At 44.0% G+C, this 72,089-nt stretch overlaps 1 protein-coding gene across 1 annotated transcript; it reads left to right on the forward strand.

Moving 5' to 3' along the window:
• Positions 1 to 4,886: 4,886 nt before the first annotated feature.
• Positions 4,887 to 33,511, forward strand: LOC121555246 (NLR family CARD domain-containing protein 3-like). Its single transcript, XM_045216784.1, has 4 exons — positions 4,887 to 4,953; positions 19,936 to 21,736; positions 22,070 to 22,102; positions 33,508 to 33,511. Exons 1-4 carry the CDS (start codon positions 4,887 to 4,889, stop codon positions 33,509 to 33,511), a joined length of 1,905 nt encoding a protein of 634 aa, XP_045072719.1.
• The last annotated feature ends 38,578 nt before the right edge of the window (positions 33,512 to 72,089 follow it).

A 72,089-nucleotide genomic window follows, 5' to 3' on the forward strand; every position in this document is an offset into this window, starting at 1 on the left:
TATATATATATATATATATATATATATATGTATATTTATATATATAATAATAATAATAATAATTAATTATACACATTACATTTTGGATAGATAGTACTCAGACATCTATAGTGTTTACAGTAATGACTATTACCGATCATGATCTTTTTTAATCCCACCCCTCTGCTACTCTCAGCCCCGCCCACCTATCTCCGTAGAACATCCTCTTTTGATTTCCACCTGCCATATTTTTTTCAACTGTGCTGTGATGTCATACATGCATGTTTAACCTTTCTAGTCGCATAGTATCCACAGACTAAATTAAAGATCAATATTTTTCATAAGAGTAGTATTCTATTTTTGATTCACTGACTATGGCTTTCCAAATCCCCAGCACTGCTATTTCTAAGGATCATTGTAAATGAATATTGGGATTATTCAACCATTCCTATTGTCCTATAAATTATATTCTTAGCTAAAAAATATTCCTATTTAATAGTAGTAGCCATAATTCATAAATGGCACCATGCAGGGTTCTATATGGAACCATTTTGGTTCAGTGAAGAATAACCTCTAGAGTTCTGATCAAAGAACCGTATAAAAGGTTTCTATATAGAACTTTTAGTGGTTCCATATATAAAGCAGGTGATAGAACCCTTTTTGGTTTAAACAGGAGTGAAGAGTGTGTTGATTTGACGGTATTATTGTCAAAATTCCGCTTGTAACAACGATCAGAATTAGTAAAAACAATAAGGTTCTGCATGACAACATATTAGACAATAACTAAGAGTAGGATAAATGATTGTGTCATGCAAAACTTCTATAGATGTGTGTGTGTGTATGATGGTAAAGATGTGTGTGTATGCTGGTAAAGATGTTTGTTTGTGTGTGTGTGTGTGTGTATGTGTGTGTGTGTGTGTGTGTGTGTGCTGGTGAGACAACCACATATCACAGTCAAATATACAGGATACAAACATTTCATTCCAGCTATATAGCGTTTTGCAAAACAAAAATTCATACACAAAAATCTATTAATTAAAATCTTTGAACAACAATATTTGACAGACACATGAAGGTACCCATAAGCAATAATTTCTGATGTAAAATAACAAACATGAAAAAATTGTGGATATAACGTTTTAGAAATAAACTCCTTATCAATTCTTAAACAACATTGTCATCTCACCTCTTAGCTTTGGTGTCATGTTCCCCAGAGAGACTCATTTTAGAGGCAGGGCTCCCCTCCTCTCTCTCCCCAGAGAGACTCATTTTAGAGTACTGACCCCTAAACAGAGATGCAGCATGTTGGTTGTGGTTAACACAGTGACAACTAATTATTGAAGGTCAATTGTTCTATTTTATTCATTATCTCTTAGAAATAAAACATTTACTAACAGACACGGCCAAACAGTCAGGTGATTTAATGCAATCACATCAACACGTAGTCATGACTGATATTGTTAACCTTTTCTGCATGTAGTGGAACTAATAATAATAATAATAATAATATAATATTAATAACAATAATAATACAATAATAATATTAATAGTAATTAATAATAATAATGTCTCACTTTCTCTTGTAATAATTTCACTCATTCTAGTGTGTTGCTTTGTTCAACAGGTCTGCTATTATTATGATATTATTGAATTTAATTCATAATATCAATGTTAAGAAAAGTACGTTCAGGTTTCATACCAAATTACACAGGAAGCAGGAGCTCATTGTAATTTTGAAAACAACAAATGTTCTGACATTCTGAAAGATGATTTAGAACTATGATACATTAACATTTTCACAAATTGTAAAATAACCACGATATACGAATCATATAATACGAGATATGAACAACAATATGTTTTTGAATTTGACTTGCCTACGCCCAGTTAGCGCCATTTTGTATGATTGAACTGTCACGTACCTGTCCCAGGTGAAATGGACTGTTAGATCTGAGTGTTTTACTGTCATTCTCTATACTTTAATAACACCATATATTTAATTTCCCTACACACTTTACAATAATCCCTTGGAAGATTCTTACCTTGTAGCCTGTATTCACAACCAGAACATGTCAAGTCATTGAGATATTTTCCGTTCTGCTGAGAGAGCACCTTCCTGATGACAAGTGGCTCTGTATCTCTGTTCTAGGTACAGTTGATCTTTGGATGCAATAATATCTGGTCAAAGTCTAGTGGCACAACACCATAGTATAGCATTAAACAGAACAGTAGTTTAACCTTTGGCCAGTAATGGCCATGGCATACTATAAAATGTAGAATCATTATGAGGGATCCAGTTTCAACATATCTCTAACTTTGAAGTATACAGTGGGGTCCCAAATTATTAAATTAAATGATTTTATACTAATACAATTGCTCAGAGAAAGAGATTTTGTTTAACAAGTAATACTTTTTTTCTCAAAAAGGTAGGGGTCAAAATTGGCTCTCCCTTTCAATACCTCCCTTGCGAGGATAACGGCACTGAGCCTTTTTCTAAAATATTTTGAGTTGGAAAATATCCCTGGTAGGATCCTTACTACTATCCCAATGTATACATTCTACCAACATCATACATAAATAATCCCTGGTAGGATCCTTACTACTATCCCAATGTATACATTCTACCAACATCATACATAAATAATCCCTGGTAGGATCCTTACTACTATCCCAATGTATACATTCTACCAACATCATACATAAATAATCCCTGGTAGGATCCTTACTACTATCCCAATGTATACATTCTACCAACATCATACATAAATAATCCCTGGTAGGATCCTTACTACTATCCCAATGTATACATTCTACCAACATCATACATAAATAATCCCTGGTAGGATCCTTACTACTATCCCAATGTATACATTCTACCAACATCATACATAAATAATCCCCTGTAGGATCCTTACTACTATCCCAATGTATACATTCTACCAACATCATACATAAATAATCCCTGGTAGGATCCTTACTACTATCCCAATGTATACATTCTACCAACATCATACATAAATAATCCCTGGTAGGATCCTTACTACTATCCCAATGTATACATTCTACCAACATCATACATAAATAATCCCTGGTAGGATCCTTACTACTATCCCAATATATACATTCTACCAACATCATACATCAATAATCCCTGGTAGGGTCCTTACTACTATCCCAATGTATACATTCTACCAACATCATACATAAATAATCCCTGGTAGGATCCTTACTACTATCCCAATGTATACATTCTACCAACATCATACATAAATAATACTCCCGAGTGGCGCAGTGGTCTAAGGCACTGCATCGCAGTGCTAGCTGTGCCACTAGAGATCCTGGTTCGAATCCAGGCTCTGTCGTAGCCGGCCGTGACCGGGAGACCCATGGGGCGGCGCACAATTGGCCCAGCGTCGTCCAGGGTAGGGGAGGGAATGGCCGGCAGGGTTGTAGCTCAGTTGGTAGAGCATGGTGTTTGCAACGCCAGGGTTGTGGGTTCGATTCCAGTATAAATAAAAATGTATGCACTAACTGTAAGTCGTTCTGGATAAGAGCGTCTGCTAAATGATTTAAATGTAAAATGTGGTCCCTGGTAGGATCCTTACTACTATCCCAATGTATACATTCTATCAATATCATACATAAATAATCCCTGGTAGGATCCTTACTTTGTAGCCTGAATAAAAAAATAAAAAAAATATTGCCTTGGCAACGTCTATTTGGGGATCCCAATAAAAAACTAAATACTTAACATGACCACAATAATGTCAGCTGTAGTTGTTGTAAGATGCCCATCATACACTGGTGGCAGGTAGCCTAGCGGTTAAGGGTGTTGGACCAGTAACCGAAAGGTTGCTGGTTCGAAACCCTGAGCTGACTAGGTAAAAAAACTGTAGATGTGCCCTTGAGTATCTTTGGATAAGAGCGTATGTTAAATGACGAAACTGTAAATACTATTATTTAAAATGGTCAAGGGCTTTATGAATGTATTTTAATGCCTATCATCTGCCATGTAAAGTGTTACCATGCAATTTCTGTGAAAAAAGCCTGAAATGGTGGAAGGTCAAAGATCATGAGTATTTGATGTCTGTGTCTCTCTCAGTCTCTGTCTGTCTCTAACCCCAGTTGTCAGTAAAGAAAACAGTTAGCTGAGGTCTGTGTCTCTCTCAGTCTCTGTCTGTCTCTAACCCCAGTTGTCAGCAAAGAAAACAGTTAGCTGAGGTCTGTGTCTCTCTCAGTCTCTGTCTGTCTCTAACCCCAGTTGTCAGTAAAGAAAACAGTTAGCTACACCTCATGGTTAATGGTTTATCCTCATGGTGTGTAGAAAGCATACCTATATAAAAGTATATTTGTTCTTGTCCAGCCATTAAATATTCGTAGATGAAAGAGCAGGATATTCTATAAACTCTAAACTGGAGAGAGGACAGATCAGGATATCCTATAAACTCTAAACTGGAGAGAGGGCAGATCAGGATATCCTATAAACTCTAAACTGGAGAGAGGACAGAGCAGGATATCCTATAAACTCTAAACTGGAGAGAGGACAGATCAGGATATCCTATAAACTCTAAACTGGAGAGAGGACAGAGCAGGATATCCTATAAACTCTAAACTGGAGAGAGGACAGAGCAGGATATCCTATAAACTCTAAACTGGAGAGAGGACAGAGCAGGATATCCTATAAACTCTAAACTGGAGAGAGGACAGAGCAGAATATCCTATAAACTCTAAACTGGATAGAGGACAGAGCAGGATATCCTATAAACTCTAAACTGGAGAGAGGACAGAGCAGGATATCCTGTAAACTCTAGTAAGTATATGTTTAATCAAGGAAGTGTGTGTCTCCTAAATGGTGTGTGAGTCTTTTTATCACACTGTAATTCTGGAAGTTGGAACACACTCCTAAGATGAGTGTCTCTGAGGAGAGAGAGGAGGGGGGCACTGCCAACCCCCAGACCCAGAGAGCAGTCTCCAGTACCCAGCTGTCTGTCCATGACTGGTCCATGTACAATCCTCTCAATGTTATCAGTGGACCAATGCCCTTTGACCCAAAGTAAGATTACTGCCATACATTATAGATTATAAAAGGGGAATTCCTCCCAGATCTGTGGGGAATGTGAGAATGTAACAGACTGTAGTCTGGTTGGGAGGTTGGGAGTTCAACGTTATATCAATCATTTATTTATGAAGCCCTTTTACATCAGCAGTTCCATGTGGGGAGAAATAGAGGGAAATGTCTGATATGATGAATGATGCAGGGTGATTTCTGATACTACTGATCATCATTACTGTATGAAATACTATGGGGTTTAATAATGATCCAGGGTGATTTCTCATACTACTGATCATCATTACTGTATGAAATACTATGGGGTTTAATAATGATCCAGGGTGATTTCTGATACTACTGATCATCATTACTGTATGAAATACTATGGGGTTTAATAATGATCCAGGGTGATTTCTAATACTACTGATCATCATTACTGTATGACATACTATGGGGTTTAATAATGATCCAGGGTGATTTCTGATACTACTGATCATCATTACTGTATGAAATACTATGGGGTTTAATAATGATCCAGGGTGCTTTCTCATACTACTCAAAAACTGCATTGTTGGTTAAGGGCTTGTAAGTAAGCGTTTCACTGTAATGTCTACACCTGTTGTATTCGGCGCATGTGGCAAATACAAGTTGCTCTCTGAGCAGAACGGGAGATCAACTGCACCTAGAACATAGATACAGACCGCTCGTCATCAGGAAGTTGCTCTCTGAGCAGAATGGGAGATCAACTGCACCTAGAACATAGATACAGACCGCTCGTCATCAGGAAGTTGCTCTCTGAGCAGAATGGGAGATCAACTGCAACTAGAACATAGATACAGACCGCTCGTCATCAGGAAGTTGCTCTCTGAGCAGAATGGGAAACATCTCAATGATTTGACATGTTCTGGTAGTGAATTCAGGCTACAATGTAAGATTATTGTGAAGTGTGTAGAGAAATTAAATGTATGGTGTAATTATAGTATAGTAAATCCTGGGACAGGCGCTATCTGGGATTGGGTAAGTCAAATTCTAAAACATATAGCATATGAATATATCATAGTTCTACATTTCACATTTCGTATGAAATATGTAATTGTATCATATTTGTTCCACTATAGTGCAACGATCCTCAGTATATGAGCCACGTTACAATTCCCACCAAGTGGGTTAACCCTCTTAGTGCCAATGGCATGATGTGTAGGGTGTTTGCCTTTCACGCCAGCGACCCGGGTTTGCTTCCCTGCCCCGCCATTTGCTACAAAAGTGGGATGGTGGCCATGAGGCCATCAGAAAGCCTGGACGTGTGAGGGGGCTGAGTAGTGCCTTTGATGTCGAAAATTGTATTTGTCGTCAGGAAAACAAAAAGTACTTTCAGAATTTTTGTAGAATTAAGATATACTTTATTACACAGATAATAGAGCCGAGGTGGTCTGCAGAGCATCTCACTTTCCACCTCTCAGCTCTCAGTTTATATACAGTTTCATCCTTACTCATTTTACATACATTTTAGCTTAATCTCTCCCTGTTTGGTTCCTCCACCATTGTCTCCAGTTTTCACCTCTTGACCGCTCCGCCCACTTCCTTATTTTATAATAATGGCGGTATCTGACTTCTCTCCCTTCTAATTCAGTGTCTGGAAACATTAGTGGCGGAACCAAGGCCTGTCATGTAAAAATAGCAGCCCTGTCCTGTAAAAATAACAGCCCTGTCATGTAAAAATAACAGCCCTGTCATGTAAAAATAACAGCCCTGTCATGTAAAAATAACAGCCCTGTCCTGTAGAAATAACAGCCCTGTCCTGTAGAAATAACAGCCCTGTCCTGTAGAAATAACAGCCCTGTCCTGTAGAAATAACAGCCCTGTCATGTAAAAATAACAGCCCTGTCCTGAGAAATAACAGCCCTGTCCTGTAAAAATAACAGCCCTATCATGTAAAAATAACAGGCCTGTCATGTAAAAATAACAGCCCTGTCCTGTAGAAATAACAGCTCTGTCCTGTAAAAATAACAGCCCTGTCATGTAAAAATAACAGCCCTGTCTTGTAAAACTAGCAGAGCCATTTCCTGGCTCCATTCTGACCCCCTAATTGATTCCCATACCTATCAATCGGTACTTAAACATGGCTTAAACATGGCAGGTCCATAATCAATTTCTCAATCATATACAGTTCCCACACATAGCAGGCAGTTCTCACACATTGCAGGCATTCTTCCAAGCCTCTTCCTTCTGTACCACTCAGTCCCAACACCTGTCATGCTGTGATTAACCATGTTTAACTTATAGTCTGAACTATGTTTAACCCCTGGCTCCGTTCCAGGAATATGCCTAAGGAGGGAGGCAAAGGGCAACAGTCTGGTTTCAGTCACTGATAAGGCAGGACAGCCGTGGATTAGGGAGGAGGGAGGAATTCGACCCGAAGTCAGATCAGATGAAGAGAGAAGAAACTTCCACGCCCACGAAGGTTCTAGCATCAGGCAGGGCCATGACTACACCAGCGAGAGGAACCAATGAAGTTCCTGCCTAGCAACAGAGATGTAACTATGTTTAACCCTGGCTCCGTGCTTGTCATGTTGTGATTAACTGTTTAACTTATAGTCTACTGAGTCTAAAAGGATTGAACTATAGTCTACTGAAAAATCCCCAATACCTTCCTGTTTTGGAGGGGGCTGTGTAGTGAGCCACGTTACAATTCCCACCATGTGGGTTAACCCTATTGCCATGTGTAGGGTGTTTGCCTTTCTCGCCAGAGACCCGGGTTCACTTCCCTGCCCCGCTGTTTGCTACAATATTAATAGCGTAGGCTACCTGTTGAACAAAGAGACTCAATAGAATGAGATAAAGGATTTTAGGATAATATAAATAAGTATCAATTTAGAGTTGTCTTTTAGGTTCAGCCTTGTAGCTGCTTTTATCAATTGGCTGAAATGTAACAAATGACATGGCCTCCGAGTTGGGAGATAACCAGGCCCAGTTTAAATCACCACGACAACCATTTCATTATTTCCCCAGTGCAGCAAGGGAATCTAGAGACTCAACCTTTGTACCCAATCACATAGGTTTACAGCAGCTCACAGTTGCAACTCCATTGCTAAGAAGTCAAACTGCTTTGGTTTAGATAAAGACACAGGTCATAATATGTGTAGCAATCAGGGTTGGGCTCAATTCAGAATTTTGGAATTGACTCCCATTCAACTCATGAGGAAGATTAATCGTCATTGAGCAAATTTCAGGTCTGCTGAGCGCAAACTTGAATGTTGTGAAAATTCTGTACAACTTCCGGCACACGTTTACTGTGAACACTGAGGCTGTACCAGCTGGAAGTTACAGTTTTAACAGTGGCCAAGTATATTAATTTCTCTAGAAGCATGCTGGAAGTCTGTTGTTAATTTGTTTACAGAGAAATAGCATTGTATTGGGTCAAACACAACAGTTTGCTAAGAGCTGGCAGCAAGCTGCTAGGTCTGCTGTTAGAACCAGTAAAGGTCGCTTTACCACTCTTGGGTAGCGGAATGACTTTGGCTTCCCTCCAGGCCTGAGGACAAAGACTTTCCTCTAGGCTCAGATTAAAGATATGACAGATAGGAGTGGCTATAGAGTCAGCTACCATCCTCAGTAGCTTCCCATCTAAGTTGTCAATGCCAGGAGGTTTTTCATTATTGATCGATAACAAAAAAATTCTACCTCTCCCACACTAACTTTGCAAAATGTAAACTTGCAATGCTTTTCTTTCATTTTTTGTTTTCTTATGCATGAGTACTATGGCTCAGAGTACAGGCCTGAGTCGTGCCTGTCAATGCTACAGAATCCTTCTCTGATGCGCTCTGCCTACAAAATCTATTGCATAGTTAATTTTGTATACTAAGTCTTGCATAGTTTGTTTTATTTCAGTATGTTGGACTGAAAGTGGCTAATATTGTGTTGATTCCATCAGAATTCCCACAGTAGAGGCAAATGTTAATAGTGTTAACTAATCGGGAAAACTATCAAGTTGGAGAAAACATTGCTCATGAGTTGAAATTCTAATTGGCCACATCCCACAGGAATTTGAATTTGAGTAACAGAAAGTCGAATTTAATTCAGTGCAATCAAAGATTATGGATACACTGACAAGATCCGTCTCTCTGCCCTCACAATGGGTGTTGTTGTCCACAAAGCTCCCGCCTATCCTTTTCTTTGGATTGGTTCCAACCGCCGTGTCTTTGTGAGATGCAGGGTAGGTGAACAGATGATCTCCGCATGTGTGGTTCCCACCGTGAAGCATGGAGGAGGAGGTGTGATGGTGTGATGGTGTGGGGGTGCTTTTGCTAGTGACACTGTCTGTGATTTATTTAGAATTCAAGGCACACTTAACCAGCATGGCTACCACAGCATTCTGCAGCGATACGCCATCCCATCTGGTTTGCGCTTAGTGGGACTACCATTTCTTTTACAACAGGACACTGACCCAACACCCCCCCAGGCTGTGTAGGGCTATTTGACCAAGAAGGAGAGTGATGGAGAGCTGCATCAGATGACCTGGCCTCCACAATCACCCGACCTCAACCCGTTTGAGATTGTTTGGGATGAGTTGGACCGCAGAGTGAAGGAAAAGCAGCCAACAAGTGCTCAGCATATGTGAGAACTGCTTCAAGACTGTTGGAAAAGCATTCCAGGTGAAGCTGGTTGAGAGAATGCCAAGAATGTGCAAAGCTGTTATGAAGGCAAAAGGGTTGCTAAAAACACTTTTTTCGTTACTACATGATTCCATATGTTTTATTTAATAGTTTTGATGTCTTCACTATTATTCTACATTATGTCCATCAACTGTAAACATGGAATGCAACAGAACCAGTTACAACTGAAGTATCTGATCATCAATGAATTCGAGAAAAAGTTATTTATTTTTCAACACAGCAGCCGCAAATCATCAGGTGGGCAAATGTGCACTTGGAAATTATTTTTGGGGAAACTATCATTTTCTAATGTATTCTATTTCATTCCATGATATTGTTGTTACAAAATAGATTTGTGTTGACTGTGATTAGGGCGTGGGAATACACTAGCCTCTGCTAGGCTAAATTAACAAACCAGGCATTTATAACTCACCACATGATCCTCAAACCAAAGACTGGCCAAACTCGTGTTTCTAAAAAGTAAATTCAAAGGCACTGTATAGCTTAATAAGGCATGCGTTTTATACAGCCTAAATGCTCAATTTATAGGCATGTTGTTGAAGTGCTGTTGTTCATGGGTTGTTGAAATGCTGAATGCTCCTGCCAGCATGCAGCATGTGACCAATGCTACATGCCATGACTGGGCGGCTACCACCGGTTACTCAACCCTGCACCTTAGAGGCTGCCGCCCGATATACACAGACATGGAATCACTGGCCACATTAATAATGGAACACTACCAGCCGGTTCCTCAACCCCTGCACCTTAGAGGCTGCCGCCCGATATACACAGACATGGAATCACTGGCCACATTAATAATGGAACACTACCAGCCGGTTCCTCAACCCTGCACCTTAGAGGCTGCCGCCCGATATACACAGACATGGAATCACTGGCCACATTAATAATGGAACACTAACCACTTTAATAATGTTTACATACTGCTTTACTCATCTCATATGTATATACTGTAATCTATTCTATTCTACTGTATCTTAGTCTATGCCACTCCGACATTGCTCGTCCTAATATTTATATATTTCTTAATTCCATTCTTCTACTTTTAGATTAGTGTGTACTGTGGTGAATTGTTAAATACTACTGCACTGTTGGAGCTAGAAACACAAGCATTTCGCTGCACCCGCAATAACATCTGCTAAATATGTGCATGTGACCAATACAATTTCATTTGATTTTGATTTGAAATGCTTCACAATTGATTTCTTAAATGGCAGGCTATAGCCTTGGAATAATAATAATAATAATAATAATAATAATAATACAGCCTAAATAATTCATTTTCGTTCCTTAGGCTACCTGGCTTGCTCCTGACTCATTTAGAGTTAGTATGTTGTTTAACAGCCGGTTGAAATGTCGAACATCAATTGATGGTGACAGAATCACACATTGCTTAAGCAAAGTCAATTTTGTTTATCCTATAAAATGTTGTGCAGCCTCTGAATATCATAGACAAATCAAAGATGCCCAATATGCATCGGTCACGTCTTTCGCCTGCATTTTACAGCTTGTTTCTGGCATATAGATCGCTTTATATAATCAGCCATTTTCTTTAACAAAAGCCACAATACCCTCACATACCCCCTCAATTAGAGCCCTGGTTTTAACTTAACACACCAAGTTCTTCACTGACACTGAGATATTTAAGGAGTGCATGGTGATTAGGGTTGAATAGCGGGAACCGGGTTACCGATATCTACCGTTCAAACCCACCACCGTTCAAACCCACAAACCGGTCGATTATAATACATTGTTTATATTAACAGCAAAACGTAAAATGGAACTGTTAAATTATATGCAATGTCTAAATCTGGCTTATCGACGGCCTTGTCTCTGCGATCTGCATGATCAATCATCAACCCTCCGGGTGGGGACAGAGCACCTCTCAGGATGGAGCGCAGGACAATGCATGTAGACCTACCATCTCATCATGGTAACTGTTGCTACAGTAACATAAGGACAGAATGCGAGTCTAATTTACACATCTACATCTGGTTTCGGGGGGGGAGCCACATTTTTTATTGTAAAGATACTTATATTTTTATTTATTGCAGTGGCAGAGTTTTAAAACAGCCTATCACTTGAATATCGTTGCTTTAAATCAATGCACATGCCAGCACTCTCTCGCAGTCTTTTTCTCAAAAATATAAACGCAACAGCAAACAATTTCAAATATTTTACTGAGTTACAGTTCATATAAGGCAATCAGTCAACTGAATTAAATGCATTATACACCCCCGGGAATAATATGATACTTTTAAAACATTTTCTGACAAGTGACCACTTAGAAATGTTCATTTTCACGTTTTAATAAATTATTTAGAATGTTTGGGAGTGATGTGTACTAACTCTATAGCAGTCAGGAGCAAGCCAGAAAGCGGCCGTGCGTTTGGACAATGAATAGACACTGCAGGAAATAAAACCAAATAAAACCATCTGTCTAGCACATTTCTCCTATTTGTCTGCCTCTTCAGTCCAGGGTGCATTGCATGGTGCCGTTGCCAGCGATATTAGAGAAAACAGATAGGAATCACATTGGGCAATGCACGTCGGAGAGTATAACGCTCCACCCCCAGCAGACTGTCGACCAATCCCGTTGAAGTTGTCATGCAGCGTCACGCGGTTGCTAAACTAATCGTCGCGCAATCCCTTCTCAAAGTCAGGGTATGAGTCGAGCAACGTGCCTATTTTCCTCGAAAGTACATAATGTGACGATTCCAAAGCTATACAATATTACAGATATAAAGAGATCAATTATATCATAACTCGGAAAAGATTCGTAATGTTGTACCTTGTTGACGAAATTCGTGCTAATGTTTTTTTTTTTAGCTAGCACTCAATTGCCTCCCGTTCACTCCTTGAAGGAGAGCTCTCCTTGTCCCAGAATCGCCCAGAATGCACCGCGCGGCCCATGGACGTAGCATGGGCAATGTACACAATGGGCGTTACCAGGAGTCCAATGGAGTTTCCCCATCTCCTCAAAAGTATCTCTGCCGTTGTGAACGTCAGACCCCACTCTGTGAGGCACATCGATCTGCAGGTTGAACATGGTGAGATTGTAGACCCCCTAAATTGATAGTGCAGTTTGTTTAGGCCACTTTACAGCTAACTAGCTACTTCACATGCTGATATTGTCTCTGGTATTAATGTGTGTAGCTACGTTTGCTTGCTTGCTAGCTAGCCAGCCCACAGAGAGAGCATTGTATTGTGGATTTTGTAGTCGACCTGAGTTGCGACAGAAACCCAAAACGATGTTTACATGTTTCTACCAACCTTATTATAACGGCTAAATGAAACATTTGATCACAAAAAAATATTGTTCTCACATATTAGTAATATTATTAGTAGTGTTATTTAACAATGTAAATTATAGGAATGGGTGGATTTCTCCTTTCATAAGGCAATGCATCCCAGTGCTGAGGCGCCACTATAGCCGGCCATGACCGGGCCCATAGGGCGGCGCACATTTGGCCCAGTGCCGTCCAAGGGGAGGGTTTGGCCAAGGGGCTTCCCTTGGCTCGCCACGCTCTAGCCCGGGCGCCTGCAAGCTGACTTCAGTTGTCAGTCGAAAGTGGTTTCCTCCGACACATTGGTGTGGCTGACATCAAGCTTTGATGATTTCAATCAGCTGTGTAGTTCTAGGGCGAAAACCACAACGTGCACCCGGGGGAGGGGCCCCAGGACCAGGTTTGGGAAACACTGGGCTATAGCAGTTGTTTATTCAGACCTATAACTGTTCAATCTTCGTGAAAAGAAGTGAAAGCCGTCTGCATCTTATTCTAGTCCTGTATTATTCAGCATGTCATTACAATGATGAAAGATCAGGACAACGAAACCTATTTCATTTAACTGTTTTAAAGCGAGGAAGGAATGAAGCAACAATAGAGAGAGAAGGAGGAGGTAGGCTAATAACATTAGGGGGAATATTATGAAAGGTGGATATATACATTATACATGTAAAGTAGGCCCTATTATTCCAATCTAATTCGCTAGCTTATGTCCTGCGAAAGCATGCATGTTCTCTCCCAGCTTCATGGTTTGAACAATGTGTGTAATTCCAGTCCATATAATACAGTATAATACCATACAGTACAGTCCACACTCAAAAAGATTAGCCTACTGGAGCTTGTTTCATTGATTTACCTAAAAGAGCATAGCTACATCACTGGGCTTTTATGGTTTTCTGTCGTGCCTAAATTAAAGGAAAAATCCACCCAAAACCACAAATTCCTATAATTTACAGCGTTAAATAACACTAATATGTGAGAACAATGTTTTTTGTGAACAAATATTATATTTTCGTGTTATAGTAAGGTTGGTAGCAACTTGAAAATTGTTGTTGAAATCTGTTGCAGTTAAAGTTGACTACAACATCCGCAATGCTCTCTCTATGGGCTGGTTGGGTAGCTAGCTAGCATTAGATGTAAAACATAGTTATATATATGTATATATATATATATATATATATATATATATTGTGACGTCACGAGAGGCTACACAGCTTTCAGCGGGATTGCCCAAGTAGTGCAGGGAGACCAGGTTCAACCAAAACAAGGATTTTATTAACCGTCTTCGGCAACTAACGAAATTATAACACAATTCTCTTCTTCCCAGAGCCCACCCTCCAGACCGTGTCTCTTCCCTTCAAAAAAACCTTCAGCTCATCAGCTCCTGATTGGTTTCAGCTGCGTGGGAAGATTGGCCATAGAGGGTTGGAGTTCCCGACCATACCAGCAGATGGAGCCATAGCTGTCTGGGTTTGCAGCCATCTCAGGGGGATGTAACGTCCCTCCAGGACACAGCCTCTCGTGACATCACACATCCCCCTCCTCGGGACCGACGTCCTCGTCGGGGTAACGGCAGCGAAGAAGGCATCACGCCGGGAGAGGGCGTCCGCATTGCCGTGGTGCTTGCCAGCCTGCTCTCTCTTCAACTCCTCCACCTCTAGGACCAGGGACTCAGCCTCCTGTTGTCTCTCCTTGAGTTTCTTACTGAACGCATCAGCCTTGGTTTTAGCAGAGTTTAGCTTCTGTTGAGCAGCTTTCAGTTCCTTCTCTCTCTCTGCCTCCGCATTCTTCATCTTGTTCTCCAACACCTTGTACTTCTCCTCTGCCTTCTTCTGGACCTCCTTACTACTGCGCAGGGTCTCCTCACACTCCTCGATGGTCCTGCGCAGCCTCTCCAGCTCCTCCTGTTGCTTAGGGAAGGAGCTCTGTTGGAGTTTAGCCTGGAGGATATCTAACTCTTCTGTCTTCATGTCTAACTGTTGCTTTAACAAACGATACCTCTCAGCGGTCCCCTTCAGACCAGACAGTTCTTTGTCCAGATTCTGTAGCTCCGTCTCTGTGTCGGTCTGGGCACCTGCCATCCCTATCAGAGCCCGGGCGGGAGTGAGTAATTCGGAGGATTGCACCGGAGCCTTACCAGGATGAGTCTTGCCTCTCCGTTTCCGAGGTACTCGGGTTATCCTCTCCTGAGACTCTCTCCAGAGTGGGTAAAAGGCTGGGCAGTCTCGTCCAATTAGGACAGGGACGGGGAGGGAATCAACCACCCCCGCCGTCGTGTGTATGGTTCCCCGTGTGCTGGTCATTGTAAGTTCAGTAATGGGGTATTCTCTGGTGTCCCCATGGACACAGGAAACTGGGAGGACTTTCCCCGGGGTCAGACACGTTGGGCCCACCAAATCCTTACGCACCAGGGTGGCCCGGCTACCAGAATCCAGTAAGGCCTCCACATCATGGTGATTCACAGTTACCGGGCAGGTGGGGGGGTCGATCTGGGCCGCCATCTACGACTCCCAAGAGCGAGGCAAAACGGTGTGTGGGTGCTGAGCTGGAGGACTCCGCAGTGGGCATAGGTTCATCGGCTGGTTTCCCACACTGCCAGGAGATATGTCCCATCTCCCCACACCGGTAACACTGTCGAGTTTCCCCCTCCTGGTGTACTCTTCTTGGACCCGCCTGGTTTCTGGCTCCCCCTGGAGCCGGGATAAGTCCTGACGTGGCTGGGTTCGAGACCTTGGGGTCCTTTGGACGGGTTCTTCCCATTTGTGGTGGGGCCGCACTCCTGGGGTCTTTTCGGGAAGCATTCAGCATCTCCGCTGTGGCCTGGTACTTTTCCACAGCTTCCACGGTCAGATCAGCCGTGGTCAAGGCCTGTTGACTGATGAACCGTTTTGCCTCATAAGGCAGGGCGCGTGAGGTAACGATCCACCACAACGGCCTCCACCACCGCCGCTGCTGTATTCCTCTGCGGATCCAGCCATTTCCTTGCGATTCGGACAAGTTCATGCATCTGCGCCCGAGGAGGTTGGTCTGGTTGGAAGGTCCAGCTGTGAAAGCGCTGGGCCATACCAAACTTTGTGAGTCCATATCTGCTGAGGATCTCAGACTTCAGGGCATCATAGTCAGTAACCTGGTCAGGGCCCAGGTCCCGGACAGCATTCAGCGATTCCCCGGTTAGAAAGGGGGCTAACAGACCAACCCACTGTTGCTTGGGCCAGGCTTCCCTAGTGGCCGTGGCCTCAAATGCATGCAGGTATGCCTCAATGTCATCGGTAGCTCCCATCTTAGATATAAAGTCACTTGCCTTTATTGGGCGGGTATTTTGGACCACCCTCTGTCTCTGCAACTGCAATTCCTCTGCCTTCAGAAGGTTGGCTTTCTTTTGCTCCTCCAAGAGAGCCACGTTTGCTTGCATCTGGGCTTGCTGGCCAGCAACAAGGGCTTTCAATATGTCCTCCATTTCAGTCGGCGGGGAGCCTACGGCCAACTTGGAAAACTGGGTGATCAAACCTTCGGTATCCTCCTCTGACATGCACTATTAACGCTTGAGCGTGCCCGTATTCTCCACCATCTGTGACGTCACGAGAGGCTACACAGCTTTCAGCGGGATTGCCCAAGTAGTGCAGGGAGACCAGGTTCAACCAAAACAAGGATTTTATTAACCGTCTTCGGCAACTAACGAAATTATAACACAATTCTCTTCTTCCCAGAGCCCACCCTCCAGACCGTGTCTCTTCCCTTCAAAAAAACCTTCAGCTCATCAGCTCCTGATTGGTTTCAGCTGCGTGGGAAGATTGGCCATAGAGGGTTGGAGTTCCCGACCATACCAGCAGATGGAGCCATAGCTGTCTGGGTTTGCAGCCATCTCAGGGGGATGTAACGTCCCTCCAGGACACAGCCTCTCGTGACATCACAATATATATATATATATATATATATATATATATATATATATATATATATATATAACAATTATTTGATAAAATATTGAATTTGGCCTTTACTACTAAAGCCCATATAAACTCATTGAATTACACATTCATAAATGGCAAAAAAAAGACAGTCAAAAAAAATACATCATAAGGAATAAGGTTTTGAAGCGTCTGTCCTGTATCTAGGAGACATAAGACAGATCAGGATTCTTTATTTTTTTTACCCATATAACCCCATATTTATGGGGCACAAAACTACCTCCATACTTCTATTAGTTTGTATGGGATAGCTTCAGATGAGTCCCGTAGCACTTGTGTGGGTGGTAGAGCAAAACGGAGAACACTACCATGTTCATGAGAGTCTCTCAATTATAATAGTGGGATCATACAGATGCTACAGACATTTTCGTGAGAATACTAATTTTCAGATCCGCCACCTTCAACCGCAGATGTGGAAGGCCAACATAGGCGGATGCGGTGGATTGAGACGATATCTCCAGCTTAAACTGACTGATTTTGTTGGGGACTTTTTTTATGTTACTTAGGTTGACGCACTGGTGCGTCGATATAATTTTAAGGGTTAATGGCAAGCCCTGAATAAGGTAAAAACTTTTTTTGAAGTCTCATGCAATGTAGGCCTGCATTGAACACCACATATAGGATTTGCTCCATTGGTTTGGTTGGTAGGCCTACATTATACTCAAATAGCCACAACAGCCTATTGGCTACTGTCTACAACTGTAAGGGTACAGACTGTTGGCTACTGTCTACAACTGTCAGGGTACAGCCTATTGGCTACTGTCTACAACTGTAAGGGTACAGCCTATTGGCTACTGCCTACAACTGTAAGGGTACAGCCTATTGGCTACTGTCTACAACTGTCAGGGTACATCCTATTGGCTACTGTCTACAACTGTAAGGGTACAGCGTCAGTGTTCACTGTAAACGTGCGCCGGAAGTTGCTCAGAATTCTCACAATGTTCAAGTTTCCGCTCACAAGAGCATAAATTTGCTCAGTGCCCCAAAACATTTAGAGGGAACATTGGTGGATGATCTACTCTGTTAAAGGATCAGCATTAACATCTACAATCTCTCTCTCTCTCCTTTATCTCTGTAGTGGAAGGTCTACTCTGTTAAAGGATCAGTATTAACATCTACAATCTCTCTCTCTCTCCTTTATCTCTGTAGTGGAAGGTCTACTCTGTTAGAGGATCAGTATTAACATCTACAATCTCTCTCTCCTTTATCTCTGTAGTGGATGATCTACTCTGTTAAATGATCGGTATTAACATCTACAATCTCTCTCTCCTTTATCTCTGTAGTGGAAGGTCTACTCTGTTAAAGGATCAGTATTAACATCTACAATCTCTCTCTCCTTTATCTCTGTAGTGGAAGGTCTACTCTGTTAAAGGATCAGTATTAACATCTACAATCTCTCTCTCTCTCTCCTTTATCTCTGAAGTGGATGATCTACTCTGTTAAAGGATCAGTATTAACATCTACAATCTCTCTCTCTCTCTCCTTTATCTCTGTAGTGGAAGGTCTACTCTGTTAAAGGATCAGTAATAACATCTACAATCTCTTTCTCCTTTATCTCTGTAGTGGAAGGTCTAATCTGTTAAAGGATCAGTATTAACATCTACAATCTCTCTCTCCTTTATCTCTGTAGTGGAAGGTCTACTCTGTTAAAGGATCAGTATTAACATCTATCATCTCTCTCTCCTTTATCTATGTAGTGGAAGGTCTACTCTGTTAAAGATCAGTATTAACATCTACAATCTCTCTCTCCTTTATCTATGTAGTGGAAGGTCTACTCTGTTAAAGATCAGTATTAACATCTACAATCTCTCTCTCCTTTATCTCTGTAGTGGAAGGTCTACTCTGTTAAAGGATCAGTATTAACATCTACAATCTCTCTCTCCTTTATCTCTGTAGTGGAAGGTCTACTCGGTTAAAGGATCAGTATTAACATCTACAATCTCTCTCTCTCCTTTATCTCTGTAGTGGAAGGTCTACTCTGTTAAAGGATCAGTATTAACATCTATAATCTCTCTCTCTCTCCTTTATCTATGTAGTGGAAGGTCTACTCTGTTAAAGGATCAGTATTAACATCTACAATCTCTCTCTCTCCTTTATCTCTGTAGTGGAAGGTCTACTCTGTTAAAGGATCAGTATTAACATCTACAATCTCTCTCTCCTTTATCTCTGTAGTGGAAGGTCTACTCTGTTAAAGGTTCAGTATTAACATCTACAATCTCTCTCTCTCTCTCCTTTATATCTGTAGTGGAAGGTCTACTCTGTTAAAGGATCAGTATTAACATCTACAATCTCTCTCTCCTTTATCTCTGTAGTGGAAGGTCTACTCTGTTAAAGGATCAGTATTAACATCTACAATCTCTCTCTCCTTTATCTCTGTAGGGGAAGGTCTACTCTGTTAGAGGATCAGTATTAACATCTACAATCTCTCTCTCCTTTATCTCTATAGGGGAAGGTCTACTCTGTTAGAGGATCAGTATTAACATCTACAATCTCTCTCTCCTTTATCTCTGTAGGGGAAGGTCTACTCTGTTAAAGGATCAGTATTAACATCTACAATCTCTCTCTCCTTTTTCTCTGTAGTGGAAGGTCTACTCTGCCAGAGGATCAGTCCAGGTGTGCAGTGTGTCAGCAGGTGCTGAGGGATCCAGTCTCTATCACCTGTGGAGACAGGTTCTGCAGACAGTGCATCACCAGATACTGGGAGAAACCTGCTCCTTCAGGAGACAATGACTGTCCCCAGTGTAGAAAGAGATCCAGAACACGGCCTGTACTACAGCACCTGAGTCAACCCAATAAAACAAGAGGCTCTGTAAACAGTAAGACCACTTGCACACGTGGGCCAAGTCAATACCTTAATATGATTTACAGTAGTTAACTACAATATTATGAGATAATAGAAGTTACTGTAGTTGTGGAAGGCCCACTTTTCATCCTGTCAATGAATGTTTCTGATACACATCATTTTTCCTCTTCCCTTGTAGTGGATGACAGCCTGCTGAGAGCTATAGTAAACCATAAAGACAGTCTGAAAAGGAAGTATGAATGTGTGATAGAAGGTATCGAAAAAGCAGGGAACCAAACTCCCCTCAACAGGATTTACACAGAGCTCTACATCACCGAGGGAGAGAGTGAAGGGGTTAACAATGAACATGAGGTGTGGCAGCTAGAGACAGCATCCAGGACACCAACCTCACATGACACAGCAATCCACTGCAATGACATATTTAAACCCTTACCAGGCCAAGAGAGAAGCATCAGAACTGTGCTGACGAAGGGCATCGCTGGCATCGGAAAAACAGTCTCTGTGCAGAAGTTCATCCTAGACTGGGCTGAAGAGAAGGCGAACCAAGATGTGGATATCATATTTGTGCTTCCTTTCCGGGAGCTGAACTTGATTAAAGATCTCCAGTACAGTCTTCTCAGACTTTTAAATGGCTTCCACACAGAACTAGACATAGGCAATGCAAAGAAACTCACTGCCTGTAAAGCTATGTTCATCTTTGATGGTTTGGATGAAAGCAGACTTCCATTGGATTTCCAGCACAATGAAAAGGTGTCTGATGTCACCCAGACGTCGTCTGTCGATGTTCTGCTGACAAACCTCATCAAGGGGAATCTGCTTCCCACTGCTCTCCTATGGATAACCTCCCGACCAGCAGCAACCAATCAGATCCCCCCTGAGTGTGTTGACCAGGTGACAGAGGTACGAGGGTTCAATGACCCACAGAAGGAGGAGTACTTCAGGAAGAGATTCAGCGATCAGGACCTGGCCAGCAGAATCATCTCACACATAAAGACATCAAGGAGCCTCCACATCATGTGCCACATGCCAGTGTTCTGTTGGATTTCTGCAATAGTCCTTGAACACATGTTGAGTACAGACAAGAGGAGAGAGATACCCACGACTCTGACTGAGATGTCCATACACTTCCTGCTCATTCAGACCAGCCTGAAGAACCAGAAATATCATGGAAGAGATGAGATGGATCAACAGGAGCTCATGGAGTCAGATAAGGAAATTATTCTGAAGCTGGGGAAGCTGGCGTTTGAAAATCTGGAGAAGGGTAATCTCATGTTCTATGAAGAAGACCTGAAAGAGTGTGGCATTGATGTCAAAGAAGCCTCAGTGTACTCAGGAGTGTGCACACAAATCTTTAAAGAAGAGTCTGTGTTATTTCAGAGAGTGGTGTACTGCTTTGTTCATCTGAGCATTCAGGAGTTTCTCTCAGCTGTCTACATGTACCATTGTTACACCACCAAGAACATGGATGCACTGAAGCCCTTCCTCAAGAGAAGGTCTAGAGCTGCATCTGAAGAGCTAACCTTGCATGAGCTGCTGAAGAGTACCGTGGATAAAGCCTTGGAGAGCAAGAACGGACACCTGGACCTCTTTGTCCGCTTCCTTCATGGCATGTCACTGGAGTCCAATCAGAAACTCCTACGAGGTCTGGTGACACAGACAGAAAGCAGTCCAGACAGCGTCCAGAAAACAATCCGATCCCTTAAGGTGATGCAGAGGAAGAACATCTCCCCTGAGAGGTGCATCAATCTCTTCCACTGTCTGATAGAGATGAAAGACCATTCAGTACAGGAGGAAATCCAAGCGTACTTGAGGTCAGAGAAGAGATCCATAAACCTCACACTTTCTCAGTGTTCAGCGCTGGCCTACATGCTACAGATATCAGAGGAGGTTCTGGATGTGTTTGACCCGAAGGTATACAAGACATCAGAGGAGGGTCGTAGGAGACTGCTCCCAGCTGTGAGAGGCTGCAGGAAAGCTCTGTAAGTATTCATGGAAATATCCCACACCAAAATACATTGTAGTTACAGCAGCATTTTTATTGGCTGACTGGCTCTGTAAGTACTCATGTGACTATCCCTCAGACCAAACTTTACTGTATGTAAGAACAACAATATTTTCATTGGCTGACTAAACTTTCTATCAGCTGAAAAGTCTTAAACAAACTGTAATACAAACGGATCAGAAAAGTTGTAGCATTGAGACATCTATACACAGTGTTCACATTATTAGTGCAGGGGTAACAGTGTAAGCAGGGAAGCTAAATGTAACATTTTAATACAACCTGTCCCTCATGGTATTTACTCTGTTGACAGACTCACTGGCTGTAAAGACACATCCTGTGAAGTGTTGGCCTCAGTTCTCAGTTCAAACCCCTCACACCTGAGAGAGCTGGATCTGAGTAACAATGACCTGAAGGATTCAGGAGTGAAGCTGCTCTCTGCTGGACTGGGGAATCCCCACTGTAAACTGGAGACTCTGAGGTCAGTATTCCTGTAGTTGGTCAACAAGTGATAACTGTTCACCAGATCCACATGTGTTTACCAGGCACACGTAGTCCACACCATATGTGTTTGGACAGTGAAGCTTACAGTTTTAAATTTGGCGCTATGCTCCAGCATTTTGGATTTCAGATAAAATGTTTCATATTAGGCAACAGTACAGAATGTCACCTTTTATTTGATGTTAATGGTGAGAGGTTAGCATGTTTTGTTGTAGCCTCTGTAACTTTCTCACTCATAATTATTCATGATTCATTCATGATTTTTCTCAATCATGGCAGTCACAGGCTTGATTTAGTCATTGCATTCAAAGAATATGGGACCAAATACTAAACTTTTGACTACTTTAATACACTATAAGTTAACTGGTCAGAATACTTGACTTCTTGAAAAAGGGGGACTAGATACATAAAGGGCTTTTATTTTTCCAAACGGTGAAACAGATATGTATAAAAATTCCCTCAAATTAAAGGTGACATTATATACTGTCACCTCATATGAAACATTTGATCTCAAATCCAAAATGCTGGAGTATAGAGCCACATTTAAAATGTTAGCTTTACTGTGAAAATAGATATGGTGTGGACTGTATACTCAATACAATCTAAATCTGATACCTCACTGTCTGTCTTTTGACTGATACTGCTTTTTAAACTGCTCTGGTCAGTCTACTCAAATATTCGTACTATACATGTTTCTCTCTACAATCAATATATGATCATTTCTAATAATGAAACATTCATTAATTTATGAATAGATATGGCAGGTTTCAGGACACTGATATATCTGAATATGTTAAAAAAATATATTGCCACTATTTTCACCACCAAAGAATAGCAGTGTGGTTTTAATATGATTTGACTCTTGTCAGGCTGTCAGGCTGTCTAGTCACAGAGGAAGGCTGTGCTTCTCTGGTCTCAGCTCTGAAGTCAAACCCCTCACACCTGAGAGAGCTGGACCTGAGTAACAATGACCTGAAGGATTCAGGAGTGAAGCTGCTCTCTGCTGGACTGGGGAATCCCCACTGTAAACTGGAGACTCTGAGGTCAGTATTCCTGTAGTTGGTCAACAAGTGATAACTGTTCACCAGATCCACATGTGTTTACCAAGCACACATAGTCCACACCAAATGTGTTTGGACAGTGAAGCTTACAGTTTTACATTTGGCGATATGCTCCAGCATTTTGGATTTGAGATAGAATGTTTCATATTAGGCGACAGTACAGAATGTCACCTTTTATTTTATGTTTTTCATACATATCTGTTTTACCGTTTAGAAATGAAAGCATTTTATGTGTCTAGTTCTCCCATTTGAATAAGTCGTAATTATTTGGACAAATTCATTTAGTCAAAAGTTTAGTATTTGGTCCCATATTCCTTACCTGCAGTGATTACATCAAGCTTGTGATTCTACAAACTTGTTGAATACATTTGCAGTTTGTCTTGGTTGTGTTATAGATTATATTTTTCCTAATAGAAACTGAATGGTGAATAATGTCCTGTCATTTTGGAGTCACTTCACTTGTATTGTCAGTAAGAATAGAAGATGTTTCTCAACACTTCTACATTCATGTGGATCAGGGGTGTCAAACGTACGGCCCGCGGGCCGGATCAGGCACGCAAACGGGTTTAATCCGGCCCGCGAGATGATAAAAAAAAAAAAATTATAATAATATATTTTGTAAAGTATACAAATGCGCTGCAATTTTCAATAAAATAAACTGCTGTTCCAATTGCGTCCACTGGATGGCGCAATATTAATTGTGTTAAGCAAGCAAACTGTTTATACCGGGGCAGAGCAAGTAGGTCAAGCATGTGCAGCCAATGAGCTACTTTGTTTTGCCCGCGATATTTATTACGGCTTCTACTTTTAACATTATGTGCTTTGGCACCCTCATTGCCCCAATATGTCTCTGTCAAAAAATAGAAAAGTGGACGCAGAGTGCAGAGTGTTCCAAGAAAAATGGTCATCCTATTTAATCACGGAATTGAATGGGAAAGCTGTATGTTTGGTGTGTTCAGAGCATGTTGCAGTGCTGAAAGAATATAATCTTCGTCGCCACTATGTGAGTCATTTATTGCGTTTTCGGTTGCAATTGATGAAAGCACGGACATTACAGATGTTGCACAACTGGCCATTTTTTCATCCGCGGAGTTGATGACACATTGACCGTCACCGAGGAGTTCGTGGAGTTGGTGCCGATGACAGATACAACGACAGCAGCTGATATTTTTACCGCACTCGTCGGCGCGCTGGACAGGGTCGGAGTGGACTGGTCCCGCGCTGTCAGCCTGGCTACAGATGGTGCGCCCTCAATGATCGGGAAAAAAAGCAGGCGTTGTGACAAAGTTCAGAGAGAAAGTGCAATCTGCAAATGGAGGACGTGATTTTTTGACTTTTCACTGTATTTTGCAACAGGAGGCTTTGTGTTGCAAGTCATTAAAGATGGATAACGTCATGAAGGTGGTCATCCAAACTGTTAATTTCATCCGATCCAGAAGCCTGAATCACCGTCAGTTTGACAGCCTTCTCAGAGAGAAAGACCACATCTATGGCCTGCCATACCACACTGAGGTAAGATGGTTAAGCCGAGGTGCTGTGCTGAGGCGTTTCTTTGATTTACGAGAAGAAATTGAACAGTTCATGGAAGAAAAGGGCAAACCAGTGTTAGAATTTCATTCCGCAGAATGGATGCCGGACCTTGCATTTATGGTGGATGTTACAGAGCACCTGAATAACTTGAACAAACAGCTGCAAGGGCGCAACAAAGTTGTCACGCAGTATTATGACAGCATACGTTCTTTCAAGTTGAAGCTGTCATTGTGGGAGACGCAACTTGCCGGTGGTGATGCAGCTCACTTCCCCTGTCTGAAAAATGTGGGCGCGACCCAACATGTGGCAGACATGAAGCGGTTCAAAGATAAAATAACAGGACTGTTACGGGAGTTTGAGCAACGCTTTCAGATTTATGTTTTTATGTGGATGTGCTATTGTTTTTAATAGATTTTATTTTATTTGTATATTTAACCTATTCTTGACTCTGTGGTTCTTGCACTTGTTTGGGGAACAAGATTTCATTATTTGTATCTACATTTCTGCCTGAGAAATGACACCCTGATATAGTTCTATGATCTGTGAAACAGTTCTGTTAATCACTGAGGCATTGTGTGTTTGTGTGTTCTTTGTCCTCAGAACTTTCAAATAACTTGAGGTGTTTTATGATTAATAGTGATGTTGTGCTTTTGGACACTGTCCTCAGGCTCCAGCTTTATATTTATATGTTTTTATGTTGATGTGCTATTGTTTTTAATTGTTTTTATTTTATTTGTATATTTAACCTATTCTTGACTCTGTGGTTCTTGCACTTGTTTGGGGAACAGGATTTCATTATTTTTATCTACATTTCTGCCTGAGAAATGACACCCTGATATAGTTCTTTGATCTGTGAAAAAGTTATGTTAATCACTGAGGCATTGTGTGTTTGTGTGTTCTTTTTCTTTTGAATTTTCAAATAAACTTGACGTGTTTTATGATTAATAGTGATGTTGTGCTTGTACTATTTTGGACACACTGTCCTCAGGCTCCAGCTTTATGTTGTATGTTGATCGTATTAAAACAAACAAAACAATCTGAAGTTGTTGTTTTTAAGTTATATATACCATGATTTTTCCGGTCCGGCCCACTTGGGAATAGATTTTCCTCCATGTGGCCCCTGAGCTAAAATGAGTTTGACACCCCTGATGTGGATGCTACCATGACTATGAATAATCATGAATGAATCGTGAATGATGATGAATGAGAAAGTTACAGAGGAACAAGGTCCTCTGTAGCTCAGCTGGTAGAGCATGGCGCTTCTAACGCCAAGGTAGTGGGTTCGATCCCCGGGACCACCCATACACAAAAATGTATGCACGCATGACTGTAAGTCGCTTTGGATAAAAGCGTGTGCTAAATGGCATATTATTATTATTATTATATTATACCCCCTCTGTTATTGGTAATGGTGAGAGGTTAGCATGTTTTGTTGTAGCCTCTGTAACTTTCTCACTCTTAATTATTCATGATTCATTCATGATTTTTCTCAATCATGGCAGTCACAGGCTTGATTTAGTCATTGCATTCAAAGAATATGGGACCAAATACTAAACTTTTGACTACTTTAATACACTATAAGTTAACTGGTCAGAATACTTGACTTCTTGAAAAAGGGGGACTAGATACATAAAGGGCTTTTATTTTTCTAAACGGTGAAACAGATATGTATAAAAATTCCCTCAAATTAAAGGTGACATTATATACTGTCACCTCATATAAAACATTTGATCTCAAATCCAAAATGCTGGAGTATAGAGCCACATTTAAAATGTTAGCTTTACTGTGAAAATAGATATGGTGTGGACTGTATACTCAATACAATCTAAATCTGATACCTCACTGTCTGTCTTTTGACTGATACTGCTTTTTAAACTGCTCTGGTCAGTCTACTCAAATATTTGTACTTTAGGTTTTTCTCTCTACAAGCAATACTTTGATCATTTGTAATTTCCAATAATCATACATTAATTTTTTAATAAATATATATGGCAGGTTTCAGGACACTGATATATCTGAAAATGTATCTGAAAAAATATACTGCCACTATTTTCACCACCAAAGAATAGCAGTGTGGTTTCAATATGATTTGACTCTTTGCAGGCTGTCAGGCTGTCTAGTCACAGAGGAAGGCTGTGCTTCTCTGGTCTCAGCTCTGAAGTCAAACCCCTCACATCTGAGAGAGCTGGATCTGAGTAACAATGACCTGAAGGATTCAGGAGTGAAGCTGCTCTCTGCTGGACTGGGGAATCCCCACTGTAAACTGGAGACTCTGAGGTCAGTATTCCTGTTGTTGGTCAACAAGTGATAACTGTTCACCAGATCCACATGTGTTTACCAGGCACACATAGTCCACACCATATGTGTTTGGACAGTGAAGCTTACAGTTTTACATTTGGTGCTATGCTCCAGCATTTTGTATTTGATATAGAATATTTCATATTAGGCAACAGTACAGAATGTCACCTTTTATTTGAGGATATTTTCATACATATCTGTGTTACTGTTTAGAAATGAAAGCACTTTACGTATCTAGTTCTTCCATTTGAAAAAGTCTTAATAATTTGGACATATTCACTTACAGTGGGGAAAAAAAGTATTTAGTCAGCCACCAATTGTGCAAGTTCTCCCACTTAAAATATGAGAGAGGCCTGTAATTTTGATCATAGGTGCATGTCAACTATGACAGACAAATTGAGATTTTTTTTTCCAGAAAATCACATTGTAGGATTTTTTATGAATTTATTTGCAAATTATGGTGGAAAATAAGTTTTTGGTCACCTACAAACAAGCAATATTTCTGGCTCTCACAGACCTGTAAATTCTTCTTTAAGAGGATCCTCTGTCCTCCACTCGTTACCTGTATTAATGGCACCTGTTTGAACTTGTTATCAGTATAAAAGACACCTGTCCACAACCTCAAACAGTCACACTCCAAACTCCACTATGGCCAAGACCAAAGAGCTGTCAAAGGACACCAGAAACAAAATTGTAGACCTGCACCAGGATGGGAAGACTGAATCTGCAATAGGTAAGCAGCTTGGTTTGAAGAAATCAACTGTGGGAGCAATTATTAGGAAATGGAAGACATACAAGACCATTTATAATCTCCCTCGATCTGGGGCTCCACGCAAGATCTCACGCCGTGGGGTCAAAATGATCACAAGAACGGTGAGCAAAAATGCAATGCAAATATCACGGTACAGCTATATGGACACCCAATCATTACGCTATTTTTTATTGGTAAATTTACAAACATATATAATGATAAATAGACTTGAAACTTGTGTCTCATTATGGTGTATGGTGAAATAAGTATAGCCAGTTATAATTGTAATGGCTTAGCTGATAATAACAAAAGAAGAACAATATTTACATGGCTCAAAGAGAAGGAATATAATATCTATTGTATACAGGAAACTCATTCAACAATTCGAGATGAAGTAGCGTGGAAAAAAGAATGGGGGGAAATATACTTCTCCCATGGGCAAAGAAATTCAAAAGGGGTGATGATATTAATTAATAGTAATTTCGATCCAAATGTGCAAATTGTACAAATAGATACACAAGGTAGATGGATTATTTTAAATATGTTATTGGACCATAAACAGATATGGCTCATTAACCTTTACGGACCAAATAATGATGATCCACAATTCTTTGACAATATATATAATAAATTATCAAGCCTGCAAGCAACTCAAGACAATATTATTATGGTGGGGGATTATAATACTGTTTTAAATAGCTCAATGGACCGTAAAGGAAATCACACCACAAACAATCACCCACATGCTCTTAAGGAAATTGTGAATGTCATGGATACATTAGAACTAGTAGATATATGGAGGCTTAAATATACTGATCTAGTGAGATATACATGGCGGAGACTGAATCAAGCTAGTCGTCTTGACTTCTTTCTTATCTCATTCTCGTTGGCACCAAAAGTAAAAAAAGTGTTGATAGGGGACAGAATGCGGTCAGACCATCATGTAATAGGCATATATATTACTCTTACTGAATTTCCACGTGGGCGAGGATATTGGAAATTTAATCAAAGCCTATTGGATGATAATTTATTTATAATTAGAACAAAGGAATTTATAACTATTTTTTTCCAACATAACATAGGTACAGCGAATCCCCTTATTGTATGGGACACCTTTAAAAAACTAATCTTCTCCTTTCCCCCTTCTGATAACCAGGTGGCGAATCGCATCTCTGCATGTCTGGCAGACATATCAGTATGGATGACGGATCACCACCTCAAGCTGAACCCTGGCAAGACGGAGCTGCTCTTCCTCCCGGGGAAGGACTGCCCGTTCCATGATCTCGCCATCACGGTTGACAACTCCGCTGTGTCCTCCTCCCAGAGTGCGAAGAGCCTAGGCGTGACCCTGGACAACACCCTGTCGTTCTCCGCCAACATCAAGGCGGTGACCCGCTCCTGCAGGTTCATGCTCTACAACATTCGGAGAGTACGACCCTGCCTTACACAAGAAGCGGCACAGGTCCTAATCCAGGCACTTGTCATCTCCCGTCTGGACTACTGCAACTCGCTGTTGGCTGGCCTCCCTGCCTGTGCCATTAAACCCCTACAACTCATCCAGAATGCCGCAGCCCGTCTGGTGTTCAACCTTCCCAAGTTCTCTCACGTCACCCCCCTCCTCCGCACACTCCACTGGCTTCCAGTTGAAGCTCGCATCCGCTACAAGACCATGGTGCTTGCCAATGGAGCAGTGAGGGGAACGGCACCTCTGTACCTTCAGGCTCTGATCAGTCCCTACACCCAAACGAGGGCATTGCGTTCATCCACCTCTGGCCTGCTGGCTCCCTTCCTCTGCGGAAGCATAGCTCCCGCTCAGCCCAGTCAAAACTGTTCGCTGCTCTGGCACCCCAATGGTGGAACAAGCTCCCTCACGACGCCAGGACAGCGGAGTCACTCACCACCTTCCGGAGACATTTGAAACCCCACCTCTTTAAGGAATACCTGGGATAGGATAAAGTAATCCTTCTAACCCCCCCAAATTGTAAAGTGGTTATCCCACTGGCTATAGGGTGAACGTACCAATTTGTGAGTCGCTCTGGCTAAGAGCGTCTGCTAAATGACGTTAATGTGCCCTTGAGCAAGGCACTTGACCCTAATTGCTCCTGTAAGTCGCTCTGGTTAAGAGCGTCTGCTAAATGACTAAAATGTAAATGTAAATGTAAATGTGCCTTTAGAGGCCATGCAATTCAGTACTCATCTCGAAAACAAAAGCAATTTAGGTCAAAAGAGTTTATACTAAGAAAGGAAATAGAAAGTCTAACAGAACAGATAGATGGCAATAAAAACTGTAACATAGAGGCTCAGAATAAATTAGAGGAAAAACAAAAAGAAATGGAGAAACTTATTCAAGAAAGATCAAGTGTAACATCCTCCATCTCCTCTAACTGAAGCTAATTGTAGAGATTTTTTTTCTATTGATAATGTCAAATTAACAGCCACACAGAAAGACTCATGTGAAGGTGAAATTACAGAGGAGGAACTTCTGGATGCAATTAAAGACTTTAAGTCTGGGAAAACTCCAGGGTTGGATGGCATACCAGTCGAGGTATACCAAACCTTTTTTGATATACTAAGAGGACCGTTATTAGCATGCTTTAACCACTCCTATGTAAATGGTAGATTATCTGACACTCAAGAAGAAGGACTGATCTCATTATTACTGAAACAGGATACAAGTGGAAAATATAAAGATCCAGTCCATTTACAAAATTGGAGGCCCCTTACACTTCAGTGTTGTGATGCAAAAATCCTAGCAAAATGTATAGCGCATAGAATTAAAAAGGTATTGCCGGATATTATTCATTCTAATCAGACAGGTTTTTTACATGGAAGATACATTGGAGATAATATAAGGCAAGTATTGGAAACATTAGAACACTATGGAAAATATGGGGAAACCAGGCCTGCTATTCATAGCAGACTTTGAAAAAGGCATTTGATAAAGTTCGACTGGGGTTTATATATAAATGCCTGGAGCATTTCAATTTTGGAGAATCTCTTATAAAATGGGTCAAAATCATGTATAGTAACCCTAGGTGTAAAATAGTAAATAATGGCTATTTCTCTGAAAGTTTTAAACTGTCAAGAGGAGTGAAACAAGGTTGTCCACTATCGGCATATCTATTTATTGTGGCCATCGAGATGTTAGCGATTAAAATCAGATCTAATAATAATATCAGAGGATTAGAAATAAAGACCTTAAAAACAAAGGTGTCATTGTACGCTGATGATTCATGTTTTTTTTAAATCCACAACTAGAATCCCTCCACAGCCTCATAGAGGATCTAGATACATTTTCTAACCTCTCTGGATTACAACCAAATTATGACAAATGTACTATATTACGTATTGGATCACTAAAAAATACAATTTTTACATTACCATGTAGTTTACCAATAAAATGGTTTGATGGTGATGTGGATATACTCGGAATACATATCCCAAAGGAAATAAATGATCTCACTTCAATAAATTTTAATAGAAAATTAGCAAAAATAGATAAGATCTTACTACCATGGAAAGGAAAATACCTGTCAATTTGTGGAAAAATCACCCTGATTAACTCATTAGTATTATCACAGTTTACCTATTTGCTTATGGTCTTGCCTACGCCTAGCGAACAGTTTTTTAAATTATATGAGAAAAAAATATTCAATTTTATTTGGAACGGCAAGCCAGACAAAATTAAAAGAGCATATTTATATAATGAATATGAATTCGGAGGACAGAAATTATTAAATATTAAAGCATTAGACCTATCACTAAAAGCTTCAGTCTTACAAAAGTTATACTTAAATCCGAACTGGTTCTCAAGCAAATTAGTAAGATTGTCTCACCCAATGTTCAAGAAAGGCCTTTTTCCCTTTATTCAGATTACAACCTCACACTTTCAGTTATTTGAAAAGGAAATAATCTCCCAAATGTCACTATTTCTAAAACAAGCCATAGAAAGTTGGTTGCAATTTCAATTTAATCCTCCAGAAACGACAGAACAAATAATGCAACAAATATTGTGGTTAAATTCAAATATACTAATTGACAAAAAACCTTTATTTTTTGACAGAATGTTTAAAAAAGGTATAATCTTTGTAAATGATATCATCGGTAGGACTGGTGGAGTTATGACGCACATGCAGCTAACAAAAACATATGGAAATGTCTGCTCTACCCAAAATTACAACCAAATAATGGCAAAAAAAAAAAAAAAATGGAAGAGGAAAGTGGAAGGGGGAGAAAGTAAGGAACTTGTCTGTCGGCCTTGCATTAAAGAACATAATTGGTTAAGGAAAACTGTGATAAATAAAAAAATATATCAGTTTCACTTAAGGACCAAAGGATTGACAGCCGTCCCATATAGATTGCAAAATAGTTGGGAAGAGATCTTTGATGTACCGATCCCATGGCATAGTGTTTATGAACTGACACGCAAAACGACACCGGATTCAAAAATTAGAATCTTTCAATTTAAATTATTATATAAAATCCTTGCTACCAATAGAATGTTATTTATATGGGGGATACAATCTTCCCAGCTCTGCAGATTTTGCTGTGAAGAGACGGAATCATTGGACCATTTGTTTTGGTTCTGTCCATTTGTAGCTTGTTTTTGGACACTGGTCCAGGAATGGCTAAAGGATTGCAATATTTACCTGGAACTAACCTTGCAGATAGCATTACTGGGTGATCTGAAAAGTCATAGTCAATCAATCAATAATATAATAATACTTTTAGCAAAGCTGTTTATTTTTAACTCTCAATCTGTAGAAGCAATGAGAATAGAAAGGTTCAGAACTTTTGTAAAACATCACAGTACGGTTGAAATATATATGGCAAATAGAAATCCGATATGGATGGTGTTAAGAGATAGATGGGAGGTATTGAATAGAGTTGAAGGATGGGACTAATAACAAATAACAACAAATAATAACAAAGATAGCTAATAATGTAAAGCATACTGTGTCCATAATAAGTATATAGGCTGTATGTTGGGAGCTTTTGGGAAAGAGCACAGTTAGAAAGATATGGCATATAGAAGCAAACCGGATGGACATCATGAAAACGATCGGAGAGGTTGAGAGTAGAAGTAGTTCAGGAGCAAAAAATAAATAAATAATAATAATAATAATAATGATATATATGTATGTATGTATGTATGTATATGTATATATATATGTATATATATAATAGAATTATTGTAAAATTAACTGTGTCCATAAGGTGTAGATAGTAAGTATAGACCGGAAGTAGAGGCCTGGGCATTGTTGTTCACTAATTTACTCCAAGTAGGGAAAGGATGGTGGGGTTGAAAAGTAATAAAGGGGAGTATATATATAAAAAAATATATATATTAAAAAAAAACAAAAAAAACATGGGGGATTGGAAGTGATGCAGACAATTACATTGATAGAAGATACAATCTATCTGCAATATTAAGCTGATCCATTCCCCCCAAAAAAATAATAAAAAAAATAAAATAAAAAAAAAATAAAAAAAATTTAAAAAAAAAAAAAAACAGTGGCCCCTAATCTATCTTGGCACGTCGACCTTCTGGCCCCCCATCCGTGACCGACACAACACATGGCGTGTCCTTCTCCTCTCTCTCACCTACAGCTGATGGCTTTAAAGACATTAATACATGCTGTATCAAAAGACGTTATATCAAACACCTTCCTAATATTGAGTTACCTCGCCACTTTTGCCCTCAGAACAGCCTCAATTCATCGGGGCATGGACTCTACAAGGTGTTGAAAGCGTTCCACAGGGATGCTGGCCCATGTTGACGCCGATTCTTCCCACAGTTGTGTCAAGTTGGCTGGATGTCCTTTGTGTGGTGTACCATGAGCGTGAAAAACCCAGCAGCGTTGCAGTTCTTGACACAAACCGGTGTGCCTGGCACCTAGTACCATACCCCGATCAAAGGCACTTCAATATGTTGTCTTGCCAATTCAACCTCTGAATGGCACACACACACAATCCAATGTCTCAATTGTCTCCAGGCTGAAACATCCTTCTTTAACCTGTCCCGTCCCCTTCATCTACAAGTGACATCAATAAGGGATCATAGCTTTCACCTGGATTCACCTGCTCAGTCTGTCATGGAAAGAGCAGGTGTCCTTAATGTTTTGTCCACTTAAGTGTAAATTGCACAATAATGATACATTGATGGATTTTTCTTATGTAGTCTATTGTTTTCTCTGTATTGAACCTGCCTGCCACCCACCCGCCTGGGGACTGTGGGTTATGAGCCAACCCCCGCATCACTAGCTTGCATGTTCTGCAGCCTTGTAGAGATAGGGAGGGGATGACTGGGAGGCAGGTTGGCATTTATTGTCATGAATCTTGCCCTGGAGGCAGTTCTGCAAAGTGATCACTAGCTGGCACAGGCATAAAGTAATAATATCTGATTTTAATGCTAACCTTAACCTCACTGCTAATCCTTACCTTAAATTAAGACCATAAAACACAATTATTTTCCACAAATGTTTACGATATAGCCAATTTTGACTATGCAGCTGGCATATCTAGAGGAAATCGTGCAGTTCTGCCTCCAGGGCAAAATTCATGACAAAACGTCAACCTGTGACTGGGAGAGGCAATGTAAAATCGATAACGACATTGTTTTGACAATTAACATCCTTTTTATTATGAAAAGTGCAATATATCCATGTACAATTATGGAGCATATGTCCATATACAATTGTACAATTTATTTTTCAACATAAAAGACATACAAAAAAATATAAAATTGGTATTTCAACGGAGGATACATCTAAAACAGTATAAAACAAGTGCAGTATGTTCTGAGTATGTTACCTTAACGTCAACTCATAACGTCCCACTATAACTTCATGGGAGTCTAGTGGAAAGACTGCATGTTGTTTTGGGTGGATTCATCAACATTTGCAGAATATTCCTGTAATGTCAGATGGCATCTTGTCAGATGGCAACAGCCTAGTCGGCTGCAGACACTCATAAGGAGTTCAAGTAGTTTATTTGCCATTTGCAGGTATTAAAAGTAATACATACATTGTAATTCCTTGTTGGAGCTCATATAGGACAGTACATACCAGTGGAGGCTGCTGAGGGGAGGACGGCTCATAATAATGGCTGGAACGGAGCCAATTAAATGACATCAAATGCATGGAAACCATGGAAACCATGTATTTGATGTATTTGATACCATTCCACTCAATCCGCTCCAGCCATTACAAGCCTGTCCTCCCCAACTAAGGTCCCACCAACCTCCTGTGATACGTACACACAAACAGTAAAATATATCATAAGTATATCATATATCATTTTGTGTATGGGTGGTCCTCTGTAGCTCAGCTGGTAGAGCACGCCGCATGTAACGCCAGGGTAGTGGGTTCGATCCCCGGGACCACCCATACACAAAAATGTATGCACACATGACTGTAAGTCGCTTTGGATAAAAGCGTCTGCTAAATGGCATATTATTTATTATTTTATAAGAACATTGATAAAACATGCAAAGTGGTAAGATCATAAAAGGAAAAAATGTTTAGTCATGTTCTAAAAGTATGATGCAAACAGTTTAGGTTGCTTGATTTAACAGGCAGATAGAACTGGGATAGAAGCTGTTCTTTAACCTGTGATCCAGAAACTGCCTAGCAACCACTGGTCCTCACTAGACTGGTGCCCTGCATGTCTATTTGTTCATTGGAGTTTATCAGGTTTTGAAGTGATGTCTGTGTTTGTTGGACACTTAGTGCTGGAATGAGGAGTCTGTTTGTTCCCAATTCTATCAGAAATGAATGTCCTCATTTGAAGGTCCTGTGTCAAGGTCCTCACTATTATAGGAAGATGTGTGAGTGTGTGTCCAGTGTGTGTGTATCCAGAGTGTGTGTGTGTGTCCAGTGTGTGTGTGTGTGTGTGTCCAATATGTGTGTGTCTCCTGTGTGTGCGTCCAGTGTGTGTGTTTGCGTCCAGTGTGTGTGTGTCCAGTGTGTGTGTCTCCTGTGTGTGTGTGTGTGTGTGTGCGTGTGTGTGTGTGTGTCCAGTGTGTGTGTGTCCAGAGTTTGTGTGTCCAGCATGTGTGTGTGTCCGGTGTGTGTGTATCCAGTGTGTGTGTGTTCAGTGTGTGTGTGTTTGTCCAGTGTGTGTGTATGTGTGTGTAACCAGTATGTGTGTCCAGTTTGTGTGTGTGTGTGTGAGTGCGTGTCCGGTGTGTGTGTGTGTCCGGTGTGTGTGTGTGTCCAGTGTGAGTGTGTGTGTGTGTGTCCAGTGTGTGTCTGTGTCCAGTGTGTGGCAAGTGTTTGTGTGTCCAGTGTGTGTCCAGTGTTTGTGTGTCCAGTGTGTGTCCGGTGTGTGTGTCCAGTGTGTGTGTCCAGTGTGTGTGTGTCCAGTGTGTGTGTGTCCAGTGTGTGTGTGTCCAGCATGTGTGTGTCCAGTGTGTGTGTGTGTGTGTGTGTGTGTGTGTGTGTGTGTGTGTGTGTGTGTGTGTGTGTGTGTGTGTGTGTGTGTGTGTGTGTGTGTGTGTGTGTGTGTGTGTCCAGTGTGTGTGTGTGTCGTTTGTGTGTGTGTGTGTCCGGTGTGTGTGTGTGTCCAGTGTGTGTGTGTGTGTGTCCGGTGTTTGTGTGTGTGTGTCCGGTGTTTGTGTGTGTGTCCAGTGTGTGTGTGTCCAGTGTATGTGTCCAGTGTGTGTGTGTGTGTGTATGTGTCCAGTGTGTGTGTGTGTGTGTCCAGTGTGTATGTGTGTGTCCAGTGTGTATGTGTGTGTGTCCAGTGTGTGTGTGTGTGTCCAGTGTGTGTGTCCAGTGTGTGTGTGTGTGTGTGTCAGTGTTACCATGGTTATTATTTACAGGGACACTGAGGAGTCAACATGAACCCAAAACCCTGGATAGAGGGGCTCAGTGAATGTGGAGTGGAATGTGTACAGGTGGGTCAGTGTGTCAGAGGAGACTCTGTAGAAGGACAGAGTGCCGGCTGGCCAGTCCAGATACACTCCTACTCTGTGGGAGCTGGAGGAGGGGACGTCTATGGTAGTGGACTTATTATTGTGCCAGGCAGAGTAACTGTTGTCAGAGCAGATCAGACTCCAGGACTTGTCATTACATCCATTCCAACAGTCATCACCCCTTCCTCTCCTGCTGATTCCTTTATATGCCACTCCTATAACAGCCCCTCTCCCACTCCACTCTACCTCCCAGTAACAGCGCCCAGTCAGACCCTCTTTACACAGCACCTGTCCACAGTCCTCAAATCTCTCTGGGTGATCAGGAAACGGCTGCTCCTCTCTCCTACATGTCACCTTTCTGTTCTCCTCAGACAGAGAGAGGAGTCTGTTTACTGTGTTTGGGTCCAGTGTGAGATCACAGACATCTGATGGATGAAACCAGACACAATATTAGAAATCATCATCATTCACATTAGAATGTTAACTCACTTTTCACTAATTAATTTAATGTAGATGTTTCTAGTGTGACGACCCTCCCACTCTGTCTGCCGTATTCTCTCTTTGTTCTTGTTTCCTTGTTAGGATGCCGGTGGGCGGAGTTGGGAGGGTCGTCAGCTACATGGGAAACACCTGGGCCGGGTGTGTCCCAGGATAAATGGACCTCTTCCACATTCATTAGGGAGACTCTCTCCAGGCAGTTACTTTGATCTTGGTTGTGATATTTTTGAGGCCTTTTTGGGTTGTTTGCTTTGGCACTTTTCAACACTTGTCCATATTACATTTATGCATGCAAACACTCACGTACACTACTGATTACTGATTACACACACCATTGTTATTTGATTTAGTTTACTTTAATTAATAAATATATACTTTGAGTACTCCTTGTCTCCACGTGTCTCCCTTTTGTTACGAACTTGAGCCGGTTCGTGACAAGTGGGGGGCTCGTCCGGGATTTTGAACTGGTTGTGTTTGGGAGAACGTGGAGTTAATGTCCAATTCTGTAGGGTTTTTCTTTGTAAATTTTGTTAGTTTGTTTGAGTTTGATAGGCCAGTATTGGTTGCCTTTGGGTTTTGTACTGCGTTGGAGAGAGTACATTGGTTAGTTTCCAGTCCCTGCCCAGCCTGGAAACTCTTGCTCTACTCGCTGTTGGGACATCGGTCTGAGGTGAGTACAATCGGCTGTGTACCTCAGTGGGAGATTGGGTAGGGTAGTGACATTTGCTACCCGGAGCTATAGCTTTTTTCCCCTGATAGGCTTAGTGACGTGTTTTGTTTTGGGATACGTTGGGCATGGTTAAATGTTTGTTATTTTTGTGTGGTGTCAGTGGACTGAGCAGTTGTCTCGGGGGCACATCCGTGGCTTGGGGAAATCTACCAGCGTGCTGGGGGTTTAATTCCTTGCCAGCGGGCTACAGTGCGTAATTACCCACCGCAAATCTGCACGAAGACTAGGGTTGAGTTATTGTAGGTTTTGGGGAAGCTCCATATCCCAGCTCTTTTCTGTGGTGCTCGGTGTGATTGTATTTCTCTTGTGTCTGGTGTGCTCAGCAGAGGGGTTGAGCAAGATTATTATGATCTATATATATTTAATTTTTTTTCCCTGATTATGGCGTCTAATGTAGACGAGTTCATTCGCTTTCCATCAGAAGAACTGTTAGAATTATGTACTAAAGAACAGCTGTTGAAGGTTGCTGAACACTACAAGGTTGAAATTAGTGATAAACGTCTAAAAAATTCTATTAGGTTAATATTGAAGGCCAATTTGATGGAGAGTGGTATTCTGGATGTTACCACTGGGGCAGCCTCTGCTGAGGACACGTTGTCTCCCCGATATGTTACAATGACCGTTCCATCGGTTAGTCATAGTAGTCTTCTTTTGAACAGCAGAAAGAACTGCTTCTGTTACAGCTAGAGCATGAACAAAATGGACAAAGAGCTAAAATGGAGCATGAACGAAATGGACAAAGAGCTAAAATGGAGCATGATCGTGTAAAATATGAAAGGGAATTGGAATATAAACAGGATATGGAGCGTGCTAAAATCAAGCTGCAACAAGAGCGACTAGAGTTGGTTAGGGAAGGAAAGCTCTCAGGGGGAGAGTTTGCTCTGGGAAGGTGACCCAGAGTTACCTAGGGGTCGTTCCTCTTTTGGTCGTAATCCAGAGACATTTGATGTTGTAGGGAATTTACGGTTGTTGCCCCAGTTTAATGAAAAGGACCCGGAGACATTCTTTTCATTGTTTGAGCGTGTTGCTGACGCTAGGAGTTGGCCTGATTCTGATCGCACTTTGATGTTGCAGTGTGTGCTGACTGGTAAAGCGCAAGAAGCATATTCAGCTCTTAGCGTAGCAGACAGTGTTAGTTATGAGAAGGTTAAAACGGCTGTGTTACAGAGTTACGAGTTGGTCCCTGAGGCTTACCGCCAACGATTTAGAACTTTAAAAAGGGATGATCAGCAGACTCATGTTGAGTTTGCGCGAATATTATCTTCACAGTTCAATCGCTGGTGTTCTGCCTCTGCAGTTATGACTTTCCAAGGGCTGTGTGATCTGATTATGTTAGAACAATTTAAGGACACAATCCCTGATCGTATAGCGACGTACATTAACGAACGAAAAATAAAGACTGTTGCTGAAGCTGCGGTTTTGGCAGATGAATATGTGTTGACTCACAAAAATGTTTTTGCCGAACCCCGTATTCGGAGTGAGTGGGGGCGTTCGCAGAGATTTGGGCCTCGCTCGCCGAGATACTTCGGTTCCCGGGCAGAGTTTCATTCAAATAGGGTTGAGCCTGATACCCGTGGTAAAACTGACGTTGGTCAAGAGTGTCACTACTGTCAAGAATTAGGTCATTGGAAAAATGAATGTCCGATTCTTAGATCTAGGGGTAAATTCAGTACAGGTGCTTATGGTAAATCGAGGCCTGCAGCGTTAGCCGCGCCTGTTCCACATCAGTTCACTCATGACGCATTGTCTCCTGCCCGGAGCCAGGTGAAGGGTTATATTGATCCCGACTATTTACCTTTCGTTACGGAGGGTTTTGTGTCTATGGTAGGAAGTAAGAACCTAGTGCCAGTAAAGATCCTAAGAGACACAGGTGCCTCTGAATCATTTGTGTTGGAGTCTGTGTTACCCTTCTCTGCGGAGACTGATTCGGGGAATAGTGTTCTAATCAGGGGAATAGGTTTGAACACTCTGTCAGTTCCATTGCATAAACTGATGTTGGATTGTGGACTGGTGAAAGGTGAGGTTGTTGTGGGGGTGCGTCCTTCATTGCCTATTGAGGGTATTGACGTGATCCTTGGAAATAACTTGGCTGGGGAGCGTGTGTGGCCTATCGTGTCTCCATCTTTAGTGGTTTCCACTAAGCCGTCAATTGTAGGGATTCCTGATGAGAGTGCGCAGGATTTCCCAGAGGTGTTTTCTGCGTGTGCAGTGACGCGTTCTATGATCCATGACGACCTGGTCACGGAGCTGGCTAACGAGAATACCATAAAGAAGTCTGTTACTGTTTTCCCTGTTATCCCGTTATCTGTATCCCGCTCCGATTTAATCGAGGCGCAACGGACTGACCCTACATTAGAAGAGTTGCGGGACCAGATTGTGCCTGTAGAACAGTTGGGAGATGTCGCACAGGGCTATTTTCTCCAAGAGGAGGTCCTGATGAGGAAGTGGATGTCTCATGGTAGTTGTTTTCTGGGGGAGGCGATTAGTCAGGTTGTGGTACCAGTAAGGCTTCGTGAGTTGGTGCTGACAACTTCTCACAACGACGTTGCTGGGCATATGGGTGTGAGAAAAACCTACAATCGCATATTACGACATTTTTTTGGCCAAGATTAAAGAGGGATGTTTCTGATTTCATCAAAACTTGTCACACCTGTCAATTAACTGGTAAACCTAATCAAGCTATTAAGCCGGTACCACTGTTCCCTATTCCTGTACTCAGTAAACCTTTTGAGTATTTGATTATTGACTGTGTTGGTCCTCTGCCTCGTTCTAGAAAGGGTAGTAATTATTTGTTGACTGTGATGTGTCAGACCACTAGGTTTCCTGTTGCCTACCCTCTCCGGTCTATCACGACTAAGGCTGTGTTAAAAGCTTTGACTCAGTTTCTCTCACTGTTTGGAATCCCTAAGGTCATTCAAAGTGATCAAGGATCTAATTTCACCTCTAATCTCTTTGGACAGGTTCTCCAACAACTCCATATTAAACACAACTTGTCTAGCGCTTATCATGCCCAAAGTCAAGGAGCACTGGAACGTTTCCATCAAACACTTAAGTCTTTGTTGAGAGCTTATTGTACTGAGATGGATAAGGATTGGGAGGAGGGGTTGCCTTGGTTACTGTTAGCTGCTAGGGAGGTTTCACAGGAGAGCACGGGTTTTAGCCCAAATGACCTAGTGTTTGGACATCGGGTGCGTGGGCTTTTATCTGTTCTCCAGGATGACTGGAAGTCTCCCGAGCCTCCTCAGTCCCTGTTATCATATGTGGGTGATTTTCGGCGACGCTTGTATGCCGCTGGTGAAATGGCTAAAGAGGAGCTATCATCTTCACAGGACAGGATGAAGAGCATATATGATCGCCGAGCTGAGCCTCATCACTTTAGTCCAGGTGATCAGGTTCTGGCTCTGCTGCCAATTGTTGGTTCTCCTTTTCAAGCCAAGTTTCAAGGTTCATATACAGTGGTGCGCCAGTACACTGAGCAAAATTATCTAGTTGCCACTCCAGAACGGAGGAAAGCACACCAACTGTGCCATGTAAATTTGTTAAAACCCTATTATGCACGTTCCTCTGAGACTGAACAGGGGGAGTCTACAGAGGACGGTAAGGCTGTTCTTTTGGCTGATATTGTTTATTCCCTGAGTTCTGGTCATGCTAGGTCTGTGCAGGAGCAGGAAGATGTTTCTGGTCCTGACGATTGCATACTGCAGGGTAGATTGAAAAATTCAGAGACACTGGAGATTGTAGATAGCCTTCTTACTCATCTACCTGTTGATGAGCGGAAAGAGAGGGTTGGTTTGATTCGGAGATTTCCAGGGTTGTTTTCGGATACACCTACACGTACAAACTTAATAGAACATGATATTGACATTGGAGATGCTGACCCCATTCGTCAACGGTTCTATAGAGTTTCTTCAGAGAAACTGCGTTGTCTGGATGCTGAGGTCAGGTACATGCTGGAGAGTAAAATAGTAGATCCTTCTTTCTCCAGTTGGGCTTCTCCCTGTATCTTGGGCAGTAAATCGGATGGAACAAATAGATTTTGTACGGACTACCGTAAGGTAAACGATGTCACTGGGCCGGATTCATTTCCTCTTCCTCGGATGGAGGACTGCGTTGGTCAAGTCGGCGCAGCTACGTTTGTGAGCAAATTTGACCTGTTAAAGGGGTATTGGCAGGTGCCACTGATGAGTAGGGCACGTGACATCTCTGCCTTTATTACACCTGTTGGTCTGTACTCGTATTCGGTTATGAGTTTCGGACTGCGTAATGCGCCTGCCACTTTTCAGCGATTTATGAACAGGGTTGTCTCTGGTCTGGCCGGTTGCGCTGTTTATCTGGACGATGTAGTGATATATGCAGATGCTTGGGAGGAGCATCTGTCCCGTATTCAGGCCTTGTTCGGACATCTGGCTGCGGGTCGCCTCACGATGAATTTGGCTGAATGTGAGTTTGCTCAGGCGACTGTGGTATACCTTGGAAAGGTGGTTGGGCAGGGTGACGTGCGCCCTGTTCATGAATATTGATGTGACCGACCATTGTTTGATTTTGTCATGTTCTATCTTTCCTGTTTGTCCCCTCCTAGTCTTGTGTTCTTCTTTCCTCTTAAAGGTTGCTTCCTGTGTAAAGGTTGCTGAGGTCTGGAGAGGAGGATGATGGGTGGGGCAAGTGGAGGTGTGAACATGTACAATTTGTCAGTTTGGGACGCAGGGGCTGGTACGTTGGTCCGGGGTCCTTGTTGGTCCCCGGTCTTATGGGGGGGGGGTGTGACGACCCTCCCACTCTGTCTGCCGTATTCTCTCTTTGTTCTTGTTTCCTTGTTAGGATGCCGGTGGGCGGAGTTGGGAGGGTCGTCAGCTACATGGGAAACACCTGGGCCGGGTGTGTCCCAGGATAAATGGACCTCTTCCACATTCATTAGGAGACTCTCTCCAGGCAGTTACTTTGATCTTGGTTGTGATATTTTTGAGGCCTTTTTGGGTTGTTTGCTTTGGCACTTTTCAACACTTGTCCATATTACATTTATGCATGCAAACACTCACGTACACTACTGATTACTGATTACACACACCATTGTTATTTGATTTAGTTTACTTTAATTAATAAATATATACTTTGAGTACTCCTTGTCTCCACGTGTCTCCCTTTTGTTACGAACTTGAGCCGGTTCGTGACACTAGGTATCAAAAGGAGAATTTTAGGTAGCTTGAGATTTGTTCAATGATCATATGTTATACTGTATGGTAATATAAAACACACTTATTCCCATTGATTACACACACACATTGTCACGATCGTCATAATGAGTGGACCAAGGCGCAGCGTGATATGCGTACATTCTTTTAATGTGTACTTTATACAATGCAACAAAACAACAAAACGATAACGATACGTGAAGTCCAAGGTTAAACACCAAAACAAACCTTACACGGAACAAGATCCCACAAATGACAAGTGCCAAACAGGCTGCCTAAGTATGGTTCCCAATCAGAGACAACAAGCAACAGCTGACACTCGTTGCCTCTGATTGGGAACCACTCTGGCCAATATAGAAACACACAAACTAGAACCTGAACATAGAACACTAAACATAGAAACTAAACACCCTGGCTCAACATAAAGAGTCCCAGGGCGTGACAGTAACCCCCCCCCCCCCAAAGGCGCGGACTGCGACCGCGCCAACTAAACCCAACAGGGGAGGGGCCGGGTGGGCATTCCGCCTCGGAGGCGGATCCGGCTCCGGGCGTGACCACCACTCTCTAGCTACCCCCCCGTAGCTCTTCTGGTCTGGTCTGGACCCGCTGGCTGGACTTGGACTGGACATCGGTGGAGCGGATTGCTTAGGCTCCGGTGTGGAGCAGCTGACCGGTGCCGGACCAGGCACCGGTGGAACAGGCACGGGCTGTGCCGGACTGACGACGCGCACCACTGGCTTGGTGCGGGGAGCAGGGACGGGCCGGACCGGGCTGACGACGCGCACCACTGGCCTGGTGCGGTGAGCAGGAACAGGCCGGACCAGGCTGGCGACGCGCACCACTGGCTTGGTGCGGGGAGCAGGAACAGGCCGGACCGGGCTGGCGACGCGCACCACTGGCTTGGTGCGAGGGGCAGGAACAGGCCGGGCCGGGCTGGCGACGCGCACCACTGGCTTGGTGCGAGGGGCAGGAACAGGCCGGGCCGGGCTGGCGACGCGCACCACAGGCTTGGTGCGAGGGGCAGGAACAGGCCGGGCCGGGCTGGGAACACGCCCCACTAACTTAGTGCGGGGAGCAGGAACGGGTTGGGCCGTACTGGGAACACGCACCACTAACTTAGTGCGGGGAGCAGGAACGGGCCGGGCCGGACTGTGAACACGCACCACTAAATTAGTGCGGGGAGCAGGAACGGGCCTGACCGTACTGGGAACACACACCACTGGCCTTGTGCGGGGAGCAGGAACGGGTCGGGCCGTACTGGGAACACGCACCACTAAATTAGTGCGGGGAGCAGGAACGGGCCTGACCGTACTGGTGACACACACCACTTGCTTGGTGCGAGGAGCGGGACTGAGTTTCCTCATAAACCTCCGCTCCCTCTGCTGCCTACTCAGTTCCTCTCGCCGTGCCTCTACACTCTCCTTCTCCCTTATCGCCTCCAGTAGTTCCTCCCTCTGACCAACTAACTCCTGCTCCCTCATGACCAATAGCCCCCGTAACCTGGTGGCCTCCTCTCCTATTCTGCAGATTCGCCCTGTAGCTGCCTCCAGCATCCCCGTCGACCACGCCGTGTGCCCCCCCCAAAAAATGTTTTATTAGGGTTGCCTCTCGCCTGTCCGACGACGGCACTGTTGACGCCGTACCTCCTCTCTCGCCAGGGCTTTAACTTTTGCCCATGGCCCTTTGCCCGCGAACATGTCCTCCCAGGACCACCATTGGCCCACCTGGGCCATCGCCAACTTCTCCAGCTCCTTACCCGGCGTTTGCTCCTGAACACGCTGCTTGGTCCTGTTTTGGTGGGATCTTCTGTCACGATCGTCATAATGAGTGGACCAAGGCGCAGCGTGATATGCGTACGTTCTTTTAATGTGTACTTTATACTATGCAACAAAACAACAAAACGATAACGATATGTGAAGTCCAAGGTTAAACACCAAAACAAACCTTACACGGAACAAGATCCCACAAATGACAAGTGCCAAACAGGCTGACTAAGTATGGTTCCCAATCAGAGACAACAAGCAACAGCTGATACACGTTGCCTCTGATTGGGAACAACCCCGGCCAACATAGAAACACACAAACTAGAACCTGAACATAGAACACTAAACATAGAAACTAACACCCTGGCTCAACATATAATAGTCCCCAGAGCCAGGGCGTGACACACACACACAGACACACACATTGTCAAAGCAACTCTTTGTAAACTTCAGTGTCCCTGATTTGTGCTTCTGTAGAACTACAGCTGATATTTAATATGACCAAGTAAGTAATGATGGTGGTCTTTGACTTTGACTTCACTTGAATTAAGACTTATTCTTAGTCATATTCTTCCCAGCAGTCAACACTCACATTTTCTAAGTCCAGGTTTCATTGTGTTCTCTCCACCATGTTCCACACTGTAGCGGTAAGCAGAAGAACAGACAGTCATTGAGGGATACACCTGAACTCACACAAACACACACACAAACACACACACACACACACACACACACACACAGCATATAACTTTGTCCAAGCGGTGGTAAGAATGTTTGTCTATGTGTGTGTGTGTGTATGTCCAGTGTGTGTGTGTGTGTGTGTGTGTGTGTGTGTGTGTGTGTGTGTGTGTGTGTCCAGTGTGTGTGTGTGTGTCCTGTTTGTGTGTGTGTGTGTCCTGTTTGTGTGTGTGTGTGTGTGTGTGTGTGTGTGTGTCCAGTGTGTGTGTGTCCAGTGTGTGTGTGTGTGTGTGTGTGTGTGTGTGTGTCCAGTGTGTGTGTGTGTGTGTCCAGTGTGTGTCTGTGTCCAGTTTGTGTCTGTGTCCAGTTTGTGTGTGTTTGTCAAGTGAATGTGTGTGTCCACTGTTTGTGTGTGTATCCAGTGTGTGTGTGTGTGTGTGTCTGTCCAGTGTGTCCAGTGTGTGTGTGTGTGTGTGTGTCTAGTGTGTTTGTGTGTGTGTGTGTGTGTCCAGTGTGTGTGTGTGTCCAGTGTGAGTGTGTGTGTGTGTGTGTGTCCAGTGTGTGTGTGTGTGAGTCCAGTATGTGTGTGTCCAGTGTGTGTCCAATGTGTGTGTGTGTGTGTGTGTGTCCAGTGTGTTTGTGTGTGTGTCCAGTGTGTGTACCTATACACGTGCACACACAGACACACACACACACGGACCCACACACACACACACAGTCTTTATATAACTTAGTCCAAGTGGTGGTCAGAATGTTTGTCTTAACTAGCCTGATAACTCCAACATGTCTGATATGAACATTGACATAAACCCTCTACATACTTGAGTTTCTCCAGTCTGCAGTGTGGATCCTCCAGTCCAGCAGAGAGCAGTCTGACTCCTGAGTGTCTCCTGGGTGATTGTAGCTCAGGTCCAGCTCTCTCAGGTGTGAGGGGTTTGACTTAAGAGCTGAGACCAGAGAAGCACAGCCTTCCTCTGTGACTAGACAGCCTGACAGCCTGCAAAGAGTCAAATCATATTAAAAACACACTGCTATTCTTTGGTGGTGAGTAATTGTACAACATTTTACATGTTCAGATATATCAGTGTCCTGAAACCTGCCATATCTATTCATAAATGATTGTATTTTTATTAGAAATTATCATAATATTGCTTGTAGAGAGAAAAATGTATATTACAAATATTTGAGTAGACTGACCAGAGCAGTTTAAAAAGCAGTATCAGTCAAAAGACAGACAGTGAGGTATCAGATTTAGATTGTATTGAGTATACAGTCCACACCATATCTATTTTGACAGTGAAGCTAACATTTTAAATGTGGCTCTGTACTTCAGCATTTTGGATTTGAGATCAAATGTTTCATATGAGGTGACAGTATATAATGTCATCTTTTATTTGAGGGTATTTTCATACATATCTGTTTCACCATTTAGAAATGAAAGCACTTTATGTATCTAGTCCCCCTATTTGAAGAAGTCATAAGTATTCTGACCAATTCACTTATAGTGCATTAAAGTTTAGTTTTTGTTCCAAACATGTTGGTTGCATTTGCAGTTTGTTTTGGTTGTGTTTTGGTTGTGTTTTGCCCGATAGTAACTGAATGGTGGATGATGACTGGAGTAATTTTCTGTCTAAGTGAGTAGATAACAGGTTTCTAAACACTACTAAATTAATCCTGATGATCCCATGATTAAGACAAATCATGAATGAATCATGAATAATAATGAGTGAGAAAGTTACAGAGGCTACAACAAAACATGCTAACCTCTCACCATTAACATCAAATAAAAGGTGACATTCTGTTCTGTTGCCTAATATGAAACATTCCATCTCAAATCCCAAATGATGGAGCATAGCACCAAATGTAAAACTGTAAGCTTCACTGTCCAAACACATATGTTGTGGACTATGTGTGCCTGGTAAACACATGTGGATCTGGTGAACAGTTATCACTTGTTGACCAAATACAGGAATACTGACCTCAGAGTCTCCAGTTTACAGTGGGGATTCCCCAGTCCAGCAGAGAGCAGCTTCACTCCTGAATCATTCAGGTCATTGTTACTCAGATCCAGCTCTCTCAGGTGTGAGGGGTTTGACTTCAGAGCTGAGACCAGAGAAGCACAGCCTTCCTCTGTGACTCCACAGAATGACACTCTGCAAAGAGATCATCATGATTTCACGAACACACTGTTAATTTAACACCAGTAGTGTAGAAGGACAATGACAGATGCATTTGGTTTATTCTCTTAAACAACATATAGATTCATCTTCCGTCTCCTAGAATTGTATGGTCATATTGTTATACTAATGTGAAGATCAATGCATTGATTCAATATGTTTTTCAATAATACATATTTGTCTCTAAACTGAATATTTCTTCCTGATGATTAGTACTTAAATGTCATTTTATGTACTCACAGAGCAGCTCTGGAGGCTTTGACCACTGGCAGCAGCCTCAGAAGACCTTCCTCTGATCTGGAGTATTTCTTCAGGTCAAACACATCCAGCTCCTTTTCTGAAGTCAGCAACACAAAGACCAGAGCTGACCACTGTGCAGGTGACAGTTCTTCTTCTGAGAGACTTCCTGATCTCAGGTAGCTTTGGATCTCCTCCACTAGAGAATGGTCATTCAGTTCATTCAGACAGTGGAACAGATTGATGCACCTCTCTGGAGAGGGATTCTCCCTGATCTTCTCTTTGATGTACTTGACTGTTTCTTCATGGCTCTGTGAGCTGCTTCTTGTCTTTGTCAGTAGACCTCGTAAGTGCTTCTGATTGGACTTCAGTGAGAGGCCCAAAAGGAAGCGGAGGAACAGGTCCAGGTTTCCTGTCTCACTTTGTAAGGCTTTATCCACAGCACTCTTGTAGACAGTAACTTCAGGCTTGTCTCTGAACAGCGCAAAGAAGTTATTGGCCGTTGATTGCGGATTGGCCATTAGATTCTCATTGTTGTTGATGAATGAGAGGAACACATATACAGCAGCGAGAAACTCCTGAATGCTCAGATGCACGAAGCAGTACACCTTGTCCTGGTACAGCCCACATTCCTCTTTAAAGAGCTGTGTGCACAATCCTGAGTACACTGAGGCTTCATTGACATCAATGCCAGCCTCTTTCAGGTCTTCTTCATAGAAAATCAGATTGCCATTCACAAGCTGTTGAAAAGCCAGTTTTCCCAGTGACAGAATGCTCTCTTTATTCCAGTGTGGACCTGTCTCTTCTTTCCCAAGATACTTTTCATTCTTCTGTTTGGTATGAAACTCCACAAGGTGTGAGTACATCTCAGTCAGAGTCTTGGGCATCTCTTCTGTCTTGTCTGTACTCAACATGTGTTCAAGGACTATTGCAGAAATCCAACAGAAGACTGGAATATGGCACATGATGTGGAGGCTCCTTGATGTCTTTATGTGTGAGATGATTCTGCTGGCCAGGTCCTCATCACTGAATCTCTTCCTGAAGTACTCCTCCTTCTGTGGGTCATTGAACCCTCGTACCTCTGCCACCTGGTCAACACACCCTGAAGGGATCTTATTGGCTGCTGCAGGTCGGGTAGTTATCCAGAGGAGAGCAGAGGGAAGCAGATTTCCCTTGATGAGATTTGTCAGCAGAACATCCACTGAGGTTGACTCTGTGACGTCACAACACATCTTGTTCTTCTGGAAGTCTAGGGGCAGTCGGCACTCATCCAGACCATCAAAGATGAACAGAACTTTGTACTTGTCGTAGTTGGAGATTCTTGATTCTTTGGTTTCCTTTGAGAAGTGATTGAGAAGTTCAATCAAAGTGTGTTTTTCCCTGTTCATCAAATTCAGCTCCCGAAAAGGGAATGAAAATACAAATTGGACATCCTGATTTGCTTTTCCTTCAGCCCAGTCCAGAATGAACTTCTGCACAGAGACTGTTTTTCCAATGCCAGCGACCCCCTTTGTCAGCACAGTTCTGATGAGTTTGTCTTGTCCAGTTAAGGGTTTGAAGATGTCGTTACATTTGACTGCAGTCTCTGGTCTTGCTTGTTTCCTGGTTGTTGTCTCAATCTGTCTCAGCTCATGTTCATTATTGACCTCTCCTGTTCCACCCTCTGTGATGTAGAGCTCTGTGTAGATCTTATTGAGAAGTGTTGGGTTTCCTTGTTTAGCGATCCCCTCAAATACACATTGAAACTTCTTCTTTAGATTAGATTTGAGTTCACGTTGGCAAATCACAGCAAGCTCATCTGAATGAAGAAATAACACAGAGGATATTAATATTACGTCAGTTTTAATGCCTACAGTATTCTAGGACTGTTATAAAATTTTAAATTATAAAAATGTCTCTCTCTCTCTCTCTCTCTGTCTAAATTAATCAACACAACACATCCCTGCTGCTACTTGATGAGGTCACTAGGTGTTGTGTTAAGGCTGCTACAATATCACTTAGTTACACAGCTACTTTAGCTGTACTTTAGCTACAGCTTTTAAATGTTCTAAAACAGCATTCAACATGAGGTAGACAGCTCTTACTTTTCTCCAGTGTGTCAGCAAGCTCCTTCTGGTTCATTTTCCTCAGGACGTGCAGTGTGATCTTCAGAGCCCCCTCTCTGGCAATGCTCTCCTGCTTCTCATCTTCAGCATTCACCACTTCCTTATCCTGCTTCTGACTCTCAAAGCCTTCTGGGAGTTCTGGACTAAGAATCCTCTTGAACATCTTCAGCTCGTTCTTCACAAATGTCATAATATTCTCTTCAAGCAACTGAAATAAATCAAGTAAATAAGTTAAGCAAGAGACTAAATGCTTTCTCATTAACACATGAATAAATGATTTACAGATCAAATTTACTTGAGGTAAACAAAAACAAATGTACACATAACAGGACCACATACACTGAATATGGAGGCCAGGTCTGTTTGATGACTCTGGGAAGTCTGACCACTGAGAATCTCTGACTCTGATCTCTCCTGTTGGTTTCTGTGGACAAAACATCAGATTACATCTCCTCATCCAGGGAGTGCACACACACACACACACACACACACACACACACACACACACACACACACACACACACACACACACACACACACACACACACACACACACACACAGGGAGGGAATGTTGTGTTTGTTTAATATTGTTTCAGGACTATGAAAATGGAAAAAAATGATTAGCCTACGGATTATGAAAACAACAAAAAGAAATGGGAAAATGGGAGAGGAGAAATGACTAGAGACAGTTATGTTTAACTCACTGACCATGACCCATGAGTTCTTCTTACCTTTGTTCAGTAGAAAAGTCTCCCTCTCTAAACTTTATAGGAAGATTCATAGACTGGTCACTCTTCATGGACACACAGCTGGGGACAGGGGAGGCTGGTCTCTCCTGCTTGATTGGGCTTCAACACAACAGAGACAAACATTACGTCTCTCATCTACTCTGAGCTCAGATGGAGAAACATAAGAAGAGTTTCATTCCAAAACGCTATATATCCATATTCAGAAATGTTAGTAAATTAGCTTCTATTGTTTAAAGAAATGATCAAATAAATGGTTGTGTTTTCTCACTAGCTAATCATGGCATGGTGTTGTTCAATGACAGACATGTGTTTGTTTAAAATCGATCACTTAATAGCTTCATTTCAGAGAGACAAATGTTTTTTTTGCCAAAGCTATTTAGAGTTGTTAAACGGGTGTGAAGAGTGTGTTGGTATAATGGTAATATTGTCAAAATTAGGCTTGTAGCAACCATCAGAATTGGTTAAAGAAATATGCATTCCATTATATTAGGCAATAATGAAGAGTAGGCAAAGTGGTCGTGTCGTGAAAATTCTATCAAATGTCTTCCATCTTTCTAGAAGCTGATCCGTTGTCAGTATTGTGAAATAATTCTAATGTTAAGGAAAGATTTGAATGGACAAAACTGATCCGAGAGCAGCGCTTCCCTTCTTTCGATCCTATCAGTATCGATACATGCTCCACCGGACGTGATACCTTGTCATGCTGCTGATCCAGTTTCTACTGGTCTGCCTGCGGATCTGGAACTCTGACCTGTTCACCAGACGTGCGACCTTGTCCCGAACCTGCTGTTTTGACCCTCTCTCTCTCTCTACCACTGCTGCTGTCTCGACCTCTGAATGCTCGGCTATGAAAAGCCAACTGACTTACTCCTGAGGTGCTGACGTGTTGCAACCTCTATAACCACAGTGATTATTATTTGACCCTGCTGGTCATCTATGAACATTTGAACATCTTGAAGAACGATCTGGCCTTAATTGCCATATCCTCTTATAATCTCCTCCCCTCAGAGCCTGGTTCCTCTCTAGGTTTTTTCCTAGGTTCCTGCCTTTCTAGGGAGTTGTTCCTAGCCACCGGGCTTCTACATCTGCATTGCTTGCTCTTTGGGGTTTTAGACTGGGTTTCTATATAAGCACTTTGTGACAACTGCTGATGTAAAAAAATATATATAATGGTGGTACGCATATGAAGCAGACCAGGCCAGGGTTTAGGGTTTGAGAAGTCAAAGAAGTAAAAATGACTTCCTTAGTTGTTAGTAAAAAATTTTTTAACCCAGCATTGTTGGTTAAGGGCTCGTAAGTAAGCATTTCACAGTAAGGTCTACACCTGTTGTATTAGGAGCATGTGACAAATCTAATTTGGATTGATTGATTTGTTCATTTTATAAATGTTCTGTCTTTAGTAGTTGAACACATTATTACTTAAACCTAGTGAAAGTGACAAACTGACGTTTTCATGTTAGTCAAAAACAACTTTATTTGGAAGGAGTGCCTTTGATTTGACGGCCTGCACATGCGCTGTTCGGCGTGAGACGACCGTTCGGCGTGAGACGACTGCTCGACCTGATGACATGTTTTTACGCATGACCTTCAAATTAAATTAAATGAAATTGTATGTCACATGCTCCGAATTCAACAGTGGTACACTTTACCGTGAAATGCTTACTTACGAGCCCTTTCCCAACAATTTAGTTAAAAAGTAACAAAAATTAGCTAAATAAAAAAAGGAAATAGTAACATAATAAAATAACAATAATGAGGCTATAAGGAGTACTGAGTCAATTTGCAGGGGTACCAGGTAGTTGAGGTAATAACTAGACTATATACAAGGAGTACCAGTACTGAGTCAATGTGCAGGGGTACCAGGTAGTTGAGGTAATAACTAGACTATATACAAGGAGTACCAGTACTGAGTCAATGTGCAGGGGTACCAGGTAGTTGAGGAAATATGTACATGTAGGTAGGGTTAAAAGTGACACGTCAATCAGGATAAAGATTACATCTCCTCATCCAGGGAGTGCACACACACTCACTGACAGACACACACACACACACACACTCACTGACAGACACACACACACACACACACACACACACACACACACACTCACTCACACACAGGGAATGTTGAGTTTGTTTAATATTGTTTCAGGACTATGAAAATGGAAAAAAGGATTAGCTTATGGATTATGAAAACAACAAAAAGAAATGGGAAAATGGGAGAGGAGAAATGACTAGAGACAGTGTTGTTCAACTCACTGACCATGACCCATGAGTTCTTCTTACCTTTGTTCAGTAGAAAAGTCTCCCTCTCTAAAGTTTATAGGAAGATTTATAGACAGGTCACTCTTCATGGACACACAGCTGGGGACAGGGGAGGCTGGTCTCTCCTGCTTGATTGGGCTTCAACACAACAGAGACAAACATTACATCTCTCATCTACTCTGAGCTCAGATGGGGAAACATAACAAGAGTTTCATTCCAAAACGCTATATATCCATTTTCAGAAATGTTCGTAAATTAGCTTCTATTGTATAAAGAAATGATCAAATAAATGGTTGTGTTTTCTCACTATCTAATCATGGCAGGGGGTTGTTCAATAACAGACATGTGTTTGTTTAAAATCGATCACTTAATGGCTTCATTTCAGAGAGACAAATGTTTTTTTTGCCAAAGCTATTTATAGTTGTTAAACGGGTGTGAAGAGTGTGTTGGTATAATTGTAACGATCCCGGCTGTCTGAGTCGGGTCCTGTCTGGTGACTAGTTTTTCCTGTTCGTAATCTCCAGTTTCCCGAGGGTTCGGGAACGCTCCGGGGAGCGCTCTTGTTTTCCGCACCTGCATCCCATCAGCAATCTGCACACCTGGTCCTGATCATCACCCTTCTTAGGCTCTGGCCGAACATCCAGTTCCTGCCGGATCGTTAGCCATGAACAGTAGGTTTTGTCAGAGTATCAGTCCTAGAGCGTCTAGCGTTAGTTTTGTTGTTTTGTACCTTGTTGGTTTTTGGTTTACTTACCTCCGTTTTTGTCCCATCTGCAGTCACTCGTCCGGAACCTTCACCCTACCTCTGCCTGATGGTCGGCGGCTGCCGAGCCATCACTGGACCAACAACTGCACCCTCAACAACTCATCCACGCCGCCCGCTCTGTCCCTGGATTATTCTGCACCTTGTTTGAATCTGTAATAAACCCTCACCTTCGTTCAACTCTCCTTGTCCTGGTCTGCTTCTGGGTTCTGTCTGAGGGAACCGTGACAGAACGATCCGGCCAGTAATGAACCCAGCGGACCTGGACTCTGTTCGCCATGCCATTACCCAGCAGGAGAAGATGTTGGGCCATCATAGCACGGTACTACAGGAGATCGCGTTGTCAGTTCGGAACCTTTCTTCCGGTCTGACGGAGGTCCAGAACCAACGCCAGTGTCCGGTGGAGGACCCACTACCGGTTTCACCCATCTCGCCTGCCGCTTCTGAAGTTGTGTCCCTCCGTGAGCCCAAGGTTCCGACGCCGGATAAATATGAGGGGGAGCTGGGAAGATGCCGTTCCTTCCTTATGCAGTGTGGATTAGTGTTCGATCTACAGCCCTACTCTTATGCCACAGACAAGGCTAGGATAGCCTTTGTGATTGAGTTGCTGCGTGGTCGAGCGCTGGAGTGGGCTTCAGCCGTTTGGGAACGACAGGATCCCTGCATGGCTTCATACCAGGGGTTCACGGCCGAGATGAGGAAGCTCTTCGACCATTCCGTCCGAGGGAGGGACGCAGCTAGGCGCCTGTTTTCTCTTCACCAAGGAACTCGCAGCGTGGCCGACTTCGTGATCGAGTTCAAGACGTTGGCTGTGGAGAGTGGGTGGAACGAGGAGTCTTTGCAAGCGGCCTTTTACCAGGGTCTGTCGGAGCAGCTCAAGGATGAGTTGATCTCTTATCCGGAGCCTAGTGACCTGGACAGCTTGGTAGCCTTGTCTATTCGGGTGGATAATCGAGTCCGAGAGCGAAGGAGGGAGAAGCAATGGGGTCCGTCCAATCGATCAGCTTCTCAGTTCCCAGTCGGGTCGGGTGGGGGACCAGAACACGTCGATCATTCTCCACCACAAAGGATTAGTGGAGAGGACCTCTCTCCCGATTCTGAACCCATGCAAGTGGGGCGGCACGGGTTAACCAAGGAGGAGCGTCAACATAGACGTAAGACCAACTGCTGCCTCTACTGTGGTCGCTCGGGACATTACATCTCCACTTGTTCCCGGCGGTCGTCAAACTGCCCGGCTCGCTAAAGTTGGGAGGACTGTTAGCGAGCCAGTTTCAACCTCTCAGTACCTCTGTCAGACCCCGTTTCCCGGCTACCCTTGTGAACAGGAATCAGAGCTTAGCGCTTAACGCTTTTATCGATTCAGGTGCCGGTGGAAGCTTTCTTGATGCCGAGTTGGTGGAACAGCTGGGGCTTTCCAAGGAGCAATTGCCGGAAGCCATTGAAGCGACCACTCTGAACGGCAGTAGTCTGGCACGTATCACGATGAGGACTGAACCGGTTAAGATGCGGTTGTCGGGGAATCATTCTGAGATGATTTCATTTTTCATTCTGCCGTCTTCCCATGTTCCTCTGGTCCTTGGATACCCCTGGCTGAAGGAACACAATCCCACGTTCGATTGGGTGACGGGCAAGGTAACGAGTTGGAGCCTTGATTGTCATGCTAACTGTCTCAAGACTGCCTGCCCCCATTCGGTTCCCAGTCAGGTGATTGAGGCTAAACCCCCAGATTTGTCCCTGGTTCCCGAGACATATCACGATTTGGGGGAAGTTTTCAGTAAGCAGAAGGCTCTGTCACTTCCTCCCCACCGACCATATGATTGTGCCATCAACCTGGTCCCTGGAGCTGTCTACCCCAAGGGAAGGTTATACAGTATCTCCCGACCTGAACGTGAGGCGTTGGAGACCTACATCAAGGAGTCCCTAGCTGCTGGTCTCGTTCGTCCCTCGTCATCACCCCTGGGGGCAGGATTCTTCTTTGTGGGTAAGAAGGATGGCTCTCTTCGACCGTGTATTGATTATCGGGGGTTGAATGACATCACGGTCAAGAACAAGTATCCCCTGCCCTTGATGAGTTCTGCCTTCGACTCCTTACAGGGTGCTACGGTGTTCACCAAGCTAGACCTACGCAATGCGTATCACCTGGTCCGGATCAGAGAGGGGGACGAGTGGTTGACGGGTTTCAATACACCGATGGGTCACTTCGAGTATCAGGTGATGCCGTTTGGACTGACCAATGCTCCAGCGGTATTCCAGAGTATGGTGAACGACGTCCTGAGAGATATGATCGGTCTCTTTGTGTTTGTTTACCTGGATGACATTCTGATCTTCTCGAAGGAACCTTCCGACCACGTCCAGCATGTCCGGCAGGTTCTGCAGCGATTGTTGGAGAATCGCCTGTTCGTGAAGGCCGAGAAGTGCGAGTTTCACGCCCACACGACATCCTTTCTCGGGTACATCATCTCCAGGGGAGAGATTAGGATGGACCAGGAGAAGGTTAGAGCGGTTCTGGAATGGGCCCAGCCCGGTACGAGATTGCAGCTCCAGAGATTTTTGGGGTTTGCGAATTTCTACCGCAGATTCATCCGGGATTACAGCCGTGTGGCCGCTCCATTAACTGCCTTGACTTCCAGTATCAGGACCTTCAAGTGGAATCCGGAGGCGGATCGTGCGTTTCTGGATTTGAAGAGGCGATTCACCAACGCACCGATTCTCTCTCAACCGGACACGGCCCGTCAGTTCGTCGTTGAAGTGGACGCGTCTGATGTGGGAGTTGGCGCCATCCTGTCGCAGCGATGCTCCACGGACAGTAAACTCCATCCCTGCGCCTACTACTCTCGTCGCCTTTCGCCTGCGGAGAGGAATTACGATGTGGGTAACCGGGAGCTTCTCGCGGTGAAACTTGCCTTGGAGGAGTGGCGCCACTGGTTGGAGGGGGCGGAGCAACCGTTTATTGTCTGGACTGACCACAAGAATCTTGCTTACGTGCAATCGGCTAAACGTCTCAACTCCCGTCAGGCCAGGTGGGCGTTGTTTTTCGGACGATTCAAGTTTTCCCTGACGTTCCGACCTGGATCTAAGAACGGCAAGGCGGACGCCTTGTCCCGGATGTTCTCCAAGACGGAGGAGAGTGGGTCCAAGACCGAGACAATTCTCCCCCGGAACTGCGTCGTGGGAGCAGTTATGTGGAAGATTGAGGAGGAGGTGCTGGCGGCCCTTCGGACTCAGCCCGGTCCCGGTAACGGTCCACCCGGTCGGTTGTTTGTGCCTGAGTCGGTTCGTCCGGCTGTCCTCAAATGGTCCCACGCCAGCAAGATGGCTTGTCACCCTGGCGTGGCTCGGACAATGGCGTTTCTTCGCAGACGTTTTGGTGGCCTGCCATGGCCGAGGATACTCGGGGGTTTGTTGCTGCCTGTCCAGTGTGTGCGCAGAATAAGAGTACCAATCGGCCCAGCTCTGGACTACTTCACCCCCCTTCCTATTCCCCGGCGACCATGGTCGCATCTGGCCCTGGACTTCGTCACTGGGTTGCCCGCTTCTGAGGGGAACACGGTCGTTCTGACTATCGTGGACAGATTCAGCAAGTTCGCCCACTTTGTGCCAATTGCCAAGCTTCCCTCTGCCTCGGAGACGTCCGAGATCCTGGTTAGGGAGGTTTTCAGGGTCCACGGTTTGCCCAGTGATATCGTTTCCGACCGTGGCCCTCAGTTTACCTCTGCTGTCTGGAAGTCCTTCTGTTTGGCCATTGGAGCTACAGTCAGTCTCACATCTGGTTTTCACCCCCAATCCAATGGTCAGGCGGAGAGAGCCAACCAGAAGATGGAATCCACGCTACGCTGTCTGGTCTCTTCCAACCCCACCTCCTGGGTCTCTCAGTTGCCTTGGGTTGAGTATGCCCACAATACTCTTCCTACATCTGCCACTGGGATGTCTCCCTTCCAGTGCCTGTATGGCTACCAACCTCCCCTGTTTCCTTCTCAGGAGAAGGAGCTCTCAGTGCCTTCTGTTCAGGCCCATATTCGTCGTTGCCACCGGACCTGGCATCGGGCCAGAAAGGCACTCCTTAGAGTTTCGGACCGGTATCAGCTCCAGGCGAATCGTCGCCGGATCCCCGCTCCCACCTATACCATCGGAGATAGGGGTTTGGTTGGCCACACGGGATCTTCCGTTACGGACTGAGTCTAGGAAGTTGTTACCGAAGTTCATTGGTCCGTTTGTGGTGGAGAAGGTGATCAATCCAGTGGCAGTTCGACTCAAACTACCGAGGACGCTCAGAGTCCATCCCACCTTTCATGTCTCCTGCCTCAAGCCTGTCTTCCTCAGTCCTCTGTTGCCTCCTCCGCCTCCTCCTCCTCCTCCTCGGATGATCGGAGGTGGTCCTGCCTACACGGTGCGTCGCATCATGGATTCCAGACGGCGGGGCCGGGGTTTCCAGTATCTCGTGGACTGGGAGGGGTATGGCCCTGAGGAGAGGAGTTGGATTCCGCGGCGACAGGTCCTAGATGCGGACCTCATCAGTGACTTCTACCGCCTCCATCCTGGCGCTCCGGGGAGTCCGCCCGGTGGCGTTCGTCGGAGGGGGGGTACTGTAACGATCCCGGCTGTCTGAGTCGGGTCCTGTCTGGTGACTAGTTTTTCCTGTTCGTAATCTCCAGTTTCCCGAGGGTTCGGGAACGCTCCGGGAGCGCTCTTGTTTTCCGCACCTGCATCCCATCAGCAATCTGCACACCTGGTCCTGATCATCACCCTTCTTAGGCTCTGGCCGAACATCCAGTTCCTGCCGGATCGTTAGCCATGAACAGTAGGTTTTGTCAGAGTATCAGTCCTAGAGCGTCTAGCGTTAGTTTTGTTGTTTTGTACCTTGTTGGTTTTTGGTTTACTTACCTCCGTTTTTGTCCCATCTGCAGTCACTCGTCCGGAACCTTCACCCTACCTCTGCCTGATGGTCGGCGGCTGCCGAGCCATCACTGGACCAACAACTGCACCCTCAACAACTCATCCACGCCGCCCGCTCTGTCCCTGGATTATTCTGCACCTTGTTTGAATCTGTAATAAACCCTCACCTTCGTTCAACTCTCCTTGTCCTGGTCTGCTTCTGGGTTCTGTCTGAGGGAACCGTGACAGAACGATCCGGCCAGTAATGAACCCAGCGGACCTGGACTCTGTTCGCCATGCCATTACCCAGCAGGAGAAGATGTTGGGCCATCATAGCACGGTACTACAGGAGATCGCGTTGTCAGTTCGGAACCTTTCTTCCGGTCTGACGGAGGTCCAGAACCAACGCCAGTGTCCGGTGGAGGACCCACTACCGGTTTCACCCATCTCGCCTGCCGCTTCTGAAGTTGTGTCCCTCCGTGAGCCCAAGGTTCCGACGCCGGATAAATATGAGGGGGAGCTGGGAAGATGCCGTTCCTTCCTTATGCAGTGTGGATTAGTGTTCGATCTACAGCCCTACTCTTATGCCACAGACAAGGCTAGGATAGCCTTTGTGATTGAGTTGCTGCGTGGTCGAGCGCTGGAGTGGGCTTCAGCCGTTTGGGAACGACAGGATCCCTGCATGGCTTCATACCAGGGGTTCACGGCCGAGATGAGGAAGCTCTTCGACCATTCCGTCCGAGGGAGGGACGCAGCTAGGCGCCTGTTTTCTCTTCACCAAGGAACTCGCAGCGTGGCCGACTTCGTGATCGAGTTCAAGACGTTGGCTGTGGAGAGTGGGTGGAACGAGGAGTCTTTGCAAGCGGCCTTTTACCAGGGTCTGTCGGAGCAGCTCAAGGATGAGTTGATCTCTTATCCGGAGCCTAGTGACCTGGACAGCTTGGTAGCCTTGTCTATTCGGGTGGATAATCGAGTCCGAGAGCGAAGGAGGGAGAAGCAATGGGGTCCGTCCAATCGATCAGCTTCTCAGTTCCCAGTCGGGTCGGGTGGGGGACCAGAACACGTCGATCATTCTCCACCACAAAGGATTAGTGGAGAGGACCTCTCTCCCGATTCTGAACCCATGCAAGTGGGGGCGGCACGGGTTAACCAAGGAGGAGCGTCAACATAGACGTAAGACCAACTGCTGCCTCTACTGTGGTCGCTCGGGACATTACATCTCCACTTGTTCCCGGCGGTCGTCAAACTGCCCGGCTCGCTAAAGTTGGGAGGACTGTTAGCGAGCCAGTTTCAACCTCTCAGTACCTCTGTCAGACCCCGTTTCCCGGCTACCCTTGTGAACAGGAATCAGAGCTTAGCGCTTAACGCTTTTATCGATTCAGGTGCCGATGGAAGCTTTCTTGATGCCGAGTTGGTGGAACAGCTGGGGCTTTCCAAGGAGCAATTGCCGGAAGCCATTGAAGCGACCACTCTGAACGGCAGTAGTCTGGCACGTATCACGATGAGGACTGAACCGGTTAAGATGCGGTTGTCGGGGAATCATTCTGAGATGATTTCATTTTTCATTCTGCCGTCTTCCCATGTTCCTCTGGTCCTTGGATACCCCTGGCTGAAGGAACACAATCCCACGTTCGATTGGGTGACGGGCAAGGTAACGAGTTGGAGCCTTGATTGTCATGCTAACTGTCTCAAGACTGCCTGCCCCCATTCGGTTCCCAGTCAGGTGATTGAGGCTAAACCCCCAGATTTGTCCCTGGTTCCCGAGACATATCACGATTTGGGGGAAGTTTTCAGTAAGCAGAAGGCTCTGTCACTTCCTCCCCACCGACCATATGATTGTGCCATCAACCTGGTCCCTGGAGCTGTCTACCCCAAGGGAAGGTTATACAGTATCTCCCGACCTGAACGTGAGGCGTTGGAGACCTACATCAAGGAGTCCCTAGCTGCTGGTCTCGTTCGTCCCTCGTCATCACCCCTGGGGGGCAGGATTCTTCTTTGTGGGTAAGAAGGATGGCTCTCTTCGACCGTGTATTGATTATCGGGGGTTGAATGACATCACGGTCAAGAACAAGTATCCCCTGCCCTTGATGAGTTCTGCCTTCGACTCCTTACAGGGTGCTACGGTGTTCACCAAGCTAGACCTACGCAATGCGTATCACCTGGTCCGGATCAGAGAGGGGGACGAGTGGTTGACGGGTTTCAATACACCGATGGGTCACTTCGAGTATCAGGTGATGCCGTTTGGACTGACCAATGCTCCAGCGGTATTCCAGAGTATGGTGAACGACGTCCTGAGAGATATGATCGGTCTCTTTGTGTTTGGTTCCCGAGACATATCACGATTTGGGGGAAGTTTTCAGTAAGCAGAAGGTTCTGTCACTTCCTCCCCACCGACCATATGATTGTGCCATCAACCTGGTCCCTGGAGCTGTCTACCCCAAGGGAAGGTTATACAGTATCTCCCGACCTGAACGTGAGGCGTTGGAGACCTACATCAAGGAGTCCCTAGCTGCTGGTCTCGTTCGTCCCTCGTCATCACCCCTGGGGGCAGGATTCTTCTTTGTGGGTAAGAAGGATGGCTCTCTTCGACCGTGTATTGATTATCGGGGGTTGAATGACATCACGGTCAAGAACAAGTATCCCCTGCCCTTGATGAGTTCTGCCTTCGACTCCTTACAGGGTGCTACGGTGTTCACCAAGCTAGACCTACGCAATGCGTATCACCTGGTCCGGATCAGAGAGGGGGACGAGTGGTTGACGGGTTTCAATACACCGATGGGTCACTTCGAGTATCAGGTGATGCCGTTTGGACTGACCAATGCTCCAGCGGTATTCCAGAGTATGGTGAACGACGTCCTGAGAGATATGATCGGTCTCTTTGTGTTTGTTTACCTGGATGACATTCTGATCTTCTCGAAGGAACCTTCCGACCACGTCCAGCATGTCCGGCAGGTTCTGCAGCGATTGTTGGAGAATCGCCTGTTCGTGAAGGCCGAGAAGTGCGAGTTTCACGCCCACACGACATCCTTTCTCGGGTACATCATCTCCAGGGGAGAGATTAGGATGGACCAGGAGAAGGTTAGAGCGGTTCTGGAATGGGCCCAGCCCGGTACGAGATTGCAGCTCCAGAGATTTTTGGGGTTTGCGAATTTCTACCGCAGATTCATCCGGGATTACAGCCGTGTGGCCGCTCCATTAACTGCCTTGACTTCCAGTATCAGGACCTTCAAGTGGAATCCGGAGGCGGATCGTGCGTTTCTGGATTTGAAGAGGCGATTCACCAACGCACCGATTCTCTCTCAACCGGACACGGCCCGTCAGTTCGTCGTTGAAGTGGACGCGTCTGATGTGGGAGTTGGCGCCATCCTGTCGCAGCGATGCTCCACGGACAGTAAACTCCATCCCTGCGCCTACTACTCTCGTCGCCTTTCGCCTGCGGAGAGGAATTACGATGTGGGTAACCGGGAGCTTCTCGCGGTGAAACTTGCCTTGGAGGAGTGGCGCCACTGGTTGGAGGGGGCGGAGCAACCGTTTATTGTCTGGACTGACCACAAGAATCTTGCTTACGTGCAATCGGCTAAACGTCTCAACTCCCGTCAGGCCAGGTGGGCGTTGTTTTTCGGACGATTAAAGTTTTCCCTGACGTTCCGACCTGGATCTAAGAACGGCAAGGCGGACGCCTTGTCCCGGATGTTCTCCAAGACGGAGGAGAGTGGGTCCAAGACCGAGACAATTCTCCCCCGGAACTGCGTCGTGGGAGCAGTTATGTGGAAGATTGAGGAGGAGGTGCTGGCGGCCCTTCGGACTCAGCCCGGTCCCGGTAACGGTCCACCCGGTCGGTTGTTTGTGCCTGAGTCGGTTCGTCCGGCTGTCCTCAAATGGTCCCACGCCAGCAAGATGGCTTGTCACCCTGGCGTGGCTCGGACAATGGCGTTTCTTCGCAGACGCTTTTTGGTGGCCTGCCATGGCCGAGGATACTCGGGGGTTTGTTGCTGCCTGTCCAGTGTGTGCGCAGAATAAGAGTACCAATCGGCCCAGCTCTGGACTACTTCACCCCCTTCCTATTCCCCGGCGACCATGGTCGCATCTGGCCCTGGACTTCGTCACTGGGTTGCCCGCTTCTGAGGGGAACACGGTCGTTCTGACTATCGTGGACAGATTCAGCAAGTTCGCCCACTTTGTGCCAATTGCCAAGCTTCCCTCTGCCTCGGAGACGTCCGAGATCCTGGTTAGGGAGGTTTTCAGGGTCCACGGTTTGCCCAGTGATATCGTTTCCGACCGTGGCCCTCAGTTTACCTCTGCTGTCTGGAAGTCCTTCTGTTTGGCCATTGGAGCTACAGTCAGTCTCACATCTGGTTTTCACCCCCAATCCAATGGTCAGGCGGAGAGAGCCAACCAGAAGATGGAATCCACGCTACGCTGTCTGGTCTCTTCCAACCCCACCTCCTGGGTCTCTCAGTTGCCTTGGGTTGAGTATGCCCACAATACTCTTCCTACATCTGCCACTGGGATGTCTCCCTTCCAGTGCCTGTATGGCTACCAACCTCCCCTGTTTCCTTCTCAGGAGAAGGAGCTCTCAGTGCCTTCTGTTCAGGCCCATATTCGTCGTTGCCACCGGACCTGGCATCGGGCCAGAAAGGCACTCCTTAGAGTTTCGGACCGGTATCAGCTCCAGGCGAATCGTCGCCGGATCCCCGCTCCCACCTATACCATCGGAGATAGGGTTTGGTTGGCCACACGGGATCTTCCGTTACGGACTGAGTCTAGGAAGTTGTTACCGAAGTTCATTGGTCCGTTTGTGGTGGAGAAGGTGATCAATCCAGTGGCAGTTCGACTCAAACTACCGAGGACGCTCAGAGTCCATCCCACCTTTCATGTCTCCTGCCTCAAGCCTGTCTTCCTCAGTCCTCTGTTGCCTCCTCCGCCTCCTCCTCCTCCTCCTCGGATGATCGGAGGTGGTCCTGCCTACACGGTGCGTCGCATCATGGATTCCAGACGGCGGGGCCGGGGTTTCCAGTATCTCGTGGACTGGGAGGGGTATGGCCCTGAGGAGAGGAGTTGGATTCCGCGGCGACAGGTCCTAGATGCGGACCTCATCAGTGACTTCTACCGCCTCCATCCTGGCGCTCCGGGAGTCCGCCCGGTGGCGTTCGTCGGAGGGGGGGTACTGTAACGATCCCGGCTGTCTGAGTCGGGTCCTGTCTGGTGACTAGTTTTTCCTGTTCGTAATCTCCAGTTTCCCGAGGGTTCGGGAACGCTCCGGGGAGCGCTCTTGTTTTCCGCACCTGCATCCCATCAGCAATCTGCACACCTGGTCCTGATCATCACCCTTCTTAGGCTCTGGCCGAACATCCAGTTCCTGCCGGATCGTTAGCCATGAACAGTAGGTTTTGTCAGAGTATCAGTCCTAGAGCGTCTAGCGTTAGTTTTGTTGTTTTGTACCTTGTTGGTTTTTGGTTTACTTACCTCCGTTTTTGTCCCATCTGCAGTCACTCGTCCGGAACCTTCACCCTACCTCTGCCTGATGGTCGGCGGCTGCCGAGCCATCACTGGACCAACAACTGCACCCTCAACAACTCATCCACGCCGCCCGCTCTGTCCCTGGATTATTCTGCACCTTGTTTGAATCTGTAATAAACCCTCACCTTCGTTCAACTCTCCTTGTCCTGGTCTGCTTCTGGGTTCTGTCTGAGGGAACCGTGACAATAATGGTAATATTGTCAAAATTCGGCTTGTAGCAACCATCAGAATTGGTAAAAGAAATATGCATTCCATTATATTAGGCAATAATGAAGAGTAGGCAAAGTGGTTGTGTCGTGAAAATTCTATAAAATGTCTTCCATTGCAACGAGTCCAGTCAGGGTGCTGCAGAACCCCTGCAGTACCTCCACTGACCCCGGATTGAGAACTCCTGATTTAGCAGATACTCTAATCCAGAGTGATTTACAGTAAATTCATTCATCTTAAGATAGCTATTTATTTTAGAAATAAACATAATACATTCTTCATAAAATTGTAATCTCACCTCTTAGCGTTGGTGTCATGTCCCCCAGAGAGACTCGATTTAGAGGCAGGGACCCCCTCCTCTCTCTCCCCAGACAGACTCATTTTAGAGGCAGGGCCCCCCTCCTCTCTCTCTCCAGAGAGACTCATTTTAGACCACTGACCCCTAAACAGAGATGCAGCATGTTGGTTGTGGTGAACACAGTGACAACTCATTCTAGAATGTCCATTGTTCTCTTTTACTCATGATCTCTTAGAAATAAAACATTTACTAACAGACATATCCAAACAGTCGGGTGATTTAATTTAATCACATGAACATTGTTACGTTCCTCGACAAGAAATAAAACATTGTCTCTCAAACAGAAGAAGGAACTAACAAAGAGTCACTAACAACAACCAAAACGAAACAGGTGGTTTTAGGAGGGGTTCTGAAAGACACTCTTGGGGGTGTCCACTAGTGATGGGAATCAGAGGCTTTCTGAACGCTTTGGGGCTTTCACCAAATTGTGCCGAAAATGCCCTTGATAGATTTGAGTGCTGATAAACAACATTTAGTTAGAATGTGGGGTTCGCTTTTTGCCTCCAGGTTCACTATGTTTTGAAAAACGATGCATCTGTGGTATTATTTAGGATACTAAAGACATAATATTATCATAGGCTACACTAAATAAAACACATTATTTAAACAACAATGGGAAGATTGTGTGGTTCCACAGAAAATAATTGTTCAACTATAGCAGGGATTCAATCTTGTGCCTATGTTGATGTCTGATCCAAATCCCCGTCCCTACCTGCTGAGCTACCATTCAGGGGCTACAAACTGGAAGACATCAAACTAAATGTGTAAATAAGGTGTCCAGTAGAGGTCAGTGTTTGAAAAAGTCTTTGCTTTGAAAAAAGCACCGGCACCAGGGAGAAATCCTCTGTAGCTCAGCTGGTAGAGCACGGCGCTTGTAACGCCAAGGTAGTGGGTTCGATCCCCGGGACCACCCATACACAAAAATGTATGCACGCATGACTGTAAGTCGCTTTGGATAAAAGCGTCTGCTAAATGGCATATTATTATTATTATTATTATAAATCAGTGAGATCTCTCACATTTTGCAACACATGCTTCGAAAAAGCATGAGACCAAACGAAGCTTCGGACGTCATTGATCATGTGGTAATGTTACTTCAAAAACTCTCCATGGCAGCGTTTCAAACACTTAAAAGACTCCCTCTCCCCTCAGCCCTCAAGTTAAGTGGACACTTCTGATGACGTATCATGAAGTATGATGAGTGGACACTTGCAGGGCAAAGGGTGAGGGAAGAATGAATGAATTTTAAATGGACCGTTCTCTCTGCGTGGTGCGTGGGAAATGCATGTTACATCTTCAGAAAGGTGTCACTCGTTTGTCCCACGGTTGTGTTTTCAGTCATCATAGCGACCGTTAAAACACTCGTAAACCTAAATTCCATCGCTATCGGGAAACCGGGCCCAGAGTGACTTACAATACAGTTGCTGTATTGTAGTGTATTTTAGCTTTTAAAAGACTTGATTTGCCCTAACAAAAAATTTTAATAAATTATAATCCACATAATAATTCACATTTCCTGTTGCTCCAGGATAATCTTTCTGCTATGAGAAACTGGGTCAAATTATTATGTGGATTAAGTGCATTTATCTTAAGATAGCTAAGTGAGACAACCACATATCACAGTCAAATATACAGGAAACGAACATCCCATTCCAGCTAAACATTGGAAATATAGCGTTTTGCGAAAAAACACATTTTCATATACATCTAAAATCTATTAATTAAAAATCTGAGATCAGTAACGCTTTGAACACACCGACTGCATTTTTGCATTTTGGTACCAGAAGAACATTCATTTCCAATGGAACGCTGTGTTTGCCTTTCAGCATTGCGTTGCAGAGGCAGTTGCAGTGCGTTCTGTGTGGTGTGTACGTTGGATTTATCGAACGTATGCGTCAAACAGTGTACATAGACGGCTTGACAGAAATGGTAGCAGAAAGTGAATATTTAACTTTTGTTGCACACATATTTAGATGATGCTGCATACTATTTTGCGCAATGACGCAGTCGGTGTGTTCAAAGCGTAATATTTTAGGTACCCATAAGCAATCATTAAAAAAATTTGTGGACATAGAGTTTTGGAAATGTACTTAATAATTCTTAAACAAAACTAGAATCTCACCTCTTAGCTTTGGTGTCATGTTCCCCAGAGAGACTCATTTTAGAGGCAGGGCCCCCCTCCTCTCTCTCCCCAGAGAGACTCATTTTAGAGGCAGGGACCCCCTCCTCTCTCTCCCCAGAGAGACTCATTTTAGACCACTGACCCCTAAACAGAGATCCAACATGTTGGTTGTGGTGAACACAGTGACAACTAATTCTAGAATGTCCATTGTTCTCTTTTACTCATGATCTCTTAGAAATAAAACATTTACTAACAGACATATCGAAACAGTTTGGCTATTTAATGCAATCAGATGAACATCTGGTTGTGACATCTCTTCTCCATGTTAACTGTCAATAATAATAATAAGTCACTGTTTGTTAAGGTAGTTATAGACAGTGCAGCAACACAAGGCCATGTCTCACACTTATTTGTATTAATTAAAAGTCGGCTATTTGTTGTCTTTGAATCTGAGAATGTAGACAGAAGGGCTAAAACGGGCATGATTGATCTGAGGGGAAATCATTGATACATTCAGAAAGTATTTTTTGCAACAAGTAAGAGATGTTATATTATGTAAAGTAGGCTAGGTTATAATATAAACTCAGCAAAAAAAGAAACATCCCTTTTTCAGGACCCTGTCTTTCAAAGATAATTTGTAAAAATCCAAATAACACATATCTTCATTGTAAAGGATTTAAACACTGTTTCCCATGCTTGTTCAATGAACCATAAAAAATTAATGAACATGCACCTGTGGAATGGTCGTTAAGACACTAACAGCTTACAGACGGTAGGCAATTAAGTTCACTGTTATGAAAACTTAGGACACTAAAGAGGCCTTTCTACTGACTCTGAAAAACACCAAAAGAAAGATGCCCAGGGTCCCTGCTCATCTGCGTGAACGTGCCTTAGGCATGCTGCAAGGAGGCATTAGGACTGCAGATGTGGCCAGGGCAATAAATTGTCATGTCCGTACTGTGAGACGCCTAAGACAGTGCTACAGGGAGACAGGACGGACAGCTGATCATTCTCGCAGTGGCAGACCACGTGTAACAACACCTGCACAGGATCGGTACATCCGAACATCACACCTGCGGGACAGGTACAGGATGGCAACAACAACTGCCCGAGTTACAACAGGAACGCACAATCCCTCCATCAGTGCTCAGACTGTCCGCAATAGGCTGAGAGAGGCTGGACTGAGGGCTTGTAGGCCTGTTGTAAGGCAGGTCCACACCAGACATCACCGGCGCTGGTCGCTGGACCAGACAGGACTGGCAAAAAGTGCTCTTCACTGATGAGTCGCGGTTTTGTCTCACCAGGGGTGATGGTCGGATTCACGTTTATCGTAGAAGGAATGAGCGTTACACCGAGGCCTGTACTCTGGAGCGGGATCGATTTGGAGGTGGAGGGTCCATCATGATCTGGGGCGGTGTGTCACAGCATCATCGGACTGAGCTTGTTGTCATTGCAGGCAATCTCAACACTGTGCGTTACAGGGAAGACATCCTCCTCCCTCATGTGGTACCCTTCCAGCAGGCTCATCCTGACATGACCCTCCAGCATGACAATGCCACCAGCCATACTGCCCGTTCTGTGCGTGACTTCCTGCAAGACAGGAATGTCAGTGTTCTGCCATGGCCAGCGAAGAACCCGAATCTCAATCCCATTTAGCACGTCTGGGATCTGTTGGATAGGAGGGTGAGGGCTAGGGCCAATCCCCCCAGAAATGTCTGGGAACTTGCAGGTGCCTTGGTGGAAGACTGGGGTAACATCTCACAGCAAGAACTGGCAAATCTGGTGCAGTCCATGAGGAGGAGATGCACTGCAGTACTTAATGCAGCTGGTGGCCACACCAGATACTGACTGTTACTTTTGATTTTGATCCCCCTTTTGTTCAGGGACACATTTTTCAATTTCTGTGGAACTTGTTCAGTTTATGTCTCAGTTGTTGAATCTTGTTATGTTCACACAAATATTTACATATGTTAAGTTTGCTAAAAACAAACGCAGTTGACAGTGAGAGGACGTTTCTTTTTTTGCTGAGTATATAATAGCAGTTTGTTAGTGATATGCAGATGGAGGTCTATACCTCAGCTATAGCCTACATATCCTAGATGACCAGCCTAAACCTGTTCAGATCAGTTCCCATAACGTTACAGGCCTACCAGTAGCAGGACAGAGCATGTAGCCTAGGCATGATATGTTTCACATTTCCAACAGAGACCTTCAGGTTGGTCAGCATGATAAGTGATCATATATCAAACCTACTCTGACTATTGAATGTCTGTAAACGACCTAACTTTCTAATATAATAGTTCTATGTAGCCTAGACTTACCAGAGTCTGCCCGTCTTTCCTTCAAATCAACACATTTACCCTAATTTTAATGTTGCCGAGAAATGTATCCCACAGTTTCAACATCCATTTTGTAAGTGCGTAGGCTACACACTTACTTTTAATTTCATATGAGGAAACTGGTGCGGCCGCCTGTTTTCTTGCAGATGAATAGCCTCTCATAGGGAACTCATTCAACCAGCCTAAACAACAGTAAATAAAATATGTCAAATGGTCAAAAAACAATGGTGTAAAGAGAATACTGTCCTCCTAATATAGCCATGTACATTAAAGACAGGTATATTGCTACAGATGTAGGATCTTAATTTGAGCCCGTTTGCTACAGCAGGAAAATAATCCTGAAGCAACTCAACATTTGAATTATTATGTGGATAACTGACATTTTCCAAAAGGGAAAGGTGGAAAAGGGGAAATTACAAACTTCAGAAGACTTTTTAACCCTCCAATACACAACAAGTTTTAGTTCTCCTGCAACAGGCTGATTAAATTAAGATCCTACATCTGTACAGAACATGTCTTTATCTAAACCAAGGCAGTTTGCATTATTAGCAATGATGTTGCAACTGTCAGCTGCTGTAAACCTATGTGATTGGATGTTATAGACCCCCATCTGAACAGTTTCTTTCCCCATGCTGTAGCCCTCACCAACTGGCCATCTGGCCCATAGAGACTAAAGGACTATACACTCTATGCTGCTCACCACATCAAGCCATCTCTGAACTGTACACTACCATCTGGCCCATAGAGACTAAAGGACTATGCACTCTATGCTGCACACCACATCAAGCCATCTCTGAACTGTACACTACCATCTGGCCCATAGAGACTAAAGGACTATACACTCTATGCTGCACACCACATCAAGCCATCTCTGAACTGTACACTACCATCTGGCCCATAGAGACTAAAGGACTATACACTCTATACTGCTCACCACATCAAGCCATCTCTGAACTGTACACTACCATCTGGCCCATAGAGACTAAAGGACTATACACTCTATGCTGCACACCACATCAAGCCATCTCTGTGTGGGAAATTATTGGGAAGACAGAAAGATAACAGTGAATATGAGACATGGGGGGAAGGTATTGGGAAGGTATAAAGATAACATTGAATTTCCCCCAAGTATCGCAAACAGGAAGTAAAATTAGTCACAAGGTTGTGCTAACTAAAGTAGTGTTGCAAAAGCCTTTCCACCCCACTCTTCCCCATCAGTCTCAAGAACAGGACCTGTGGTTTAATGTAGAAACATGTAGATACAACAGAAACAAGATGTGATACTATCTACTTCTACCAGAACAGAGACATTTCCCAGAGGAGGCTGGTGGGAAGAGCTATAGGAGGACGGGTTCATTTTTAAAGACTTTTGGTTTTATCTTTTTAATGACAGATCATAGAAACATGCTGTTTCCACAAACAGAAAAGTATTTTGAGCCTTGTTACCCATTTTTTTCACACCTATTCCCCATTTAATCTGCCAAGACAATGCGCCACTAATGAGTCTCTCTTTCCTCACTGAATAAATGACAAATGGATGAATGGGCGATAGTTTTGCACCTTACTTCACAATTGAATTTAAATTAGGCTTAACTGAATGATAAGGAGGGTGCAGATGTTGAATTTGTTTAGAACAATAGTGTAATGATGAGTTTGTGTTATGCCTGTTTATCAGCAGCAAATCATTTGACCACACGCCTTGTGGGTTGATACATTTCTCTTTTATGTTTTACTTTGTAAAAATAAACTGTTACAGGTCTGTTTTATTTACTATAAGTCTATAACTAATCAAATGTATTGTGGGAAACGAAAACATGCTATGTGTTGCAGTCAACACAATCTCACACTCAATCCGTGCAAATATGCACAAAAAGCATGCATTTTTGTGTGGCTGATTTTGTGTGAAAATACACATTTTTGTACGACTTAATTCATAGGAAAATACATTTTTTGGGGGGCGAATTAAGCCACACAAAAATGCACAAAATCTGCTAAAATACTTTTTGTACATATTTGCTCGAATTGAGTGTGAGAATGTGTTGCAAAAAGAAGGCCTTTAGAATAATGCAAAACATATCCTTGACTACCGAAGTTGATGAGTGAACAAATGATGCCAGTCAGCCTCACAGCCGGCCCATCAAAACTACACCTAAACTATACCAAAACTCATTTCACACATGATAAGAGTTAGACAATAGACCAGATTAAATAGTCTGATGAGTGACAATATTATCAGTGGTCAAATTGTACATGAAGAGATGGGCGCATCTTGTAATTGACAGATGCAGGGAAAGGAGCATCTCTTTATCAAATCCTCCTTCAGAGTCACATGCAGGTAAAACATTGTGATGTCTATATAGTGCTGTATCTGAAAGAGCATATTCTGCAGTTTCTATGACACTTACCTTTATCAAATAACTCTCCAAATTCAAGAAGTGCAGCTCTATTTCCAAATGTCACTTTTTTCACCAACATCCCTGCTGTTCATTCATTTAGCACATGACCAGTCGAGCGTCATTGCTTTGGTAACTAAGCAATAATTAGTAACATAATATTCTGTCGTCAATGGATGAATGGCCAATGGAAACCAGATAGAAACTGATAATGATGCATGTGACTTCTGTTTTGGTTAGCTACCGATGTCGAAACCAACTTGCTCAGTGTCTTTCCATATCTGGGGAAAGATGAAACCAGACCAGCCGAGT

Source organism: Coregonus clupeaformis, unplaced genomic scaffold (genome assembly GCF_020615455.1).
Source record: "Coregonus clupeaformis isolate EN_2021a unplaced genomic scaffold, ASM2061545v1 scaf0798, whole genome shotgun sequence".
Classification (NCBI taxonomy): domain Eukaryota; kingdom Metazoa; phylum Chordata; class Actinopteri; order Salmoniformes; family Salmonidae; genus Coregonus; species Coregonus clupeaformis.

Coding starts and splice junctions, on each gene's coding strand:
- LOC121555246 (XM_045216784.1), top strand. CDS start 4,887: ATGAGTGTCTCTGAGGAGAGAGAGGAGGGGGGCACTGCCAACCCCCAG. Junction 4,954..19,935: donor GACCCAGAGAGCAGTCTCCA/GTACCCAGCTGT, acceptor CTTCCCTTGTAG/TGGATGACAGCCTGCTGAGA. Junction 21,737..22,069: donor AGAGGCTGCAGGAAAGCTCT/GTAAGTATTCAT, acceptor CTCTGTTGACAG/ACTCACTGGCTGTAAAGACA.